This window comes from Grammomys surdaster, unplaced genomic scaffold (genome assembly GCF_004785775.1).
Source record: "Grammomys surdaster isolate TR1022 unplaced genomic scaffold, NIH_TR_1.0 576, whole genome shotgun sequence".
Classification (NCBI taxonomy): Eukaryota; Metazoa; Chordata; class Mammalia; order Rodentia; family Muridae; genus Grammomys; species Grammomys surdaster.
This window is the reverse complement of record NW_021604995.1, coordinates 193,386-263,843: the sequence shown is the minus strand read 5'-3', so window position 1 is coordinate 263,843 and position 70,458 is coordinate 193,386. Positions and strand designations below refer to the sequence as shown.

Below are 70,458 nucleotides of genomic sequence, written 5' to 3'. Positions count from 1 at the left end.
TCTTCCTCTACCGCAGAGGTAGATGGTCCTACTAATCCAGGTTGCCTGGAAATGTTTCAGGAGCCAGTGACTTTCCGAGATGTGGCTGTGGACTTCACACAAGAGGAGTGGGGGCAGCTGGACCCTACCCAGAGGACTCTGTATCGTGATGTGATGCTGGAGACCTTTGGGCACCTTCTCTCTGTGGGTAAGTTCTGCCTCCCTGGCTATCGTGGTGGGATCCTCCTGAGTTACGATTTGGGGCCTCTGATATGGAGCTCTAACTTAACCCTGAGTCCTCATTCCCTGCAGGACACTCTTGTGTCCTTTCTGTCACAGAGCAAAACCCTCATGTGACTGTGAGATGGCCACATGTCCTAATGGTCAAGAGCCTAAGCTGCGGCCTGGGCTTGTTTTCCCAGAGCAGCGTCTGACCTCCTCTGTCTTTTCCTACTGCCAGGTCCTGATCTTCCCAAACCTGCAGTTATCTCCCAGCTGGAACAAGGTGCTGAGCTGTGGGTGGCAGACAGAGGAGGCTCCCGGGCCTGCCATCCAGGTAAGAACCCTACTAAGTGGGTACCCCCAGTTGGGGGGGGGGATTCCAGGAGGCCACTGGAGATGCACTTATGGGAAGAATATGGTTTCGTGGCCCTCAAACCCATTCCTCTCTTAGGAGGTTCACAGGACTTAGCATCAGACTAAAAGCAATGACTGGTTATAGCCAGAGATGCAGAGAAAAGTCTGTGAAGGGAAAAGGGTTTAGGAGGCAAAGTATAGAGTGGTTCTCACCCTTCCTAATGCTGTGACCCCGTATACAGTTCCTCATGTTGTTGCGGAACCATAACATTATTTTTGTTGTTGCTTCATAACTGTGATTTTGCTACTGTTACGATTTGTAATGTAAATATCTGATTTGCAGGATATCTGATATGTGATCCCAAAAGGGTCACGACCCCCAGGTTGAGAACCACTGGTCTAGAGGCAGCAGATACTAGTTTCCAGATCTTTACGCTCTAGAGTTAGACAGAATGTGCTCAGTCCCCCCAGCAGTAAGCTGTGATAGTGCGTGAGGACTGTGACCTCCAGGGAGGATGGGAGCCTGAGCTGTGATAGTGCGTGAGGACTGTGTCCTCCAGGGAGGATGGGAGCCTGAGCTGTGATAGTGCGTGAGGACTGTGACCTCCAGGGAGGATGGGAGCCTGTGCCGAGCGCATACCATGATTCTGGTGCTTGAAATAAAACTAGATCGGTGAACTTTTCTTACCAATTAGGATGGTGGGAAGCCACCCCAAATCCAGGTTCCCTAACACTCCCAAAGGCCAGCCTGTGAGCAAACTTCTCTTAGACTGCCAACTTAGCCAGTTGTCTTGTATCTCTGGAGAGTCCACCAGGGCCTCACCCTCCTCTGCTCACAAAAGCCATTCACTTCCTCTCCAGCAGTGAGAGACCTGCCTTGATTGTGTTTCTGCTGCGGCTTACTTTCTGGGCCACACCCTTTCTCATTAGCCTTCCCAGCATCCTCTTCCTGACTTTCATCCTGACCTTCCATTCAGTTCTTGCATGTTGGCTTCTGTAAACCTGTTCCTCATACCCTTCTGCTAGTCTGTTATCAGAACAGATTCTATTTAGGTATTAAAAATTTGTCCTAGGACTGAAGAGTTGGCTCAATGGTTAAGAGGTCGTGTTGTTCTTGCCAAGGACCCAGATTCAATTCCCATCACCCACATGAAGGCTCATTCAGGCACCAGGCATGCAAGTGGTACACAGATGTATGTTCAGGCAAAGCACTCATGAATAAAATAAATCTAGAAAATTAAAAAAAAAAACAACTAACTAACTAACAAAAAAACAAGAACAACTTTGGCCTTTGGTGATGCGTGTTCTAATCCCAGCACTCAGGAGGTAGACACAGGTGGATCTCTGTGAGTTCAAGGTCAATCTACTCTAAATATTGAGATCCAGGTAAGCTAGGGATGGAGATATATATACACACACACACACATCCACATCTTGTTAGATCCTGTCTCAAAAACAAAACAAAAAGCCTTACATCATGTTAAGAGAAGTTCAGAAGGATAGGGAAGTATCGTTTTTAAAAAAGCAACACCCCTGAATGCACTGGCACTGGCACTGGCACTGGCTTGGCACTTTAGAGATGTGCTAGGGTTGATGGTTCTGTGTTGCTCAGGGTTACAGTGTGACTACAACAGCTCTGGCCATCACATCCATGTTCCTGGTGAGAAGGAAGGGAAGAGGTGGGAACAGTGCCAGACATCTGTCCCCTGGTCCCAATACTCTTTGATCAGGACTGGGTTACTTGCCCTTATCCTGACACTGTCTACAAGGGACGGTGGAAAGGAAAGATCCAATACATAATTAAATGGCTGGTGCACTGGGACTCTGACAGCTGGAATGAATATGGTATGCTTTGGTGACATATAACCAGCAGCCCGCAGTCAACCCACCCGGATGCTTCAAGGTGCTACTCAGGGCTACAGAGAGACAAGCTGACCTCTCTGAAGAGGCATGACCCTCACTGTCAGGTTTGTGAGTCCACAGCAGACCCATTTCTTCCTCCTTGATTGGTTGTTGCCGATGCTGCTTCCAACTTGTTTGTTGTCAGGAGCAAATCCGACTCATCTGAACCAGTGCTTTTCTCTGATAGCTTACGCTGTGACTGAGTCTAGGGTCTAGAATAACCAAGCCCTGACTGGCTTGCACAGCAGGTATGGCATCAGAATTGTTACAGAGACTATTAGTCACACATGTTCTAGAAGCAGAGGCCTCCAGAGAGTCCTGTTAAAATGGAAACATACTTTGCATTAATATTCGTGTGGATGCCCTACTGCTACTGTACCCAAGTACTGTGACAGAGTGGTTGGGGAAAATATAGATTTGGCTGGTTATGATAGTAAACTCCTATAAGCTCAAGCACTCTGCAGGAAAGTCTCTGCAAAATCCTGTCCAAAAAAAAAAAAAAAAAGCCCACAGATTCATTTGTGTATTTCTCGAATTTGTGCAAGTTAGTTGGAGTAGAAAGTGGCTCATCAAGACTTGACTGCTCTGGCAGTTCCGGGAGAGGTTCCATTGCCTGTCTCTCCTAGTGTGCAGAGGCTGCCCATGTACATGGGGCCTTTTGAATAGCATATCGCTCAGCTCTGTATCCGCTGCCTCACATTTCTCTCAGACTCTGGCTCACCTGCCTTTCCTCCGTGGAGCCTCTAGAATCCCCAGAGAACTGCACACTTTCAATAGTCTTAATTTGGCCCCGGAGAGGTAGTAGCTTACCAGTTAAGAGAACTTTCTTTTCTTGCAAAAAAAAACAAAAAAACCTGACTTTAGTTCTAGCACGCATGTCAGGGGGCTGACAACTATCTCTAACTGTAGCTCCAGGAGATCTGATGCCCTTTTCTGACCTCGGGCCCCTGCACACATGTGCTGTGCATTCACATACATACACATAAATAAAAATAAAATTCAATTAAAAATGTTTTCAATTTTACAGTATCCTCTTGGACACAGTAACAGTGTCCAGTGACGGGGATGTGGTTATGCTTGAAGGGCTATCATTCAGATTAGCACACTCTTTATTCAATGAGAATAATTCTTTTGTTTTAAAGGAAAGAGTGCTTATCTAGGCAGACCCCCTCCCAGTACAGCCATGTGATTTGTTGGGCTTGTTGCATCTGGCTTTGTTTCTTACCGGTTCCCTCTTATAGTTACTTGACCTTACCCGGTATACTGCAGTCTGAACCCTACCCTTGCTTGCTCTTAGCACAGTGTCACTCTGGAGGCACTATGACTTGCTCTGGCTCAGTAGTCTGGGGGTGGACTGGAGCTGCAAGAGCCCCAGGTGAATTCAACAGCACTGATGGTTTCAACTGTTGCTGGCCTGGCTGCTTACACCAGCTCAGCCGACAATAGTGCCTGAAATCTCCCACTCTGGGTCCTCCTCACCCCCATCCTTTTGGCAACATTGGTCTGGACCAGGGTTTGCCTTGAGGCTGTATTTTAATAGCTTCCGCTCAGATTCCTGAGAACTCACCCTTATGATAATGTCTTTGATGCTAGGAGTGTAGCAGAAAATAAGACATCCAAACTGAGAAGAGCCTTCACTCAGCCAGGAGTCTGAAGCGAAAATATCAGGAGGTGATGGTTGAAACAAGCAAACAAGCAAACAATCAAACAAACAAACAAAGCCTGAGAAACAGGTTAGACAATGCCCCCAGGACACACAGAATTGCCTTTTTTCGGAGATAACACTGAAGCAGGCAGATGTCTGGGGATGCATGCTCCAGGCAGAGAAAGCAGCCTGGGGTGCAGTGGGAAGAACAGTAAGGAAGCCAGCAGGGACCAAGTGAGAGAAGAGGCAAAGTCCATGAGAATGGGGGGCAGGAGAGGAGAGCACAGTCTATCATCAGAAGCGATTTGCAGAGGTAAGCAGGATGGAAAGAAGAGGGGGTCCATCTGGGTTTTTGGTAACTATTTCATTAAGATTCATATACCATATGATACCCTCATTTAAAATTGGAGGTAAAAGTTCAGTTGTGTGCACAAAGCCCTGGACGTGATACACAGTTCAGCAAAAGAAAAGCAAAAAACAAAACAAAAACCCACCTATTATATAACCCAGTGGTGATGGAGTGTATTCACAGATTGTCCATCACCAGTGTCTGCTTCCATAATATCTTATCGCTGTTTAGGTGATTTTTTAAAACAGGTGCTTATTTCTTAAAATTCTGAAGGATGAAAATTGATTTGGTACGTGATAAAGACCCCTTTCTCATCTGTGGATGGATTCCTCAGAAGAAAAGGGGAGGTGGGTAGGGAGTAAGACTCCAGTGTCCCCTTTTAGAAGAGCACTAGTCTATCACGAGGACTTCATGACCTCATATTCCCCTAAGCCTCATTTGTAAATACCATCGAAACAGGGGTTAGGATTTACACATACATATTTTAGGAGAACACAAGCATTCAGGCCTTAGCCACCACCAGGAAAGTTGCCTGTTAGCAGTTACCACCCATCTTCCCTTCTTGACAGTCACTCATTTGAATTGCCTATCGATTTGCTTGTTTGGAACCTTTCTTAATCAGTGGACCTTTAGTTTTCGACTTTCATGTCTGGCTTGTTTTCCTCAGCATAATGTTTTCAAAGTCCCTCCATGTTGCTGTGTCTATTCACACTTCCTTTTTATGACTGAAAATTTCATTGACTGGGTAGATCATCGTTTGCTGGTTTGTTTGTTGTTATTCTGGGAATAGGGCCTAGGATCTCATACATGCAGGGCAACTACTTTACCACTGAGCTATGTTTCCTACACTCATGTTTCATTTTCCACTTATTAGTTGATGGACATTTGGGTTGTTTGCACTTTGGGGTTATAAAAAGTAGTGCTACTGTGGTCATAAAGGTATATATAAGTTGTTTTATTTTAAGAACATTTTCACAAAATATATAACATATTGTCTACAGGTATAAAATTTTGTATGGAATGGCTCATATTTTGTTAACCCCCTCTGTGTGCAGTGCAGAGGCAGCAAAGGGCATAGTATCCAGCAGTCTCAGCTTCTCTAGCTTTTCTCCTGTGGCCAACCTCTTGGTTTTCCCTTGAATCCCTCCAGCATTCACTGAGACAGATGTTTTTGAATATTTAGCACCTGTCAGTTCCAGGTGCTGACTGGATGCTAGATAGATGAGATAGATAGCAAATGAATGGACATATTCATGTGTGTCATGGGTGAGAGGCTTCAAGAATGCTAGGCTGGGGCTGGAAACATGGGTCATGGGTCAGCAGTTGAGAGCACCTACTGCTCTTGCAAAGGACATGGGTTCTGTTCTCAAAACCCACAAGTTGGCTCACAAGTACCCTCTCAGACCTCAGTGGACTCCTGCATACATGTTAAGGGTGGGCAATGAAGGGAAGCATGGTCCTTGATAAAGTGTAATTCCTAATCCCTAAAAATCAGCTATCTATAAGGTGAGGCCAATTTTATCATAAGAGTAATTATAAGAAGCGAGAGGATCACAGCAAGAAAAGGATATGTGACAACAGAAGCAGAGACTATTGAGAGACATTTGAAGATTCTTACACTACTGACCTCCATAGGTTCTTCTGTGGCGCTTCCTAGAAAAACCAGCCCTGCTGGACTTTAGGACTTCATATTGTAAAATACAAAACACAGCTACTTTTGGGCACTAGGTTTATGGTAGGATGTAACAGTGTCCTTGCAAGAAAATAGTGCATTTTAATTTTTGTTTCACGTGCTTAGCCCAGAATGAAACTATGGTTGAGGGCAGGGATAGTTATTGTCAAGAGGAGAATTAGGTCTTACCAAGGCAGGTTGTTAAGGTCCAGGGTCTTGGAACCTGTCTCTCTCCTTGTTTTCCCTTAACCACTCAGAGCTCTCTGTTTTTCTTTCAGGCTGGATTCTTGAACCTGAAGACCACACATTGCTCAAGGACAAGGGCCTCCCAAAAATGGAACCATCCCCTATTACAGAAAAGGATGGGTTTGCAAAGGTTGTGCCTTGTTGTTCTATGATGGGAATAGATCAGGAAAGTGATGGTCAGAGGCAGGCACTCAAGAAGGACCAGTGTAACTTAGGGCAGTTGAATGACCCCAAAGAGATACCAGTTCAGAGTCAAAGCTACAGAAGTCTTGGACTTGTGGAAACCTGTGTTCTTGGCTTAAAAACAGATATATTACGAGATATTTCTGGAAGAGAGTATGGCTGTACTTATGGCTCACAAGTTAAAAATTCAGAACATAACCCAAGCTTAGTCAGTCAACAGACAGACTCCCCAACAACACAGCCCTTTGATGACAATGGCGGTCAAAAAGTCTTTGATCAGATTGTGCCCATTACAGAACTCACAAAAAGTCAGGTGCAAGATAAACCCTATAAGTGTACTGATTGTGGGAAGTCATTTAACCATAATGCACATCTCACGGTGCACAAGAGAATTCATACAGGAGAAAGACCTTACATGTGCAAAGAGTGTGGGAAAGCCTTCAGCCAAAACTCCTCCCTTGTTCAACATGAGCGAATCCACACTGGAGACAAGCCTTATAAGTGTGATGAATGTGGGAAATCTTTTTGCCACAGTACACACCTTACAGTCCATAGGAGAATTCACACTGGAGAGAAACCCTACGAGTGTCAGGACTGTGGGAGGGCCTTCAATCAGAATTCGTCCCTAGGTCGCCACAAGCGGACTCACACTGGGGAGAAGCCTTATACTTGCAGTGTTTGTGGGAAATCCTTCTCCCGGACCACGTGCCTCTTCCTGCACCTGCGGACTCACACTGAGGAAAGGCCATACGAGTGTAATCACTGTGGAAAGGGCTTCAGGCACAGTTCCTCCCTGGCCCAGCATCAGCGGAAGCACGCTGGTGAGAAACCCTATGAGTGCCGACAGAGGCTGATCTTTGAGCAGGCACCAGCTTTAACAAAGCACAAGTGGACAGAACCCCTCAGCTGTGACCCACCATTGAGTCAAGGTGAAAGGACTCAACGGAGTGAGAGGCCCTTTAAGTGTAGTCAGTGTGGAAAGTGTTTCATTCAGAGTTCTCACCTCATCCGACATCAGATAACCCACAACAGAGAGGAAGAACCACTACGTGGACGTAGCCGAAGGTGGGAACAGCCCTGTAGACGGGGCTCAAGACTCATTCGGAATCCACACTCAAATTCAAGAGAGCTCCCTGTAGCCCAGGCAAAGGCAGGACAAGCAGGCAGAGCTCTGGCCTTGTTTGACCTTCATGAAATTATGCAGGAAAAAAACCCTGTGCATGTTATTGGGGTGGAAGAACCTTCAATGGGCAATTCCATGCTGTTTGATATCAGAGAATCTAGATAGGAAGATAATTCCTTTTTTTTCCCCCTTGGTTTCTCTGTATAGCCCAGGCTGTCCTGGAACTCACTCTGTAGACCAGGCTGGCCTCGAACTCAGAAATCCACCTGCCTCTGCCTCCCTAGTGCTGAGATTAAAGGCGTGCACCACTACCGCCCCGCTAGGAAGATAATTCTTTAGCTAACTTCTGAGTTACCAGGCACAAACATTACATCCACATAGTGTAGGGGTGGCAAGAGAAGATGGCATATCAGTAGTGACCTCTGACTGCATAAGGAAAGTGGTGCCTCCCACACAGTTGAGGTTGGTGGTTCTCAAGTGTATCAAATTCAGTTCCTGTTTAACTTTGTTTTCTGAAACAAGGCCTCACTGGCCCAAGCTAGCCTCAAACTCATTATATATCCAAGGATGACCTTGAATTTTCTGATCCTTCTGTCTTCATTCACCTCCCTAATTCTGGGATCATGGCTGTATGCCACTATACCCAGCAACAACAGACACCTTGAGATATCTTCTCCATTATCCCAAAATGAGTTGACCAGTAATAAAACCTCTGCGCAGGCATAGTGTGGAAATAACATATGACCCCTGTTGTGTGTAATTTTAAAAAACAAGCTTCTGCCTATGCCCAAGACTGTAGCCCTCGATCCTGTCTTAGTTCCAAGATTGGCTGTCACCAGTCCCACTCCCAACTTGTCTGTTCCTCCTGGCTTAGCTCTGCCAACGATGGCCAGCTATCGCCTTTCCTGGGAGCTGCAATCGCTCCCCTGAGTTCTTTGTAAAGGATAGTTAAGGTAATTTATGGTGTACTATGTCAGTGTGGTATCTTACCATGTCCCATGTGGGCCTATTTTTACCAGGAGATCATGATCTGAAACTTTCAGACTGGTTCAAGGTATACCGCTGTCTATAAAAACTACCATAAGGGATTATATCATGCCAAAGTGATTTTGCAAAATAGTGATGAATTCTTATGAAAGTTTGAACAAAACAGAATGCTATTGTATTTATGGGAAACTCTGCCTAAATCGTAAATGTACACAAAGTAATGTGTGTTTCTATGTGAATTCAAGCCAGAATCCTAGTTTATGTATCACACAGGATAAGTCACAGTGTGGCTCAGTTTCGCACTTAACAGTCATTGTAGCATGCTTGGGCCCTAGGCTCATTTCAGTATATCATCTAACAGAATTACCCACAGAATTCTACAACATCCTCTAAAGGAGTCACAGCTCCTGTGAAAACCACTATCTTGAAATATCTAGGGTTGTTGTTAGTCAGAGGTACCCACCTACACTAATTTGTCCTCAGAGGACATTTGGTAAGGTGTGGAGTTATTTTTGTCCCTGCAACTTGAACTGGTATCTAGGCAGAGACCAAGGATACTGCTCAACATACTTAAGTGCCCAGGGCAGCTCTTCAAAGAATTTTCTAGCCCCAAATATCAATAGTATCAATATGGAGAAGCCCTGATATAAACTCAACCCAGAAGGTTGGGGTGTGGCTCAGTAATAGAACACTAGCCTGGCATGTAAACGGCCCTCTTGTTCAGTCTCCTGTACAAGAGACAGAAATAATAACTCACCTTTTCTAAACTGTAAATTGATTGAACAATGCTGTACTAATTGTCATGTGAGTTGTTCTTAGCAAATAGAGTCATGAGTGTGTGTGTGTGTGTGTGTGTGTGTGTGTGTTAAGTAAATTTATATTCAGGGTGAAAAATTCCTTTATATTTCTGTATAGTCTTTTAGCACTTAACAATGGATGTTCTAAAAGACAAATGATATATTTTCACTGGGTCTCCCACCCACCTCCTCACCCCTGTCCCTCTCTGTATTATTTTCACATCCACCCCAGAAAGTTCTTTTGTTCATCTCTGAAAATATTTGTAAAAGGGTAAGACTTTAAGTATATATAACCATAACCACATTGATCCACGGGGACAAAGCTTTTTGCATAATCACAGTAAGCCCATCATTTTGGGGTTTTGCCATGTTGGTGTTTGAGCAATACTTTTGGGCCAGAATTTGAATGAAAGCAGTGACCTCGGGTTATTGATTGTACTCTTCTCAACTGGAACAAAAAATATTTAGGGAGAAGTTACTCTTTTACATCTCAAGGGAAAACATTACTTATATCTAACAGATACCATCAAATGTCTAACATCCACATATTCCTGGTTGCTTCATAAACTTCATGTTTGTTTTATTCTTTCCATAATCTACACAAGATCTACACAGTGTGTTTGGCTTCTTTCTTAAATCTTTTAGTTGTGCTGTTTCTTAGTCTTTTTGTTACTTGAATAACTTTGATATGGTGAACTGATTTCCAGTTTGGTATCAAGTCACTGAGCTGTGCTAAGGGAGTGCCCCTTAAGATCACATGACTCCCATTGTTCTCATGAGGTTGCTGCAGGACTATTGGAAAGCCTCCTGTCAGCTCTCAGTGCCAAAAATAGCTTTATTATACAAAGCAAGATGCTTTTTTAAAAGATTCATTTCTTTATTTTATATATGTATGAGTGATATTTCTGCAAATAGAGCTGGCATACCAGAAGAGGGCATCGGATCCCATTACAGATGGTTGTGAGCTATCATGTGGTTGCTGGGAATTGAACTCAGGACCTCTGGAGGAGCAGTCAGTACTTTTAACCACCGAGCTATCTCTCCAGCACCCCAAAGCAAGATATTCTAATAACCATTTTAATATTTTCAGTTTAATATTTTAGAACTTCACCCTTATCTAATTGCTTTCCTCCACATATTCTCTTAAGGAAAAAAAAAAAAGGAAGGGGGGGGGAGGTTCCCAATCTGTGTCCATGCAGTTCCTGACAAAAAGAACATTTATTGTTTTCTCTAGTTTCTCATAGAGCGAGGGAACCTACTTAACCTAAAAGGAAACAAACTGTGACATGCACAAGTCAGCTACCGTCAAATGTTTGTCCCCCAGGGACACTGAATCAGATATTTTGGTTGTACAGAACAGCTGCCTGTCAATACACTGCCTTGAACAGTCATCCCAATAACACAGCAGTAGTTCTTGCCACTGTGTGGGAATGGTCCAGCATCAGAGCCCCTGGCCATCACAGTTTCTTACCTTTGTTCTTATCTAAGAACCCCAAAACTGATGAGGTCTCCTTTAGAGTACACCTGGCTCCCAGGATACTTTGGATCAGTGTTTTCATTAGTCCCCAGGGTTCCCACAAGACCCTGTGGATGTCCTGAATTCGCTTCTCTGCACTCACATTTCCCTCTGAAGCTGGCCTCTCATTTCTTTTGCCAAGTCTGACTTTTCATAACAACTCACCTGTTATGCCTTGGCTGGTAGCTTTTCATTCACAAAGCTAAGAAAAGGAGCATCAGCTGGCTTACTTTGTGCTAGCTCTATGAAATAGTAGCATGTTCTAGATGAGCCAGGAAGTGTGACACAGGCCTTTAATCCCAGCACTTAGGAGGCAGGGGCAGAGGCAGGCAAATCTGTTAAGTATGAGGCCAGCCTGGTCCAAGATATAAAGGATTACACAGAGAAACCCTGTGTCAAAGTCGAGAGAGAGAGAGAGAGAGAGAGAGAGAGAGAGAGAGAGAGAGAGAGAGAGAATGTGCAACCATATTCCATATTCTAAATGTAGAAAACTAGGCCCAGAGCAAATATTACTAATTACCAGAACAAAGGTAATTAGGTATGTTACATTAGAAAGTAATGGAGTCAGACTTTCATATGAGCACCCCAGTTTACAATAAAGATTTCAGTGACTTGCTTATGTTGGAGGTGCTGCTGTGGTTTTTTGCCTTTTTCTCATGGTCTTGAGCAAACTGCTAAAACCTCAGTCATTATATCTGTAATCAGTACTGGGAGAAATAGAAAAGTAGGAGCAGGCCAATACTCACCTTTCTTACGATATTTCAAAGAAAGGCCTTCCCAGAAGCCTTAGTCATATACCCACTTATAATTTGCTGGCCAAAAATGAGTCACAGGGCCATCTGTCATAAGTCTGACATGGTGGTGTTTAGCTTTCCTAACCTCTGGTGGCTGCAGGTAAGAGACGATTGAGAAGGGCTCTGTCCTTTTCCTCTTCCAGTCCCTGGAAAGAGTCACCCATGCTCCCCATTTCCCCAGTGCCAACTTTCACCTCAGGCCTCTCCCCTGCTGCTTCACAGAATCAGTTGTGCCCACAACTGGGTGCTGCCATCCCTCAATGGCCCCTCTGCTGTCCCCCAGCTTGCAAGCAAGGTGGGGAAGGAGGGGTGGGTACAGAGCAAATCCATGCACTGGGAGCCTGCTCAATACTCTTGCCTCCATCGTAAGTAGCAAAACGTTTCTTTCTCACCTGGGAGTCTCTGTGAGGAACTGAATTTGGTTGAGATTGCTGTACTAGTGATTTTCTCCCCAAAGCACTTACATCTTTATGATGCAGTTCCCTCAATGCATGCATCCTGTGGCTGCTCTCTATGACGTTTAATAGCATGGAGCTGAGGCTGTTAAACAGACTCAGTGCACCGTTTCACTTTGTATGGAGCTCAAAGACAGGCAAACTTGCAGACAGTTTAGCAATTCCCAACAGTAAAGGCCTCCAAGTCAGGCACCTTGCCTAGACGTCTGGGAGCTGTCTGTGATGTTGAAATGGCCTACAACCCACCCCCATCCCACCCTCAGCTGTCTCACGTAGTTAGTGTTAGTTAGCTAAGACTGGTTACATTCAAATAAAATGACAAAGGCTGAGGAAGGATTATAGTTTAGGGGTTGAAGTTGTGCTTAATGTGAATAAAGTTCCAGGTTCCCCATCACCAAAAAAATAAGCAAAATATGGCTGACAAGATGGAAAAGTGGGTAAAAGTGCTTGCTGCCAAGACTGAGTTTGACCTGCAGAACCCACTTGATAAAAGAACTGACTTCCATAAGCTGTCTCCTTACATTTTCACATGCATTGTGGTACATACCCCACAACACACATGAATACACACACACACACACACACACACACACCAAATAAATGTGATTTTAAAAAATTACCGCTGGGCGGTGGTGGCGCACGCCTTTAATCCCAGCACTTGGGAGGCAGAGGCAGGCAGATTTCTGAGTTCGAGGCCAGCCTGGTCTACAGAGTGAGTTCCAGGACAGCCAGACCTACACAGAGAAACCCTGTCTCGAAAAACCAAACCAAAAAATAAAATAAATAAAATAAAATAAATAAAATAAAATAACGTATGTGGGTATTCTGCCTGCTTGTATATCTGTGCAGCATTTGTGTGCCTGGTGCCTACGAAGGCCAAAAGAGGGCACCAAAACTCCTGGGGCTGGAGTTAGATGGTTGTGAGCCATCTGAGGATGGACCTCACTCACTCGCACCGTGCATACTCCAACTTCCCACGCATCCCACAACTTCTACTCACAGCCACCTCTGTCTCAACAAACACCAGTCTGGAGTTACCGTCCTCCCCAAACCCAAACCCTAGCAGGCATTCAGAACTACAACTCCCAGCGGGCCCAAGGAATTGGCGCTGTGCTTTCTGGAACTTGTAGTCGACGTGACGTACTCTGAGGCCATTCGCCTGTACTAGGCACGTTAGGAGTTGTGGTCCCTGGGCAGGAAGGCGCATGTATGTGCGTCATCAGGGCGCCTCTGGAAGTGTCTGCTGGGAGTTTGGAGACCGGGTGAGCGCGGGAACCGTGTCATGAAGGGGTGAGAGCTGCGAACGCCCACGGCAAACCTAACGGCCTGTGAGTACAGCATAGAGTGTGGGACTGACTGACTGAAGTGTGGGACGGCTGACGGAGTGTAAGTCTGACAAACCAAAAGTGGGACTGGCCGACCAAGGTTGTATGTGCTACAGAGATTGTGCTGCGTCTAATGTGTCGTGGCCTTGTAGATCACGTCGAGTGACTGATGAAGCGACTGACAGAAAGAGCTTTTCGACGGACTTTGAGATGGGTTTGTGACTGAGTTCAGCCATGAGTGAAATCCTCTGTGTCTGGTTGAAATGCCGACTAACATGGTCTTCCTGCCTCTGCCTCCCAAGCACTGCAATTACTGGTGTAAACCACCACGCCAAACATTTCAGCTGCTTTCTTTACCTATTCTTATTTTATATGCGTTAGAATTTTGCCTGCATATATGTGTGAGGGTGTCAGATCTTGGAATTACAGACAGTCGTGAGCTGCTGTGTGATTGCTGGGAATTGTACCTAGGTCCTATGGAAGAGCAGTCAATGCTCTTAACCGCCGAGCCGCCTCTTCGGCCCCTTGAGCTGCTTTAATTCCACCATAAAACATATATTAATTGAGCCAGGCGTGGTGGCCCATGTTCTTTTCGAAGACAGCCTCGTCTATGTATCAAGTTCCAGGCCAGCCAGGACTTTATAGTAAGTCCCTGTATCCTGGTTGTTTTTGTTCGGTTGGCTTAGTTTGGTTGGTTGTTTATAGCTTGATGAAAGCTAGAGTTATCTGGGAAGAGGAACCTCAAGTGAGAAAACACCTCCAAGAGATGACTTGCAGGCAAGTCTTTAAGGGCATTTTCTAGATTAATTATTGATGTGGGAGGACCCAGCTCAGGTGCCAGCCCTGAGAGGGGTGATCTTGGGTTATATAAGAAAACAGGCCGGGCAGTGGTGGCGCACGCCTTTAATCCCAGCACTTGGGAGGCAGAGGCTGGCGGATTTCTGAGTTCGAGGCCAGCCTGGTCTACTGAGTGAGTTCCAGGACAGCCAGGCCTACACAGAGAAATCCTGTCGCAAAAAAAAAAAAAGAAAGAAAAAAGAAAAGAAAAAGAAAACAGACTGAGCAAGCCTCAGGAAGCCAGCATTCCACCATGTCCTGCTTCAGTTTTTGCAACCAAGTTCCTATCTTGAGTTAATACCCTGGCTTCCTTCAAAACTGGACTCCAAACTGGGCTGTAATTTGTGAGGAAAATAACCACTCCAACTTGCTTTTGACCAATGTTTTATCACAGCAATAGAAGGTGCAAACTAAGACAAACCTGTCACAAAATACACACGCACACTCACACACACACACATATATATGTGTGTGTGTGTGAGTGTGTGTGTGTAATATATATTAATTTATATTAATATATTAATTTATTTGCTGATTTTATCTTGACTAATTTTTTAAAATATTAGTTTGTACTTTGGATTGACTGCAGTATCAGAGACAATATGGACCTTTCTGGGGTATACTTGAGTATTCTGATGACTACGGAAAGGTTTGCTGCTATGCTATCTAACAGGAGCAGAGTGAAGCCCTGCAGTATAAGTACCAAGCTTCTGAGGGAAGTGTTATCCCTTGATGTTAGTAGCTTCCCTATCTAGAAATGGGGATTGATTCTGAAGCAAACTAATACTGAAGTCAGAAGGCAAGAGGATTGTAAGTTCTATAATGTAAGGAGAACTAGTCTTAAAATGAAATGTAATTTTGAGCCAAAACGTATGACCACTTTAAAGCTCTTACTGTGTGTGTGTGTGTGTGTGTGTGTATGTGTGTGTGTGTATGTGTGTGTGCGCGCGCCTGTGTATACACACAGAGGAGCCATGGCACATGTGTAAAGGTCAGGGGACGACTTAAAGGAGTTGGTTCTGTTCTTTTACCATATGGTTCTTAGGGGTTGAATTTAGGTTGTCAGGCTTAGCAGCAAGCACCTTTACTTGCTGAACCATTTCACCAACCCATTGCATACTTTTTGTAAAGGGCATTTAGCTGACTGTTACCCGCTAGGAATACATGAAGTGGGTTCTCATCAGCCCCGAGCAGCAGTTACTATTCACTGTTTTTCTGCATTTGGAAAAGCTGAACGTCATCCCCCATAAAGGAAAGACTGGAGGGCATCAGATGCATGAGGTCCAAGACCAGGTGTCCATTTACTGACAAAAAAATAACCCTAGAGGCTAATTCAGTTTCCCGGCTTTTAAAATGAAGTCATACTGATTCATAGAGCATCATGTGTTAACAGACAAAAGAGGCTAGGGCCACATAGCACATAGTTCCTGGGGCCTGTCCTCATTTTCTCCTGTTCCTGTTCTACGTCGTAATATAGTTGTTACTTTATCAACCAGCTCATATCTGTCTAGTAAAGGCACTGAGCAGAGGTCCCATGTCTTCCTCATCTTGGCATCCTTAGCAGATCTGGGTACCAAGAAGATACTCAGTGAAGATTTATTAAGCAAAACTGGCATTTACATATGTGTAGGCTATAAGGTAAACTGAAGCCCCTTTACCTCCTTAGTTCGTCTCTCTGCCCCCTCCTTTTTGTGGGACGAGCAGTGGCTTGCTAAGTAGCTCACACAGTCTTCAAATCCTCCTGTTTCATCCTCTCAAGTGCTGGGATTACAGTCATGTGTCACAATGCCTGGACCGAAAAGCCCCCGACTCTCTTTCCCTCTTGCCCTTGCTCCCTCACTCTCTTCCCCGTCTCTCTCCACATGCTCATGGCTGGCCTCCTCCTCCTCTTTTTGTTCTTCTTCCCTCCCCCCTTTCTCCCCTCCCCATGCCCTGAGTAAACTCTATTCTATACTTTAAAAAAAGCCCCTGCCGTGAGGGCAGATGGATAATAAGCAATCGTATAACTGTGCCATATGTCAAGTGGTGGAGAGCAATGAGAAATAAAGCAGGGTAGAAGGCAGAGCCTCTGCAGAATTACCTTTCTGTATAGAGGCCTGATTGAAGGAAGGGAAGGATGCCTGAAGGAAGACTCTGAAGGACAGAGTGCCCAGCATCATGGAGATCCACATAAGCATAAAACCTACCATTTATTTATTTATTGTTGAGAAAGAAGAGTCCTGCCGGGCAGTGGTGGCGCATGCCTTTAATCCCAGCATTTGGGAGGCAGAGACAGGCGGATTTCTGAGTTCGAGGCCAGCCTAGTCTACAGAGTGAGTTCCAGGACAGCCAGGACTACACTGTCTCGAAAAACCTAAAAAAAAATAGAAATAAGCACAACAGAAATTAGAAAATATTTTAAAGTAAATGATAATAAAGTTGGGTATGATAGTACATGCTTATAATCCCAGCACCTGGGAGGCTATTATAGCAGAAGGATTTCCATTTCAAGGCCCTCATGGCCTATATAAGAGATCCTAGGGCTGGAGAGATGGCTCAATGGTTAAGAGCACTGACTGCTCTTCCAGAGGTCCTGAGTTCAAGTCCCAGCAACCACATGGTGGCTCAAACCATCTGCAATGGGATCTGTTGCCCTCTACTGGTGTGTCTGAAGAGAGCAATGGTGTACTCATATACATAAAATAAATAAATGAATTTTTTTAAAAAAGATCCTAGCATAAAATGTATAGCTTTAAGCACATGCACTTTATTTTAGACTTTTATATTTATTATGATATAGCATTCACACCACAGCATAACATCTTCAAGAGTCAGTCTTCTTCCACCCTGCAGAGTCATTGAATCTGTTCTTTGACAATGTCATCCATATATGCCATGCATCCTGATTACTGTAACCCCTCCGCCGTCTTCCTCCCACCTCAGTTGTCCCCCCATCCTCCTTACAGATCTTCCCATACTCATGTTTTGTTTTTGAGGCCCACAGAATTTAATCAGGGCCATCTGTGACCATGAATTTGAAACTTTCTGCTGGAGCTTAGTGGGTTCCCCTCTGTTGTACATTACAAATGCATGGAACCACTGAGTATCCTCCTTAACTCTGAGTGGGCACTCACATGGTCGTTATACTCATCTCTTTCTAGTGTGACAATAAGTATTTAGGTGGCAAGCACCTTTACCAGGTAATCCATCTCACTGGCCCAAATACATATGTTTAAAAAGAAGCGAGGTATCGAGTCAGGCATGGTAGTACAGGCACAGGATGAGGCAGGATGATGATGAACTGGAAGCCAGACTGGCTATCTCAAGCCTGCACCTCCCCTCCCTTTTTTCAGATGGTGATGAAGCTCTAACATTTCTTCAGACCCAGTTCTGAGGCTTGAGTCATCCCTGTGACTCACTGAATTCTTCCGCCCAATGGCCATCCCCAAGAGCCCTCTGAGCCCAGTACTCTGGGAACAGGATAGCTTCCTTCAGGTGAAGGTGAAAGAGGAGGAAGAAGCTAGCGACTCCCAGAGCCAGGAATCCAGCCCTAGCTTTACTGCCCACCCTGAGGCTGCACGCCTGCGCTTCAGGCACTTCCGCTATGAGGAGGCATCCAGCCCCCATCAGGCGCTAGCCCAGCTGCGAGAGCTATGTTGCCAGTGGCTGAGGCCAGAGTCGTCCTCCAAAGAACAGATGCTGGAGTTGCTGGTGCTGGAGCAGTTCCTGGGTGCACTGCCCCCTGAGATCCAGGCCTGGGTGGGTGCTCAGTGCCCAAAGAGTGGAAAGGAGGCCGCCGTTCTGGTGGAGGATATGACTCAACTGCTGGACAGGAGAGGTAAGAGGGAGCAGCAGGCAGGTGGTCACTGATAGCTCAGGCACAGCCTGGCTGCAATGTCAAGCCCTAGGTCGCTATTGCTCGGGCACTCAGTCTCACATTTGTACCTTAGCCATGGTTACAAGTGACCAAATCCCAAGCAATTGAGGGGAAGGGGCGTAGATACAGCAGTATCCAGAAGGAGTATCACTGAAGGAGTGAGCACTTGACACTGAGCTGGCTTGCGCTTACACTCTCACATACTATATCTCCGCTAGGCTGGATTTTTCTGCGGTTAGTTTTATTTGTTTTTTAAAAGACAAAGTCTTTTGTACCCAGGCTCACTTCAGATTTGCTACATAGCTGAAAATGACCTTGAACTCCTGATCCTTCTGCCTCCACCTTCCAAATGCTGGGGTTACAAGGATGTACCACCACACCCAGCTTTAGGTAGTACGGAGTCAAACCCAGGGCTTTCATACATGTAAGTAAGCACTGCTGAGTTACACCCCCAGCTTCCTACCATCTCCCTAAGGTGAGCAAAGGTAGCCCATCAGTCCCTGACTTGTTTTTTACCTAAGTGGACAGGGGGAAACAGCAAGCGTTGTCTATTGTGAGCCTCACCGAACCAGTCAGATCTTCTGTTTGCCTTTGGCCAGCAAATCCCAGGAACTAACAGTAATCCAGAGGCACTTCCCCCAAGGAAGTGTAAGCTACTGACCCAGATGAAATGACTGGATCCCTTGAGAGGGCTGGTAAAAGAAATAAGTATCCCTGTGTACTCTCTTGTAGCCTTTCCTGTGCTAGCCTATCTGAGGATCAGGAGTGGTTAGATGCCCTCAGCTGGAATGGTCACTTGTCATTCTAGGAGACTCACACATATATCCCAGCCCAGAGAAGTTTAGTAGGATGCAAGGACCCAAGCACTGTACAATCTAGACCAGAAGCTTCCAGAGCAAGTCCCATTCTGGCTGCAAGCTAACTGATCAAGTACAAATGCCTCAGCATATCTATTAATTCTGTGATTTGTTTGTTTATTGAGGAAGGGTCTTATGTAGCTCTTGGATTGGAACTACTGTATAACACTATAGCTTGGAACAAGCTTTGTAGACTAGGCCTGCCTTGAACTCAGATTCTCTTGGCTCCATCTCCCAAGTGGTGGGACTAAAGGCATGCTTGACAGTGCCTAACTGATCCTGTGATCTCATAACAGGGACTCAGCACCTCAGTCTCCTCATCTACAATGGAGCCACTGAGTACCTCCTGGAATGGAAATGAGGCAGTGGAAGTTACACACTGCACTTGGAATGTAGCACATAACAAAACCCTGACATAAGCCAGCAGCCCCGGCAGGCAAGCAGTATCACCGACTGAGGTCCAGATGATGGCAGTGTTGTTTATGGATTGGCCACTTGGCCGCTCAAAGTCTGGGCTTAGAGCTGTGTTTATGAATCCACTCAGCTCAACTGTAGTCTAGAATAATAACTATTGCATCCTTCTCTGACTCATCCCTGGGATTCATCTGTAAATGTTGCCAGATGTAGCATGGTCAGATACCCTTTGCACCTGTGAGGGGGGCTGGTCAGTGCAGGTGTGCCTCTCCTTCCTATTACTCGGCGCTTCAGAAGCAGATGTCTGAATTCTGCTGTGAGAAATTACAGTCACAGGCATCTGGACTGAGTCTCGTTTGGCCACTATTCCCAAAGACAGCTGCTGAGTTTAAGGGACAGCCTAGACTCACAGTGGCCTGCCTAAGCTTGCAGGGAGGAGGCATACAGGTGCCTGAGCACAGGTACTTGACAAGGACACCTCCCTTCACTCTTGTTCCATTCCAACCTTGTCCCCATGAACGCTTTCCTACTGGCATTTTAGCCAGATCAGGAGCCGTGGCAAAATGGATGGCCTGGTTGAGGGTGGAAAAGTCAGAAACCTGAGGCAGTTTAGGGTCGTATAAGAGGACAAACCGGAATCCTTTCTCTTACCCAAGACTCCAAGGGGGAAATTTCCTTTTGGAAATGAGGCCATGTGAGAAGAGTGAGGCACAGCTTCCCTTTCAGAGTAGGTGATCTGGGCCTCAAGCAGATGAAGAGGCTTATGTGGTGATCCGTGGTGAAAAAATAACAGTGTGCTTTTTAAATAATTCCAGGATGGGAGCCGGGAGCGGAACGTGAAGAGGCAAGTTGCAAACAGAGCAATACCGATAAATTGGAGCCACCAGAAATGGCCACTGAGACCGTCATGGGAAGCACTTCCCCAGAATCTACCCTTGCCCACACTTGTAAACCTGAGAGCAGCTCAGAGAGCCAGCCAGAGCGCATAGGAGAACTCTGGATGAAGTCTACTGCCCAAGAGATGGATTTCAGAAAAGCTCTGGGGCCTCCCATAGATGCCTCCAGTGACCAGCCTGTACAAGAGTCTGATGCCTCAGAAAACGGTTCCAACATGTGGCCCAACTTCCCTTCCCAAGACAAGGCTTCTTCAGAGGAGAAATTTGGCCCATTGCTTGATAATGAGACAGTGCCTCCAGAGACATACTCAGAGAAGTCTTCCAAGGATAGTGAATGTGTGAAAACATTCCAGAACACTTCGGCCCTGGAGGCCCACCAGAAGAGCCACTCTCAGAAGACGCCCTATACCTGTACTGAGTGTGGGAAGGTATTCAGTCGGAGCACCCACCTTGTCCAACACCAGGTTGTTCACACAGGAGCAAAGCCTCATGCATGTAAAGAGTGTGGTAAAGCCTTCAGTCGAGTTGCCCACCTGACCCAGCACCAGAGGATTCACACTGGGGAGAAGCCTTATAAATGTGAAGAATGTGGCAAAACCTTCAGCCGCAGCACCCACCTCACGCAGCATCAGCGGGTACATACAGGCGAGCGGCCCTACGAGTGTGATACGTGCGGCAAAGCCTTCAGCCAGAGCACCCACCTGACACAGCACCAGCGCATCCACACTGGGGAGAAGCCCTACAGGTGTGATGTGTGTGGGAGAGCCTTCAGTGACTGTTCAGCTCTGGTCCGGCACCTGAGAGTCCACTCCGGAGAGAAGCCTTATCAGTGTAAGGACTGCCCAAAGGCCTTTGCACAGAGCTCCTCCCTCAATGAGCACCAGCGCACTCACACGGGTGAAAAGCCTTACAAATGCAGTGACTGTGGGAAAGCTTTTAGCCGCAGCTCAGCTCTCATGGTGCACCTAAAGATCCACATCACCGTGACTCGAAGCACCCCTTAGAGTCCAGCACAGCCTCCCGGAGAGGCTGGACATCCATGGCTTGATAACTGTGCTACCCAGTGTCTAAGGGCAGAGTGTGGCTATCTGGGAACACCTCTACATTGGAGGTCCCAGGGGAAGTCCCCTAATGAACACGGATTCAGACCAATTGCTGACACTTCTAGAAGCTTCCAACTGCCCTCCATATCCCACTCAGGCTGGTCCCAGAGAGAAGATACTAGTGAACTAACCATCTGCATTGTTTCTTGGAAGCAGAGCAAGTAAAGGCAGGTGTCTTTCCAGGCTCAGATGGCCCAAGATCCTCAAGGCAGAAAGGCTCAAGCTTCAGGTTCTTACATGGCTACTGTTCTTGCCGGTTCCTTTGATGGTCAGCCTAGAATGGCCCACTCTGTGCCTTCACACCTGCTTCCCCACCATATTACTTTATGCCTAACTCCAAGACAGACTTGGGAGGCTGCCTCCCCATGCCATCCCTCTCATGTTCTCCCTGCTTTAACCCACGTGATGCTTGACACTTGCCTAGTATCTGTCTTCTCCTCCCACATCTTCCTTCCACATCTCACAGGCTCCAGCCCTGTGGATTCATCATGAATCCCTGTGGATTCACCTCAAGCTCATCTCTAATCTAGCTCCTCCTCCAGCATCACGTCCTGTGAGCGCACCTTGCCTCCCACTGGATTTTTATCAGGGCTCTCCTTTCTCACCTCTTCCTGCCTTCATTCCATCCCCACCCACTTTTCTGGCGCATCTTTTTCTGCTACCCAGATCACATTGAATCATTCCATGACACAGTATGTTGTCAGTGAGTCACCTCTTCAACAAACAAGCATGCCAGGATACATGTCACTTTGACCCAAGCAATTACTCTAGTTATCTTCCAATGTATATATAAATGTTGTCATTTGTCTTTGAGCAGAGTGTGTGAAAGTAATTTCAAAGTACTGGTCTGCCTGTTGGGCAGACTCCACTCCTTGTCTGTTGTCTTGTGTTTGCTCCAGACCTGGCCTCCTCTTGCCTCTTCCACTCCTCGTAGCCTCACCTCCCACATGCCAGTCATACTTTCCCCTGCCTGTGTGCCTTTTTATCTGTCCCTGGGACTCTGGGGCCTTTTTTCCTCTATGTTGTCTTCGATATCCTTGAAAAGCTTCCCCAAACACTTTGACCTTACCTTATCTTGCCTGACACTCTCTTGCTGCTGGAGTACCCCGTTATTAGCTGTCCTAAACCTCTTCCCATGTCATTGTGCTTGCACTTCTTACACAATGTATAGGCCCCCGCTCCCAAAGTATTTTTTGCTGTGGACACAGTGTACAAGATGCAGCAAATGCTTCCTAATGTCTCTAGTCTGAGTGTAACTATACCTCCCTTAGGTCGTCACTGTCCTCCACCCCATGTTTTCTTAATAAAGACATTTATGGAAGAGCCCCTGTGCCCATATAAGTCTGCTGCAGTGGTCAAAACAAAACATGGCTATACTGAGCCTTCCTTGCCTCAGGTCCTGAAGCCCTGAGTACCATAGACTTAAGGGATGCCAGCACTCTGCTGATCCTAAAATCATAACCTGTTTACTTTGCCTGCCTTCCTTTCTTTCAGAAAGACAATCCCTTGGCTCCTGTGCCTCCTGAGTAATATGAGTGACTTTACAAGGTTTTCAGTCACTGATGTATGTGAGCTACTGTATCTTCATTAGCATAATACATTTTGTTTTCCTAAACCTCCCATGTCTTCTCTTGTGGCTTCATCTGATTGACTGTCACATACAAGAACATAAGCCCCACCCCAGGATAATTGCAAGCTGGAGTATTTCAATAGAAAGTACTAGAAATCCTACCATGTGGGCAGGGACTGCATATGGGTTGGGCTTCTCCAACATCTACATTTGCTTCTGTGTTGCCAGTGGAGGGAGTCCTCCAAGCAAAGGTTCACACCGCAGGCCCAAATACAGGGCTGGGCTGTTCCAGCGGTGTCAGGTGCAGAGTACATAGATAGGACTAAGAACCTGCCTCAGTTTGTAGAGCTGCAGATCCCTGTATCTGTGGTGCAGCTGTAGCATGAGGCAGTTTGGAAACTGTGTAAACACAAGTTTATACTCGTGGGCCTTCTCTTCACAGGAAGGTCAGGCCAGTCACAGGCACCCACTGGGTTCTGATCTAACAGCTGTGAAGCCTTTAGTCCCAAGGCTCTCAGACCAAGAGCTGTAACACAGCCTGCATTGGAGGATTGAGAAATCTCAGTACCTAAGATTACCTGTTCTATACAATGCCAGCTGCCACTGAGGGCTGAGCAATCCAGACATTTAGACCTACAGGAGCTCTAACACTCTAAGGTCAAAGCTGGGAAGATCCAACTTTTCACAAAGGATTATAACACTAGGGGGCGCCCGTCTGCTGCTGGTCTTACACAGGCCTTGAAACTAGATCCAGCACCAAGGGAAACTAATGCTACCAATCTCGGCACAAACGGTCTAATAGCCTACCCCTGAGTCTATCTGGGTAGAGTAGAAACACCGCAATAGGTTGGTGGTTAACACAAAAGTGCCTAGTCCAAGGCTACCCCAGCTTTCTGGTCACAGGTCATCTTCACCCCAACTGACAGTTCCCAAGTTCAAACCTAGGCTGGCTATGAGTCCCAATGAGGACATGACTGTCCTTTTTGTGCAGGCGCAAGTTCCTTCTGCACCTGTGTGTGTCTCTTCATGGTCTCTCCGTGGACACTTAGAGCTACAGTGTCAGACTCTACCCTTATAGGGAAAAGCAGGCAAGAAACATTTAGGAAAGAAAACGATTGAGGGACATATTCCTGAAATTAGCTCTAGATCTTGCAGGGAGAGAGGTAATGGACTCCTCCAGCCTCTTTGAGTTGAGGACATTGGAGTTAAGTCTGAAGCAGACAGAAAATGCCTTAAGCCGACTGGAAAGGGAAACAGCAAGTGGCCAGCAAAAGGCCAGGTGGCGGGACACAGTAGCGAAGTGGAGGCTCTCCCGGCGTAGGCCACCAGAAGTATGTACCGCACTAACAGCCTTAGACTACCATGACTGGTAATAGGCCGGAGTCCCTTCCTGAATTTCAATCTCCCAGCCACTACGGGGTCCAGGAAGCCTTCAGATCAGCAGGGAACTGGATAGCCCTAGTAAAAACGCAGAGCAGAACCGTAGCGAAAGATCCGGAAGTGTGCTGTTTCGCGTCTCCTCCCTAACCCCACGTTTGGGGAGAGAATGGCAGCCCCAGTAAGGGACGGAAGGTCTCCGTCTTAAAGACCAGAGCTGCCGGACTAAACAGGATGTCACATACTCATCGGCTGAGAACCAGAAGCGACATCCTCTTCACCTCCGTCGTTTAGGTGTTGGGACCAGACCAAGAACAGGGGAGGGGGGACAGCGCAAGGCCTCGTGGGAAATTCCTCGTTCTATTCCATCCCTTCCGTAAATTGATTTGGGGAGGAGGAATTAACGGCAACAGAATCAGACACGCCTCTCATCCCCAGTGGGCTGTTAACCTACGTTAACAAGGAGATGGTGACCGCAGAAACGGCCTACCAATCTCCCACCAGGCTCAGGTAAATGTTGAAAGACTACTGGAAAGTACTAAAATGTCCCAGTATCCAGGCTAGTGAAATCCCATCTCTAGATGTGGAGTTCCCTCGGTAACTATATGTGCATCCTGCATAAAGAAGAACCAAAACACTGAGCAGTTTCAGCGCATACCATTAATCCCAGCACTTGGGAAGCAGAGGCAGGCAGATTTCTAAGTTCAAGGCCAGCCTGGTCTACAGAGTGAGTTTCAGGACAGCCAGGGCTATAGAGAGAAACCCTGTCTCAAAACACCACCACCACCACCTCAAAAAAAATAAAGAAAAGAAAAACCAAAGCCCCCAAGGTGGTGTGAAACCTATTCTCCTGGTCTTGGATATAATGACCTGTAGAATGACCTGGTCAAGCCAACTGCCTTTTGTTGATTTTCATAAACCCCCCCCACACACACACACACAATCTATCCTGTATTTTCTACCTTTTTCTGATTTTGTTATTTTGAAACAGGATTTCATATAGCCCAGACTGGTCAAGAATCTTGAGAGCTGGGCCTGAAGAGTTGGCTCAGTGGCTAAAAGCACTGGCTGCTTTTCCAGAGGATATGGGTTTGTTTTGCAACACCCACATGGTGGATCACAACCATCCATAACTCCAGTTAACAGGGATCCATTATAGATGTCTGACCTCTATGGGCACCAAGCAGGCACATGGTATACATACATACATGCAGGCAAAATACACACCCACATAAAATAAAATAAAAATCACACATACACACACAGATTTTGAAAGCTGTAGGACAAAGACTTTCTGGAGAAGCTTCAGTGTGGTAGGCCAGGCTTGCATCTTCTATATCTGTTTCCCCAGTGACACACACTGTCTTCATATTAGTAAAGCACTCATTTTGGAATTCTGACTTCTGTGCTGTAAGAAAACGTGTGTTATTTTATATCACTGTTCTACTTTGTCACGCTGGGAAACAGGAAACTGTTCATGGGGCATTTGGGGGAGAAGCTTTGTCTCCTCCCTCCCCCATTGGATTTCTGAAACAGATGACCCTGTTTATCTTATGCTATCCTCAAACTCACCATCCTCCTGCCACAGCCTCCTAAGCCCTGTGACTAGGTATGCATCACCATGGCAGGCTCCAATCGTTCATGTATGGATTTGTTGTTCTGTTTTATATTTTGCATTTATTTAATTAGTGGAATGTGGGGGCATGCACACTAATATGTCCTGGAGCCCTAGAGCACCTGTGGAGACAGGAGACAACTTGTGGGAGCTGATCCTCTACCTCTACCTTGTGAATCCACGCTATCAAACTCAGGCCATCATGCTTGCTACTAAGTATTTACCTGCTAAGCCAACTTGCCAATAATCCTCTGGAGCAAAGAAGGCCACAAGTCCAGTTGTCCTGGTATTTATGTTTGTGACTCCAACATTTAATGCTCGTCTTACATTTCTAATATTGCCTATTCTCGTTTTTCTAAGTAAAAGCAAGTAAATTTATGTAAGTCTGTGGATCTCAACCTGGGGACACTTCTGGGTTATAGGAAACAGTTGGCCATGTCTAGAGACATTCAAGGCTGTGGTGGAGCAGGGAACACTACTAGTATTTTGTGGATGGACGCCAGAGATACTGCTAAGCATCCTGAAATACACAGGATAGGCCTAGCCATAAATGCAATGTGCTGAGTTAGAAAACCCAGTGAGGAGCTGGGGTCCAGGTGACTTGGTAGAATGCTTGCCTAGCATGCACAAAACCCTAGATCCCATACTCAGGAGGAAGAGGCAGAATAATCAGAAATTTAAGGTCAGCCTCAGCTTCATAGGGAGTTTGAGACCAGACTGGGCTTCATAGGTCTGTCTCAAGAAAACCAAAATATAAATTGATAAGTTATCTCTGTAGACAAAATAAGCCAATTCGTGCAGCATTAAAAAGTATAAAAGCAGGTTTATTGGGGGCAGCTTTCCCGTAGGTTCACCAGTCCGAAGGAATGAGGCCAGGGAAGTCACCATGCAGACAGGGAGACAAAGGAGAGGGAGAAGAAAGAGAGAAATGCAGAGAGACAGACAGACAGACAGAATGTCTGGATTATATAGTGAAGAGCCTCTCGAAGAGAGGAAACCTAGCCCCTGGCTTGGAAAGTTCAGGTTAGAGGGTGAGATGGACCAGCCACACCCTATAACAGGTAGGGACTGAGGGAGGCTAGAACCTGGAGGCCAGGTCCCTCTTTGGTATATTAATAGGCATCTCAGCTGTTTGTCCTGGGTCTGAAATCCAACATAAATAAATATGGGGTAGGATACATATGTATGTTCTTCTTAAGATCCTATCTATTATGCATACAGTGTTCTGCCTACATGTATGCCTGCAGGCCAGAAGAGGGGACACCACATATCATTATAGATGTTCATGAGCCACACCATGTGATTCCTGGGAATTGAAATTTGATCTCTGGAAGAGCAGCCTCTTAGCCTCTGAGCCCCTTGACTGTTCTTCTAAGTGAACTCAAATAGCCCTAACAGGCCAGCAAGATAATTGTTTTACAAGGTTTGCTGCTGAGCCTGACAACCTAAGTTAAATCCCCAAACCTACATACTGGTAGGAGACAATTCAACTTCCCAGTAAGCAGTCCTCTGACCTCCAGACATGCCTCCCTATAAGTGAATAAATAAATTTAATTTTTAAAAAGTATTTATTTATTTTATGTATATGAGTACACCATTGCTCTCTTTAGACACACCAGAAGAGGACATCAGACCCCACTGCAGATGGTTGTGAGCCACTATGTGGTTGCTGAGAACTCAGGACCTCTGGAAGAGCAGTCTATGCTCTTAACCACTGAGCCATCTCTCCAGTCTGTAAATATAATTTCTAAACAGAAAAAAAAACTGCATTTTTAGATTGTATTAAAAAAAAAAAACAGAACATGACTGTTTACCAATACAATGTACATTACAGTCATTCTTGTCTACATATTGAGCTGAAAGCCAAGCTGGGCTGTGAGACTCTGTTTCATGAAAACATCAACATAAAATAAATTGGGTCACTTGCCAACAGTTGCAGTTAGCTGGAACATACATATAGACATTCGATATAATCCTTCAGTCTATACAGGCATCATCCTGTGGGGAAGTCTGTGGCTGTGGCTCTGAGGTAGTGTTTATCCAACATGCAAAAGGATCAGAACCCAAAACAAAAACGAACAAACAAATGACACCAGGCACGATCCTGGAGGAACAGCTCCTCTTCCTAGGCTCCTGGGCCCAATTGGGAGAGCAAGGGTCCAACAAAATGAATACACAGATGACTGAGGTAATCACGTATGCTTCCAAAATGGAGGTTCTGAGTCAGCCACTGGGGTCTGCTATGAAACAGAATCAATCTCCCACAGCAGTCTGACAAAGAGTGCCCCATCCCTTTAAAGCTGGGGCAGAGTAAACTGAGAGGAAACCAGAGTAGTAGGGCCTTGCAGTCTAATCCTGAAGCTCTAGAGTTCAGAAACCCCTCGATTTGAGCACTCATGGCTCCTGCAGGCTGCAAGTGGTGGTGGTGATGAAGACAGAACTCAGGGTCTTGTGCATGCTAGGGCAAGGGCTCTAACACCGAGCCACATCTCAGCCTCTCACTGGTAGATTCTAAGCAGGTGTTCCAGCACTGAGATTCATCCCCAGCCAATTCTGTTCTTCACCCCAGTGTTCCAGTTGTGGGGGGGACTCGATCCCATTTGTCATTACCACCCCAGCAACATCATCCCTCCAGCCCTTCCCCGGTTTCACTGAGCCACCCTGATAACACATGGTCCTAATTTACAGTTATGTGAAGTGTCTTGAAGAGGCTTGAAAGCAAGTCTCCCAGTCACTGCACCTGTCTCTGTTGTGTGAACTGTTTCTGGGGAGAGGTGAGAAACATCAACTCACTTTAGATAGGGCCCTAACAACAAAATAGAAAGCCTGATAAAGCCATGCGTTTAACTGGAGCATCAGCAAATTATGGGTGGCTACCTTACTGAAGCTAATCTCTCTCTCTTACCGAGCAACCTATTAACTGTCCATAAATCCTCAGGGAAGAGAGTGGCCTCATAAAGGCCCTCTCCTTTCCTTGGCAGAAAGGGTCTCCTGGTAATCATCGTTGCTGACAGTTTGAGGGCAATAGCCATGTCCTGCCCAGAGGACAGAATTCCATGATATTCTGCTTTGAAGTCCTTTTCCTGTAACAAGTATGCCTCCCACACACGGGGGGCCAGGCTTGGTTGGGCATACAGTTTGGTTATAGCAGCAATAAAAGGCCCAGAGCATCAGGAATAGTCAGCTTGTCTGCCATGGAATCTACAGAGGGAGAGAAAAGATTGTCCTGCAGGAGCTAGGGTAGCGCAGAGATGTCTACCATTGGTTCAGTCTGTTTTTTCATTTATTTTTAATTACATTCACTAATCTCGTGTGTGGGTGTGGGTGTGTCCTAAGCCATCTCACTAACCCCATTTTGTTTAAACAAGGTGCATCTTTAAGGTGTATTTATTGGGGCAGGGATGCACATTCAACAACATACATGGGATCAAAGGACAACTTTTAAGTCGCCGACTCCTGGCACCTTCTTTTTTTTTCTAATTATTTATTTACTTTATGTATGTGAGTACACTGTAGCTGTCTTCATCAGTTCCCATTACAGATGGTTGTGAGCCACCATGTGGTTGCTGGGAATTGAACTCAAGACCTCTGGAAGAGCAGTCAGTGCTCTTAACCGCTGAGCCATCTCTCCAGCCCCCTTGCGCCTTCATTTGAGGTGGGCTTTCCTGTGCCTGTAGCTGCAATGCCAATGCTCCTGTTTCCTCTTCCTTTCTCATTACAACAGGTAACAACACAACTGTACAATATACAGAACTGACTTGGAAGAGGTTGAGGAGCAGAATGAGTTCTTCCCTAGGTCATGCCAGGTCCATAGAAAAGGACCAAATTCAGGTACCCGCAGAGCTGTAGGAGACATGATGCTGGGGGAAGGATAGGCCAGGTAAGATAAGAGACGTCATGCTCTAGAGACAGCCACCTTAACTCTCAGTCCTTTTACTGTGTGATTCTGTTACCCCATCTCTCTGGTCTGTCATGGCTATGTAAAATGGGACGTCTGTGTCATAAGGATGTCCTGAAGAGCAAATGTCCTGATTCCTAGACTCCTAATATCTACATAGAGTCCGCAAGAGGTTTATCATCGCTTGAGTCTAACTAGGAAGGGGCCAATGAATGAGGGGGCCTGGCAATCCAGACTGGAGTCATGAGGCTGTCAGGAGTCTCTCCAAGGTAAGATGGAGGCAACGGCCAACGAGAGCAGAGGTGGGTTTCTAAGGCATTTTAGTTTCCTGTGGCTGATGGCTTAAAACAACAGCAATTTATTCCTTTGTAAGTCCCAAGTTCAAAGATCGGGTCCCATGCCCTGTGGAGGCTGTAGCAAAGGATGTTTTCATATCAATTCCAACTTTTGGTGGTGTTACGTGTGATGGCACACCCTTTTAATTCTAGCACTCCAAGAGAGATAGAGGCAGGAGAATCTCAGTGATTTGGCAGCTAGCCTGGTTTTCATAGTGAGCCTCAGGACAGCCAGGGCTACATAGAGACCAAAAAAAATCAAGAACAACAAAAAGAACCCTAAACTGACGTCTCATGGCTCCAGGTATTTCTTGGCTTGTGGCTACATCCATCGAATCTCTCCATCTGCAGCCACATGACCTCTCTACCGTCCACTCCCCCCCCCCCGCCCCAATTACTACAGTCTTTCCAAGAGGAAGATGTATGCAATATCTACCTATTCTTCTAAGGTTCCAATGCAAACCAAGGCACATTCCACCAAAGCCCACGGTAGGCAACCAGTATGAGTTTATTGGATTTCCTTACAAGGATTCTCCCACAACAGGCCCCATCTGAAAAGTTTTTATCCAGTAGAATGGAGTGTTTACCCATAGCCATAGCTGCCCAGATAGAGCCTTCCTCCCCCACTCTTCCTGGCCTATATACTCCAGCCCCTCGAGGACCACATGCAATTAAGGCAGAGTTACATACAACTATATACCTAATTGAGAGTCCTATGATTCTTCCCACCCTCCCGTGATGGAGGGTAAACAGTTAAGTGTGGATTGTATAATCCTGCATGAGGGCTCAGCTAAAGCCCCCCAAAATAGTGGTTTCTTGGCTCTGAGAATGGCCAAACACAATACCTCTGGTGGTGCTGGGAATCTAACAGCTTCTTACATGGTAGGCAAAGGTGCTGTCTCTTTACAAAAACTGTTATATAACTTAAGGGCCATCTCAATAATCTAGGATAATTTTATCATGAGATCCTTACATCTGCAACTATCCTAGTCCAAAAAGCTCACAGTCTTAACATTAGAACAGGAACAGACCTTTCTGAAGGGATAGGAGCACCCACCTAGACAGAAAATGATAGCCAGGTCAGAGTGAATGATGATTATGGATCTGTCATGGATGGAAGGCCAAGTTTGGAACTCAGCAGGCCTGAACTGGTCTCTACCAGGTGGCTGGACTTATCCAATACCCCACACATTCTAAACTAGATGAAAATCAGGTAAATGATTTACACGAACGGGCAAGGATCATCAGCAAGGCCCATGAAAGGCCATCATGAGACAGGAAGTTGTAGGAATGCAAGATTGTAGCCCTGGCAACAGAGTAGCTAACCAACAATACCCTGATGTCTTCCACTGATAAGCCCCCAGGCCTTAGAACAAATGACTCCAAGATGTAAGTACAATTCAGGTCATAAAACACAGCACATAGACACTACCAACTGCAAAAACAAAGACCCAGCCTATCAAAATCCATAGTTGTGGGAAAGTCTATAAATGTACTAACCTTACTTTTTGGCTTTTGTAGTTTAGTTCCACTTCTGGCTAACTGTTCTTGTTAAATAAAGTATATCACCCCAGCATATGGCTTTTGTGCTTAAAAAGCTCACCCTGAAAAAGGCTTACGGCTATCCAGGGATCCCAAACACCCAGTACAGTCCCCATCTGGCTAATACAGACTTTCTATTGGCTTAAATACATGTCCATCAAGGTATTCTTCTCTGACAGATGCCCCACAACAGTGGGGAGCCCAGGCTGGAGCTAAACATCATGCTTTTAAAGATGAAACAACCTAAGCAGGACCTACAAGGTCTCTCCATTTAGCATGAAGAAAGTAACACCAGAAGCTCAAGACCTATGGAAGTGACACTCTAGCTCTTTCCAAGAATTCATAAGGGTGGGGTCTGGAGAGATGGCTCAGCAGTCATTTTTAAAAAGTTTCCATCCCTAGTACCCACCTCAGGAGGTTTATAACCAGTTGTAACTCCAGCTCCAGAGGAGCCATCACATTTTTCTGGCCTCCTTAGACCCCATGTAAGTAAAGCATGCATGCTTTACTTACAGGGAAAAAAAAATTTTTAAAGAATTTTAGGGGTGCTGATTGTAATGATGCATCCCTTTAATCCCAATCCTAGAGAGCCAGAGACAGGCAGATCAATGAGTTCAAGGCCAGCCTGGTTTAAAGACTAATTTGAAAGCTAGCCATGACTACATAACGGGGCTGTCTCAAAATATTAGTAATAATGCTATTGGCTTTGCCCTGGCTGTCCTGGAACTCACTCTGTAGACCAGGCTAGCCTCGAACTCTCAAACTCAGAAATCTGCCTGCCTCTGCCTCCCAAGTGCTGGGATTAAAGGTGTGTGCCACCACCGCCCGGCTGTGATAGAATCTTATGTAGACCAAACTGGCCTTAAACTCACTGTGTAGTGGAAGGTGGCCCTGAACTTCTGGTCCTCCTGCTTCCAGCTCTCAAATGCTGGCATGGCAGGTGTGCACAACCATATCTGGCTTAAGCAAACTTAATTTTATCTGTGCAAATCAATTTCTGCAGTATTTCTCTTAACCCATGGCCCACATTCAGGTGCCCCTCACCTGCCTCTGTCATCTAATACGTAATGCTCACGAAATCTATAAAAACATCCATTATCAACCACTGTGGTGCAGTGACAGCTTTCAAAGATAAGTAGGGTGACATCCCCAACAACAACGATAAAATTAATTTGGTGAGATTCCTGACATCCCAGTTTTCCCTCCCTCCACACACACAAGGTATGAACTGAGACACAGAGAAGAAAACCTTGTCCCACCAGACTCCCTGAGAAGGTTCTGGAAGCTAACTCCTCCCTCCCAGTCCTGAACTGTTCACAGCAGACTCTGTTAGGAGTAGCTGGGGAAGAAGATAAAGGCCTGTGTGGGGTGAGAAACTCTTTTTTCTTTTCCCTTTTCTTTTCCTCTTCTCTCCTCTCCCTTTTCTCCTTTTGTTCTGTAAGAGAAACACTTCTGAGCCAATAGGTGATGGCCCACACCTTTCATCCCAGCAGTCAGGAAGGGCAGAGGCAGGTGAATCCCTGAGTTCGAGGCCAGCCTAGTCTAAAGAGCCAGTTCCAGGACAGCCAGTGCTACACGGAGAAACCCTGTCTCCAAACCAAACAACCAAAGAAAACCACCCCTGGGGGTAAACCTGCTGGCAACGTCTCTCCGTTATTAGTACTAAATCACTGGGAGCTCAGATAAATGTGTCACCCGAGAAATCCCCGAGCTGCCGATCCCGTCCGCCCTCCAGTACTCCCCTCTATGTATTTCTCCCCGGAGAGGGTCACAAGGTTGGCGGTCGGAGTCTAGTGTCCGGGATTGGACCTGAGAAAAAAGCCCAGACAACAGTGGCCAGAGCGATAAAAAAGGAAGTGATCCCATACCGGAAGCCTGGGACCCGCCGAGCACGGCTAGCGGGAGGGCAGAGGGTGGGGCCCGTGCTTGTGAACCCGGATCGCACAGGATCCGACTCCACTATTTTGGTGAGAAATAATGAGCCGAGCTGGTTGCCCTAGCTAAGAATCCACTGTCCATGGCCCCTCGGTTTTACAGCCTAATAACCGTGAGCACGGACTGGACGTCAGCACTATTTAGAAATGGCGGTGTCGGTTTCACGAACGTTTCTGCGCATGTGCGCCGACTCACAAGCTCGGCAAGTACAGCAGACGTCCGCCAGAAAACGGGTGTGGCGCTGTTTCTAAAAGTGCGCATGCTCTACACAGCTCCACTAGCACCGCCCATCCTAGCGCTTGGTTGGTTGGTGAGCACGCCGTTTTCATCTGCGCGTGCGTCCCGACCTCTGACCCGGAAGTTTTCACTTTACTTAAAAGCGCTGACCCGCTGCGCGCGGCCTCTTCCTGTCTGTGTCAGGACGGCGCGTGGTCCACGCCGAGCGACTAAGAAGCCCGGTCTGCGCCCTCAGGTGAGGCTGCGGAGGGGCACGGAGTTCAGCAGAGGTGCCGTGAGTGTTCTAAAGCACATCTGAGGGTCCGGAGGCGGAACCCAAAGCCTGGGTCTTACCGTTTGGACCTCACCTCTTCTCTCCGGGAAAAAGTGCCTAGGGAAACGCGCGGGCCGAGTTACTCCTCGCCTCCCGTTTGCTCGGTTTTGACTTCATACTTTGCACACTCGGGACTCCAGGGAAATCACTTGGGTTATATACGACAAACATAAATATAGGTTCGCTTAGTACTGTGACAACTCAGTACTCGTTTCCTGTTCGGTAACAGTCCCTTGTTTCTAGAGTCAGCCTGGGACGGAAACATTTTTTTTCAATGTCCTTCTGTATTCATACTCTAGTCCTTATCATCATATTTTACTGATGCAACGTTGAAAACAGTTTGTTGGGTTTTCCCAGGGTGGAAGCTTTATACGTGCACAATGGGAGTCTGATACGAGCTAGATGCTGGTGGGTATCTATATGGTTTCATGAACCATCATACCGTGGTCCATGTACAAACTGTTTAGCTTGGTGACTGCTGGGTTACTTTGGAATCCTGAGAAGAGAGCAGATGCTGCCTACGACTGAGTGGTTTTCCTGGGTTTGGAGAGGTGTTCAAAGCTTTCTGGGTCACCCCTTAACTTCCCAGTTCGCCACAAAGTGGGAGTTAGTCTCAAGAGTTTGGGGTGAGTGTGACTGCTTCAGCATGGCTGGGCACTAACGGTTTCTTCTTGCCATTATCCTGTCCCCAGAATGACTGAGTGGGAAACAGCCACACCAGCGGTGGCAGAGACCCCAGACATCAAGCTCTTTGGGAAATGGAGCACTGATGATGTGCAGATCAACGACATTTCCCTACAGGTAAAAGGAACTTAATGGTTCTTCTCTGTGATGATTTTTGATTGAGACCAGGTGTGAACCCTTCCAGTTAAGGGCACAAAAACAACCAGTGGATGTTTAAGACAGGTAGAAGAGCAATATTTGGACAACCACACTGATGCATTATTACAAACTGGCACTAAAAGATGTTATGCTGCCCCGGCCCCCCCCCCCCCCCCCCCGTCTTTCTAATCCTGTGTCTCTCAAAACAAGGTCACGCAGGGTCTTGCTGTGTAGCCCTGGCTGCCTGCTTGGCGCTCAGAGATCTTGCCTCTGTCTCCCATGTGCTGGACTTAAAGGCATGTGCCACTACACCCGGCTTGGTATCCTTTTTCATTTGTATATTCAGTTAGTGGGTATCAGTTGAAAAGATGGCTTTAGCCAACTGAACAGTGTTGGCAGCCTTCTCAAAAGTCAGTTGGTAAGCTGTTACTATCAGCCTACAGCAAGAGGAATTTGAGTGTGAGACCAGTTGGAGCTATATGAGATGTTCCCTGCTGCCCTCCCCTGCAGAATGTCAGTTGGCTATGGGTGTTATTTTATGGCTAAATTAGTATGGGAACTATTTGCTTTTGTCCTCATATCCCCCTTTGAGGCAATCTCTTATAGCTGAGGATGGCCTGAAACCCTGTCTAGTTGGGAAAGCTAATCATCTGCATTCTGTCCCGAGTGCTTGGATTGAAGGTGTATATGCCCAGTAGGTCTGTTGTCTCTAAAGATACCACAGAATGGGCCTGTAAGGTGGCACTGCCTATAAACTAAGCCTGACAATGTAAGTTTAGCCCTTGGAATCCACGGGTAGAGCAGAACTGATGGCTACAAGTTGTCCCCTGACTTGTATGCATGCACAAAATAGAGGGGGAAAGGAAACAAAGGGACCCAGGCATTAATCTAAAGGACTTTGAGTCCGGTCTTTATTTTTGTGTGTTTATTTGGGGAGGTCTGCAATCATTTTTGTCATGTTAGGGATTGAAGCTGGGGCTTTTCACATACTAGGCCAACACAGGCTGCTACTGAGACGCAGTGTGTACACACATATACAACAGATAGGATAGTAGATGTGGGTTTGTCTCGTAGGTAGTCCAAAATAATCTGCCAAGTGTCCTTAAAGTACAAGGGACAGCTCTCCCCTCTGAGGAGTCCACGGTGTCCATAGCATCTTGAATCAGTGGTACATCCCTTTAAGTCCGGGGGAGGGGGAGCTGCAGGACCAGACTATTCAGACTACTACATTGTGAATTCCAGGGCTACACGGGATACTGTCTCAATTATTTTTTTAAATAAAATGTCCATAGTAACATTTTTGAATAATGTAGTTATTTTTATGTGCATTCTGTCTGTTAGGTTGTCAGATCTGCTGAAGTTACAGACAGTTGTGAGTTGCCATGTGGGTGCTTGGAATTGAAACTGGGTTCTTTTGGAAGAGCAGCCAAACTCTGAGGCATCTCCCCAGCCCCTATAATGCTATTCTCTGTGTCCCCCAAACCCCAGACAGGCTGTTCTGTGTAGAATAGCCTGACACTAGCAGAAGTGCGCCTGCTTCTGCCTCCCAGGTGCTGGGATTAAAGATGTGTGCCATTACTATCTGACTGAAAGTGCAATTACTTAATACTTGTAAAAACTGAATTCAAATCCCTTGTTTGCATGTTACAGTAAGGGTTCTCTCTCCCCTTCCCCCTGAGGCAAGGCCTCACTGTGTACCCCTAGCTGTCCTGAAATTCACTATAGACCAAGCTGATCTTGAACTGCCAGAGATCATTTTGTCTCCCAAGTGTTGGGATACAGAGGTATACACCCAGCAGGGCAGCATTCTTCCTTTTTATATATCTGAATCTGACTTAACCTGTCATTGGTTTGGTTTTCTTTTCTTTCTTCTTTTTTTTTTTTTTTTAAAGATTTTTTGTTGTTGTTTTTGTTTTTCGAGACAGGGTTTCTCTGTAACACTGGCTATCCTGGAACTCACTCTGTATGTAGACCAGGCTGGCCTCGAACTCAGAAATCCACATGCCTCTGCCTCCCAAGTGCTGGGATTAAAGGTGTGCTCCACCACCGCCCGGCTAAAGATTTATTTTTTATTTATATTAGTGCACCTGCTATTTTCAGACACACTAGAAAAGTGTATAAGTACATTGTAGATGGTTGTGAGCCACCATGTGGTTGCTGGGAATTGAACTCAGGACCTCTAGCAGAGAGGTCACTGCTCTTAACTGCTGAGCCATCTCTCCAGCCCTGGCTTTATTTTCTTAAAGCTCATGTTCACAACCTGCTGGGGACATGCCATGGCTTGAGCTAGTTCTCAGTATCCTCTAATGTGAGGCTGGTCCCACTACTGACTGCTCCTCTCTTTACCACCCAGGATTACATTGCTGTGAAGGAGAAGTATGCCAAGTACCTACCCCACAGTGCTGGACGGTATGCTGCCAAGCGCTTCCGCAAAGCGCAGTGTCCCATCGTGGAGCGCCTTACTAACTCCATGATGATGCATGGTCGGAACAACGGCAAGAAGCTCATGACTGTACGAATTGTCAAGCATGCCTTTGAGATCATCCACCTGCTCACTGGTGAGGTAAGGTTTTGTCCGTGGTTCATACCAAAGCTTCATGGTATACATGCCAGATTCATCACCTATGACACTGTCACCTTGTTTAGAGTTGAGGAGGTTTAGGGTGGATATCAGGCTCACACCCCCCCTTTTCTCTCAGAACCCTCTGCAGGTCCTGGTGAATGCTATCATCAACAGTGGCCCTCGAGAAGACTCAACACGCATTGGGCGGGCCGGGACAGTGAGGCGGCAGGCTGTGGATGTATCCCCACTGCGCCGAGTGAATCAGGTGGGTCAGAGGCTTGTGAAGGGGTGTGGCAGGAGCCATCAGCATGAGTGGGTGGGGTCCTGTCTTGCATGATTTACCAGGAACCTCACTTCCTCCAGGAACGCTTCCTGGATTTCCACTCTGTATGGAGCAGGTGGTCGTCCAGCCTTCCCGGTCTGGTTCATCTCATCCCTAGTGTGTATTTTACAGCAGGCCTTGTTTTGTTTCTTCATCCATGGATGAGTGTAGTGCATGGTGACACACACACCTACCTGTAGTTTTAGCGACTTGAAAGGCATGGATTGCTTGATGCCTGAGTACCATGGGGACATCAAGGGTTCCAGTCAAGAGCATCACATATTTTGCTGGCAGTTCTTAAGTCTTTTTGTTAGTTGGCCCATGTTTTCTCAGCCTTCTGATCCAGCTATATGATAAGGTATCAACTCCCACATGTAGTGAGTGAGTGGCTGGTATTTGTTAAGATGGGTCCCAGGTCACTGGCAGGAGGGACCCTTTGAGGCCAGAGCCCTGCCTGTTTTGTCTAGGCCATCTGGCTGCTGTGCACCGGGGCTCGTGAGGCTGCTTTCCGGAACATCAAGACCATCGCCGAGTGCCTTGCAGATGAGCTCATTAATGCTGCCAAGGTGGGTCAGGGCATACCACTCGGGTTGGGCATCTGGGGGCTTGTCCAGCACTCAGAGCTAATCACCTGTCCTTGCAGGGCTCCTCCAACTCCTATGCCATCAAGAAGAAAGATGAATTGGAGCGTGTGGCCAAGTCTAACCGCTGATTTCCCAGCTGCTGCCTAATAAACTGTGTGTCCTTTGGGACAGTTCCACCTTCCTGTGTGTTTGTCTAATCATTTAGGGCATAGGGTACCTCCCTTGGTACAGGGGATGCTCACCTTCCTGGCATAGTGTTCACCGGTGGGAATTGTATTTTCATGACAAGTACCTGCAGAATTATAGCACCTCAGGACTAGTGCTAGTCAGAGGGTGTAAGCCCGGTGCCCAGGAAAGGAGCAAGTATTGGGGATGAAGGCCTTGTGTTAGGTCTGGTCTAGGTAGATCCAGTTTGTTCCCTCCTAGTGTGGTTAGTGCCCCCATGGAGACCAGTACTGGAAGTTCTGAAGAATGGTCAGTCTTGTACCATTAGCAGCCAGCCCCTACCCCAATGACTGGTATAGATCAGACTTAGTGGGAGGGGCCTGGGGGCGGGGCAAGTTGTCATACGGGTTTTACAGGTATGTGGGAACCTGGAGGGTTGGCCCAAGGTCAGGTGCACTCCTTCAGGGAGAGGCACATAGCTACCTAGTGGCAGGCAAGCCAGAAATTGGGGTCAGAACAGAAGAGACACTTGGATCCCACACAAGGAAAGGTGTCTACAGGTGGGTGTCTTGCAAAGCAGCCAGAGTCGGTCATTTGTGGAGTTACCTCTCTTAACCTGAATTTATTACTTTTCTTCTTTGCTATTGGGGACCTTTTACACTGGCTTGGGAGTCCTGTGGTCCAGGTGATGGATTATAGCGAGTGTTCCCTGGGGTCTTGGTACTACTCTACAGGGCCATTCTTACTCAGTTTGGAGTTGATGTTCTTGGATCTCCTCAAAGATGTATTCTCAACATCTTTGAAGCTGCTTCAGTCTTGCCTAGTTTCTCTCTAGACCTTTGGCGACAATAGGTCCAAAACAAGGACTCCCCGCCTTCACTTTTTTACTTCCTTGGACCTACCCTACTCCTCTCTAAAACCTTGTAAATCTGTCAACAACCCCCAGGTTCCTACCTGAGCTCTTCTCTCCATAGGTCCAATCTGAATGCCGTGTCCTCGGCTGCCCTGGCTCCGCCGCCACCGAACTTCCCAGGGCTCTGGCCCCGGTTCCCCAAGTACCCTCTCTGTACCCAACACCCCTAGCAGAGGCGAAGACGAGGATGCAGAAGAGGAGGAGGGCGATGGCACCCCTGGCTCAGGCCCCATTCTGCCCCCCGCATCCCCCATGGAATGTCTGATCTGCGTGTCACCCTTTGACGGCATTTTCAAGTTGCCTAAACGCCTAGACTGCGGCCACGTATTCTGTCTCGAGTGCCTGGCACGCCTGTCGCTGGCTACTGCGGGTGGCGGCGATGCAGTGGCTTGCCCCATGTGCCGCGCGCCCACACGCTTGGCCCCGCGCCGGGGGCTGCCCGCTCTGCCCACGCAGCCCAGTCTGCTGCCTCGCGATGCGCGCGCGCCACTGCCACGCCAGGGTTCTGTGCGCTTTGACCGACGCCGGGGGCTCCTGTACCTGCGACCACCACCTCCGTCTCCTGGGCCACGCAAGAGCCGCACAGTGCGCGCCCCGCCGCCTCCACCCCCGCTGCGCCTCGGCCGCCCGCTGTCACGTCGCCTATCCCTGAGCAGTCCAGCATGGGCCTTCAACGCAGCGGTGGCGCTGGCTGTGCTGGTGGCCGCGGGTCTCGTGGTCTCTGGTGTTTACATCTTCTTTCTCATTCCTCATGTCACCAACTCCGGTGCGCGACCTCAGATTGTGGCACTGGCCCCTGAAAATGGCTTCTGGGTTTCACCGCGGCCCACGCCAGTGGCACCCTGGACCCATGCCTGGACACGACGCCCCACAAAGCCTGATTTCGACCTGGACGATACCCTGCCAGAGGCTACCAAGGACATGCCCGAGCTTGAGGAGGCTACCAAGGACCCGGTAGAGACACAGGAGATCCCGGATTTACCACCGGATCAAACACCAAAGGCAGAGACTGAACTTAGCTGGAACCCGAAGGCTCGGGCTGATGGGAAGAGGATGCAATTGCAAAAATAAATGCCTCCACGCTGCAGGCATAGTCTCCTGACCTGGGGACTTCTTGGAAGGCAATAAGAAAATGCGTACTAAAGTGCCCATTTCTCTGAAACGAGGAACGGAAAGACACGTGCTGTCTCAAACCACAGTAATTATTCTACAGGAATCCTCTCATAACATCTGTAATTCCTTTGACCATCCAGCTGAAGGTACTCTTGGCTGTGACCTTAATGAACGGCATACCTTTGTAGGTCTAGATGGGGTGCCCCTGATGTTCATCTCTGTGGAAGTCCAGGCGGCCTCTCTCCCAGTGTCATCTACACAGAACTGTGTCAGGGCACTTTAGCCTTGATCTTGATGCAATGCTGTTAGGAACGCTTCAAGTTATACCAGCACAGCCCCCTGCTGGAGACACTCCTGGCCAGCTCTGGAGACTGAAGGCTCTGGTCTACTGATCCTTTGGGCTCACTGCAGGGGCTTGGGGCTCCCATCTTGGGTGGACAAAACAGCTGTTCTGATCGTGCGTCTTGCTGCCCACAGCCAGTCTGTAAACTTCAGCACCTGCATACCTGACCAAGATTCCAACTTGGAGGGGCAGATGTAGCCAGGCTAGGGCTGGGGAGGGCCCTGGCTCCCGAAGACTGGCTCCCATTTGAGAAGTAAATCCCAAACTGATCTGGGGAACCTCGACTTCTCCTCTGGACTTTGACTTCTGGGTCTGACTCAATATGTTGTAGAACAGTTGTGGTCATCAAGGCTTAGAGAGTCAAGGCTTCCTGTAGCTCACACAGAAATATTCAATGGGGGAAGGTCTGGCCCTCCCTAGCTAACATGAGAAATGCTGTTAGCTACTCCTGGGCTCCATCAGCTCTGCTAGTCTTCCTTCTGCCTCAGTCTTTCCAGTGCCCACCTCTGTGGAAGATGGCTCCTGTCTTCCTCCCAAAAGCCTTATTTGCTTAGACAGAGTTGGAGGAAGGCAGCTACTCTCTCCATAGGCTGATCAAAGGGCCTCTGAAAACCATGTCCTACCTCATCTCACCTGGCATGAGACACTGTATATTAAAGATGGGCAGCATTTTTCAGAATGAAATGTGATTTCTATGTATCTGGAGGCTTCTGTGTGGTTTCTTTTACCTGTGTGTCCTCAGCACCAGACATTGGTTGCTTCAGAACAGTTGCCAGGGAGTGACTGCATCACAGATGACCAAGAGGCAGCCTGGAAATGCCCATGGGCACACTAAGCTTGTAAGCTCCCAGCTGCCATGGGCCCCAGCATGTCTGTGGGAGCAACTCAACTGCTTCTTCCAAGTATGAAGCCAGAGGAAGAACATCAGGGAACCCAAGGGTGTATCTTCCCAGACCAGTTCTTGGCTCACACTTGGGTGCCAACGTCACCCACAGGGGCTGGGATCACTGGAACCACACTGTCCAGCTTCACAGGCTGATCCAGAGGGGAGCAGGGTGAGTGGTCTGTGTTAGTTTTCTCTGGCTGGTGTGACAACTTTTCCCCAACTCCATGTCTTAGAAACACATACATTACCTCACAGTTCTGCAATCCAGAAGTCTAAGATCCTATCATGGGACAAAAACTGAGGTACCTAACTAAGTATGGTGGTACAGGACTGTAATGCCAACACTTGGAAGATAGAGGCAGGAAGATCAGGAGTTCAAGGCCACGCTCAGCTACATAGTGAGTTTGAGACCAACCTGGTTATGTAAGATCCTGTCTTAAAATGAAAAACAATAATCAATCAATCAAGTTGGGAAGCCAACAATCCCAGGTCCTCCTGAAGACTCTGGGAGATTCTGTTTCTTAGTTTTCCAGTCTCTAGTTAGGCTACCTTCCTTGGCTTGTGGTTCCCTCAAATCCAGCAACAACACATCTCCAAATGTCTTTGACATTGGTGCTATCTTCTTTCACTCATAAAAATATTAGGAGTATACTGGACCCACCTGGCCAGATAATCTAAGACAATTACTCAGCTCAAGATTTGTGTGTGGGGTTAAGGGGCGTGCTGGGGACCGAACTCGAGGACTCGTGAATGCTAGGCAAGCGCTCTACTACTGATCTACGTGTCCAGATATTTTTGAATTTTTTTTTTGGGGGGGGGTTTCGAGACAGGGTTTCTCTGTGTAGTCCTGGCTGTCTTGGAACTCACTCTGTAGACCAAGCTGGCCTCGAAATCAGAAATCCGCCTGCCTCTGCCTCCCAAGTGCTGGGATTAAAGGCGTGCGCCACCACCGCCTGGCTTGAATTTTTATTTATACTTTTAATTAAAAATTTTTAAATTATGTACTATGTTTATGTATATTTCTGCATATGTGCCCAAGGAGGTGAGAGAGGTCTGTTCTCTGAAGCTAGAGTTCCAGGCAATTGTGAGCTGCCATATGTGGGTACTGGGAACAGAACTTGGGTCTTCAGCAAGAACAGCAGGTGCTCTTAACCACTGAGCCATTTCTCCAGCCCCTGACTTTTTGTTGTTGGTGGTGATTTTTTGTTTATTTGCTTGTTTTTGTTTTATTTTCTAAGACAAATTTTCTCTATGTAGCCCTGTCTGTTCTGGAACTCTATCTGTAGACCAGGCTGACCTTGAACTCAGGGATCTGCCGTCCTCTGACTCCCAAGTGCTAGGATTAAAGGCGTGCTCTACCATGCCTGGATTGAATTATTTTTATTTTATTTTGATTTGGTTTTCGAGACAGGGTTTCTCTGTGTAGTCCTGGCTGTCCTGGAACTCAGTCTGTAGACCAGGCTGGCCTCAAACTCAGAAATTCACCTGCCTCTGCCTCCCAAGTGCTGGGATTAAAGGCGTGCGCCACCACTGCCCGGCGAGTCTTTATTTTTAAGATAGTCTCACTGAGTTTTCCAGGCCAGACTTGTTGAACTTGGAATCCTTCACGTCTCAACCTGCTGAGCGTCTGGGGTTACAGACCTGTCCGCCAGTCACTGCCTCCCATCTTTAGACTCTTCATCACAACTACAAAGTCTAGTCTGCCTCATAAGGTATACTCCAAGGATTACAACGTGAATGTTTTCTTGGAGGCCACTATTTAGCCCACTGAGTGGGGGATGTGGTCTCAGAGATTGGCCTCCCTCACCCCTGCCTTCCTTCATCCCAACCTGGGCGAGTAGGGGTGGGCAAGGGTAGACTTGGTCTGAATGGGCCAGAAAGGGGGATGGAGAGTTCAGCCTGACAGTGGCCCAGGGGTCCAGGAAGGGACCTCAGAGCTGTGTTTGCATTTACACTGATGAGCTGGCATAACCCTCAAAAAGGCTAGTGGACAATGTAAAAGCGGCTGAAGGCCCTTCATTTCTAGTCTCAATTTACTGCCTCTTAGATGGACGACAGCATCTTCACCCCTATTCATCCTGGAGCCTGAAACCCAGGGCCTTCTCTCTTCCTCTAAGAGGAAGTTGGTGACAGAGCCCATGACATCAGCTAATTACTACCTTGGTGACTCCCTGTCTACCACTGCCTACAGTGGACCTTAAGAAACCTCATGGTAAGTCAGGCATAGTGATTCATGCTTTTAATCTCAGCACCGGGGAGGCAGAGGCAGGTTTGAGTCCAGCTTGGCCTACATGGGGAGTTCCAAGATAGCCAGAGCTACATAGAGAGAGGCTTTGTCTCAAATTAATTAATTAGTTAATTAATTAATTTTAAAAAGGAAAAAAGAAAGAAATGAAAAGAAAAAGAGAAACCTCACAGAACAGGATAATTGGGGTGGGTTCTCTTCTCATTCCTTCTAAAAAGCACCTCACCATCCCCACTCTATTTTTTTAAAAGATTTATTTATTTATTTTATGTATGTGAGTACACTGTCGCTGTCTTCAGACACACCAGAGAGGGCATGAGATCCCATTACAGATGGTTGTGAGCCACCATGTGGTTGCTGGGGACTGAACTCAGGACCTCTGGAAGAGCAGCCAGTGTTCTTAACTGCTGAGCCATCTCTCCAGCTCCCACCATCTCCTTTTTTTAAAAACAAAAGAATTATCATGTTTATAATTATTAGTGTGTGTGTGTGTGTGTGTGTGCGCGCGCGCGCGCGCGCACACGTGCCATGCATGTATGTGAAGGTCATAAATCGCCTTGCACGAGTCATTTTCTCCTTCTATCATGTGGGTTCTAGGGACTAAACTTAGGCTATAAGTTTTACCATCTGAGCCATCGTTCCAGCCCAGCCCGTCTCCTCCTCCTGGGCTCTGGACCCTCTGTCCACACCACGCTGTCAGATATCCACTCTATTCCCTGACGCTCTATTCCAGCATTGTTCCTCCTTCTAGGTCATGATACTTTGGACCCCAGGAGGTGGGAGCAATTTTGTCTCCCAAGTGTATCCCTGAGCTTTCTATTAAATGAGTGACGGTAAGCCACTTACAGGGAGTTCATTCATCCATAGTATTTATTGAGCTTTATGAGGTTAGTGTGTCAGAGGCAGCAGCATTAGGGCATTTTGGGAACAAGGACAGACCTCAGAAGGCAGTTGAGGGGCCTAGGCAGACACATCTACCATTCTGACTACAAAGCCTCAGGTTCTATTTACTTATTTAAAGTGCCTTAAGTACTATCTATTTGGTTTATTCTTTTCCCACAGGGTCTTTCTGCAGAGCCCTGGCTGTCCTAGAACTCAGTATGTAGACCAAGCTGGCCTTGAATTCACAGAGATCCAATTCTTCTGCCTCCCAAGTGCTAGCGTAAAAGACAGTCACCACCATACCTGGCCAATGCCTCACCTATTATGATCATTCCCCAAGCCCTGTCCCCAGCTCTCCCTCCACACACACAAGGTATGAACAGAGAAGAAAACCTTGTCCCAGACTCCCTGAGAAGGTTTTGGAAGCTACCCCCTCTCTCCTAGGCCTGAGCTGTTCACAGAAGACTCTGTTAGGAGTAGCTGGGGAAGAAGATAAAGGCCTGTATGGGGTGAGAAACTCCTTTCTTCCTTCCTTCCTTCCTTCCTTCCTTCCTTCCTTCCTTCCTTCCTTTCATTTTTCTTTCTCTTCTTTTCTCTGTTTTGTTTTTCAAGAGAAACTCCCCTGAGCCAATAGGTGATGGCCCACACCTTTCATTCCAGCAGTTGGGAGGGGCAGAGGCAGGATAATCGCCAAGTTGAAGGCCAAACTGATCTACAGAGCAAATTCCAGGACATCTCCCTAGTACTGGCAAGAAAGGCCTGAACAGATTTTTTCAACTGTCCTGGAACTCACTCTGTAGACCAGGCTAGTCTTGAACTCACAGAGATCCACCTGCCTCTGCATCCCAAGTGGTAGCATTAAAGGCATTTGCAGCCACCACCCGGCTATCCAATAGTAGCTCTTAATGCCACCCAACTCATCATTTCCAAGCCTAGGAGCTTAATGTCTGTCATCTCAGTCTTTGTTGGATCTTCTGGATCAGCTCACCCAGAGTGCTTCTAACAGCCTTCAGGAGGTTGTCATTAAGTAATCCACAGGAACAGCAGACATCCGAAGATTTCACAGCAGCAGGTGGATTCCTGTTCAAGCTGTCTGTTCACAGGGCTATCAGCAGAAAGCCTAAGTTTCTTACCACACCAACCTGTCCACAGGGCTGCTGGTGCATGCCCTCCACAGGACAGCTCATTTCTTTTCAAACAAGTGAACCAGAAGAACATGGCAGGAAAAAGCCACACAGCTTTTAGACTTCATCTTGAATTCATACTTTACTGTCTTCCCAATGTTTCCAGGGATGGGAGACCTGTACCAGGATCTACCTCGCAGCCTGGGTGAGTCACTGTGACCTGCCATCTACACCAACAGGCCACCGATGTCAGCCCTGTTTCCTGTATGCCACTGTGCAGTAAACGGTTGACTTAGCCGACCTGGGCTGCTCAAATCCTGCACATTCCAGACAGACCTGGGCCTTTCCTATGATCCCGGGAGATCATCTCTAAGCCTTAGAATAGCCTGCCTAGTAAGTCTTGTATACCTGGTAGGCTATGTCAACAATATTAGCTATAGCATGAACCTTAGGCCACACTATCAAACTGATCTCTAGGGCAGCTGCAGACTAAGTTCATTAAGTTGCTATATGTTTCCGTTGCTGTTTTCCAAATAAAAATTCTGGAAGTAGCCAAGCCTAGGGTAAGGTTCTCTTGTTTGACAATCGTGGTATAAACTTTTCCTGGGAAAAGAATAAAATGTCTCCTCACCCCCGAGAGAGCACCTGGGAAAGACCAAAGAAATTATTCCAGGGCTTTCAAGGTGTCTCAACATGTAAAGGAGCTAACTGCCAAATTTGATGACCCATATTCAATCCTTGGAAATCACATGATGGAAAGTGATTCTTTCAACCAACTGCAGGCCCTACCCTGGATTCAGTATCTTTTTATTTATACTTTGAAGATTTATTTTGTGTGTGTTTGTGTGTGTGTGTGTGTGTGTGTGTGTGTGTGTGTGTGTGTTCAGGTGCTGCCACATAGGTACTGAGAACTAAAGTTGGGTCCTGTGAAAAAGCAGCAAGATGGCCTGGAGAGATGGTTTAGTGGTTAAGAGCACTGGCTGCTTTTCCAGAGGAGTCCTTTGGTTCCCAGTCCCCAAGTTGAGTGGCTTACAACTGCCTGTAACTCCAGCTCCAGAGGATCCAACACCCTTTTCTGGCCTCCATAGGCACCCACACATACGTGATGCTCAAACTTAAATTAAAAAAAGAAAAAGAGGCACCAAATTGTAGCAAGACTCTGAGATCCCTTCCTAGAAGTCAGAGGGAAACATAGCATAAGAATACGTATGCTTGGCTCTCTGCTCCTCCCTGTCCCAAAGACAGCTGCATCTTCTTGTGCTGTGCCAGCCTCATCCCGTAGACAAAATGGTGAACAGATTTGGCCATATCGGGCGCCTGGTTACCAGGGCTGCCTTCTGCTCTGCACTTGGCAAAGTAGGGATTGTTGCTATCAATGACCACTTCATTGACCTTAACTACATGGTCTACATGGTCCAATATGTCTCCACCCATGGCAAATTCAATGGCACAGTCAAGGCTGAGAGTGGGAAGCTTGTCATCAATGGGAAGCCCATCACCATCTTCCAGAAGAGAGATCCCGCTAACATCAAATGGGGCGATGCTGGTGCTGAGTATGTCGTGGAGTCCACTGGTGTCTTCATCACCATGGAGAAGGCCAGGGCCCACTTGAAGGGTGGGCCCAAAAGGGTCATCATCTCCACCCCTTCTGCTGATGCCCCCATGTTTGTGATGGGTGTGAACCACAAGAAATATGACAACTCACTCAAGATTGTCAGCAATGCTTCCTGCACCACCAACTGCTTAGCCCCCTGGCCAAGGTCAACCATGACAACTTTGGCATCATGAAAGGGCTCATGACCAAGGTCTATGCCATCACTGCCACTCAGAAGACTATAGATGGCCCCTCGGGAAAGCTGTGGCATGATGACTGTGAGGCTGCCCAGAACATCATCCCTGCATCCGCTGGTGCTGCCAAGGCTGTGCGCAAGGTCATCTCAGAGCTGAACAGGAAGCTCACTGGCATGGACTTCCATGTTCCTACCCCCAATGTATCCCTGGTGGATCTGACATGCTGTCTGGAGAAACCTGACAAGTATGATGACATCAAGAAGGTGGTGAAGCAGGCATATGAGGGGCCCACTGAAGGGCATCCTGGGCTATACATTGAAGACCAGGTTGCCTCCTGCAATTTCAACAGCAACTCTCACTCTTCCACCTTTGATGCTGGGGCTGGCATTGCTCTTAATGACAACTTTGTAAAGCTCATTTTCTGGTATGACAATGAATATAGCTACAGCAACAGGGTCGTGGACCTCATGGTCTACATGGCCTCCAAGAAGTAAGAAACCCTGGACCACCCACCCCAGCAAGGACACTGAGAGCAAGAGAGAGGCCCAGTTGCTGAGGAGTCCCTGTCCCAACTCGGCCCCCAACACTGAACATCTCTCTCACAATTTCCATCCCAGACCCCCATAATAACAGGAGGGGCCTAGGGAGCCCTCCCTACTCTCTTAAATACCATCAATAAACGTCCGCTGCACCCCCCAAAAAACAACAAAAACAAAAAACAAAAAAGAATACTTATGCTTCCTCTACTGTGTTCCATGCTGCCCCGGAAGACCGTGGAGATGTCTGTAGTCTACTGCCACTGGCTGTTACAGGCAAGGAAGCTGTTTCTGCAGTGGTATCAATGACCGTAGACTCATAATGGAGACACTGAAGACCTCTGTGACAAACTCTCCCCCCAGCCTACACCACCAAAAAAAGAAAAAGAAACAATCTAGGTAGGAAGCCATTGAAGAGAGTCCTTAAAGCTGTGATAAAGATGCTGAGGTGTAGCTCTGCACAGTCCATGGCTTCTAGGGTGGGGAATGGGAAAGGACTCAGGTATCTTTAAGGGGCTGGTCACTCGGAATTTGACCATGCTCCAAGGAGTATGTTGGCAACAAGAATTTGACTTGATGTGGTTTTTTTTTTTCTATTTTTTTTGTCCGTGTGAGGGTGGATCTTGGAGGAATAGGAAGTGAGCATGTTTAGGGTGCATTGTATAAAATTCCCAAGTAATCAATAAAAATATGTGGGCGGAAAAAGACTATGTATGGGAGGTGACTTGTGATGTTAGGGAAGTAGTAAATACATGGGATATAGACAGACCCTTCTCATGGATGTGGCCCTTTGTCTGCATTTGGTTGGGGGGAACACTGTCCACTGCATCACCTGAAACCATCATTATAGAGTTGGCAATGTTTACTAATGCGACAGCCATTATTCCCAGGTAGAATGATGGCTCTTTCATGTGTCCCATTGTCTCTTTTACTATGACATGATATTCAAGAACACAGAGCTCATGAGCTCACTTGCTAAGCTCTGTGCACCTGTCCCAATACTATCAGCCTCTCTGCCTTGTCCCCATAGGACGTTCTGTTTGCCCCAAAACTAGGCCACCCGATCTTTGTTTTCAGCTTGCCATGTGATAGAAGCAATAAGTGACTGGACTGTGTCTCCTTCCTTGTCTCTCTCTGAACAATCTCACATACAATCCCAGATATTAACTCAAGGCTTTGTAGGGTCGAGTTTCCAGGCCAGGTCTTTCATAGTGTGCCCAGTTGATCCTGCCAATCTCAGACTGTCCCTGCCTTGTTTAATCAGGACGCCTCTATGCTATTACATTTTCCTCCATAAACTGTGTTATGTTGCAATCAAACCTAGGGACCTTTTGGTGATAGGCAAGCACTCTACTGATGAACTATCACCTCAGCCTCTCCATAAGTCATCATGTGGGGCCTGCCATGTCCTAGGTCAGGTCTGAATTCAACTATACCATTTTCACACTATGTTAGAATGCTGCCCATGCCTAGCAGGCCCATGGATATGTGAGTCAGATAACACTTTCATGATGGTCACTTGATATCTTATATGGTTAGACAGTAGACCAGGCCCTTATTGGTTTCAGTAAAACTTGACACATATGGAAAGAAGGAACCTCAATTCAGCTGAACTATTGCCTGTGCTCATGTTCATGGGGATATTTTTTGTATTGTTAATTGATGTCAGAGGTCCCAGCCCACTGTGGGTGATATCCTCTCTAGGCAGGTAGTTCTGGGGTGTATAAGAAACCTAGCTGAGCAGAAGTCAGACAGAAAGCCAATGAAGTTGTGTTCCTTCATGGTTTCTGCTTCAACATCCTGCTTTGAGCGCCTGCCTTGGCCTCCCTTCATGACAGATTCTAAACCTGTAAAATGAAGTAAACTCTTTTCTCCCAAGGTTGCTTATGGTCATGGTGTTTATCACAGTAACAGAAAGCAAACTAGGAAACTAGGATAAGCCGTAAGGTGGCCTGACAACTCATGGTTAGGCAGTAATTTGTTAACAAAGGTTCAGTAGTAATCTAAATTCTTTCTCCAAAGTAAAAGTGTTAACTACAGAAGATGTAGAGTTTTGTTTATTTGTTTGTTTGTTTGGTTTTGCTTTGTTTTTTGACACAGGGTTTCTCTGTGTACCTCTGGTTGCCCTTGAACACAGAAATCTGGCTACTACTGCTTCCCAAGTGCTGGGATTAAAGGCACACGTTACCACTCTCTTTTTTTTTAAAAATATTTATTTTATTTTATATGCATGAGTGTTTTGTCTATATGTGTATGTCTGTGTACAACATGCAGGTCGGGTACTTGTGGAGGCCAGAACCGTGTTAGAGGTCTGAGGAGCAAGGCGTGGAGGAGGGGGAGAATTCCTTAATGCAAGTGTTACAGCTCTGAAGGGAAAGGTATTCTGGAAGTAAGTCACTAAGGAATACCACAAAGTCACACTTCATAATAAACCTCACACAAGAGGTTTATTGGGAGGGGAAAACCCATGAGGGTGGCTGCCTCTGCTTCAGAGAAAAGCAGCAGAGCACTGAGCAGAAGACAGGGTTTATTTTTATATAGGGTTTCTAGAGGGTGACAGGGCTTTCCAGGGTGGAGATTTCTCGGGATGGGATGAGTGAGTTTTCAAATTCTGAGCTTGGGCTTTTTACTCTGTTTGTTTGTTTGTTTGTTTGTTTGTTTGTTTGTTTTTCAAGACAGCATTTCTCTGTGTAGCTTTAGCTGTCCTGGAACTCAGTCTGTAGACCAGGCTGGCCTCGAACTCAGAAATCTGCCTGCCTCTGCCTCCCAAGTGCTGGGATTAAAGGCGCATGCCACCACTGCCCGGCTGGGCTTTTTACTCTGAATGGAGCTTGGCCACCTGTATCTAGAGAGGTTGGGTCCAACAACTGTGGCAGTTAGAGTGTTCTGTGGGTGGAGCCTGGTGGTTGGAGGTCCTCAGGGGTGGGGCCTGGCTACTTACCTGCCTTGAGGAGCTTACAAGGAGGCATCAAGTTCCCTGGCTCTGTAGTTACAAAACTGCAGTAAGCCTGAGGATCCTAGCTCTGGTCATCTGGAGGAACAGAAAGCAGATAAATCCATGGAGCCATGCTCCAGCCCTTCTGTCAACAACCACTTTGTGCTTGTTTGCCTTTCTGTGTCCTAAATGGAACCATAGCAGGGTCTTCACTGTCCTTCCACTGGCCAGAAGATAGAAACTGAGGCCTTCCAGAGCTCCCAGTATTTGGGGACAACTGTTGACATCACACATATTGCCCATATGAGAGCAGTTAAGTTTTAGACTTTCCAATTAGAAGCTGCCCTGAATTATGTGCCAAATAATTTGAGCCCCCTGTGGTACTGGAATTTCTATTCCTTGTGTGGAACGGAATGAAAATTGAACTTGGCCCAGATGACATGAATGGGGCATGGAAGGCTTTTTTTTTGGAAAGCCTTGTTTTGAGACAAGGTCTCACTATGCAATGATGGCTTCCCTGGAACTTGTCATGTTCTTGGGACTGGCCTCCAATCTTCCGCGATCCACTGGCCTCTGCCATCTGAGTGATGGGATTAAAGGTAAGCACCACTAGGCATAGGTTCTTTATTGTTTTGAGACAGGTCCTCATTTAGCCCAAGCTGGGCATAAATGCACTACGTAGCCAACTCTGGATCCTTGTGCTTTGTTTCCCAAATCCTGGGATTATAGACATGTGACACCATACCTGTCTTCTGTGAGGGTGTCCTGACCCTACATCAGTGAAGAAGCAGGAAGTATGTTGAGATTCAAGTTTGGACTTGTTTATACTACCGCCCAAGACCTCCTTGGAAAGAGTAAAGAACTTTATGGGCCAAAGCTTTCTGTCTCAGATACTGGGATGGTGCATGGAGCTTAGAACTAGCCAAGGAGGAGGATTGTGGTGAGGACTTCCACCCTTAAGGACAGCAGGGATTACGTTTGCTATCACAACAGGTGCCCATCAGGCCTCCCTCTACAGCAGCTTCTCATCCAGTTGATCTCATCCCCTGGTGGGGGGTTGGGGAAGTCAAATGGCCTAAGACCATTGAAAAACACAGATATTTACATTAAGAATCAGAACAATAGCAAACTTAAAGTTATGAGGTAGGAACAAAAATAATTTTGTGGCTGAGGGTCACCACAACATGAGGAATTATCTTAAAAGGCGACAGCATTAGGAAAGTTAGAACCACCGCTCTACAGTCTCAAAACCATTCACAGAACGTTTAACTCACATCTCTAAGCCTGTAATCCCAGTGCATGGTACTCAGGAGACAGAGACAGGTAGATTTCTGAGTTCGAGGCCATTCCAGTCTACAGAGTGAGTTCCAGGATAGCCAGGGCTACATAGAGAAACCCTGTCTTGAGGGGAAAAAAAAAAAGCTAACAAGCAAACAAAGATACACTTGTAAAAGCACAGGTGGCGATGACATGCTATTGAGGACACTAAGTCTGAAAGATGGAATCCAGGGTGTTATCTATCCAATCCAAACCTGAGTCTCTGCCTTTTAAGACCTCTGTTTCCTGAGGGCTAAGTAATCACATAGGCAATAACACACTATAAAAAAGAAATTCATATCTTGCCTGATATGAACTATGCAACTAAGACCCTTTCTGGTTTTTTGTTTGTTTGGTTGGTTTTTGTTTTGTTTTGTTTTTCAAGACAGGGTTTCTCTGTGTAGCCCTGGCTGTCCTGGAACTCACTCTGTAGACAGGGCTGGCCTCGAACTCAGAAATCCGCCTGCCTCTGCCTCCCAAGTGCTGGGATTAAAGGCGTGGGCCACCACTGCCCAGCTCATTTTTTTTTTAAGACAGGATATTCCTATGTAGCTCAGGCTACATTAGGCAAGACCTTGTGTAAGAAAACAAAAACACCGAGCGGTGGTGGCACACGCCTTTAATCCCAGCACTTGGGAGGCAGAGACAGGAGGATTTCTGAGTTCGAGGCCAGCCCTGTCTACAGAGTGAGTTCCAGGACAGCCAGGGCTACACAGAGAAACCCTGTCTTGAAAAAACAAAAACAAAAACAAAAAAAAAAGACTGCACTCCAGTTGAATATAAAAGGGAAATTCTGTGAAGAGTGAATAAGCTTGTGACAGGTCATGAAAGCAAGATTATCTACCATGTCAGTGCATGGCTACAAACCAGAAATTGGAGGGTGTTACATTTCGAACTTCTTCTACTTCTATTGGGGAAAACATCGGGGCTGCAAGGAATATGTGAAGCTGTGTGATCGGCTCAGGACATGTTACATTGAGGTAAACATTGTTTAGCTGAGGGATAAGAGCAGAAACCAAAATTGAGTTGAGGCACAGCTGGGGAGGAGCTGTCAAGAGAGCAGGGAAAACTAGTGGAGAATTAGAGAGTTACTGAGGCCTGAGAAAGAAAGCATGGGCTATGCGCCGGGTATGGAGACCAAGCCACTCATTAGCCATGAGGACAGAGCCATGCCCCAGGTATGACAGACCGTTCAACCAGCATGAGGACAGGCCATTCACCAGGCATGAGGACAGAACCATGCACCAGGCATGAGGACAGGCCATACACTAGGCTTGAGGACAGAGTCATACAAGCAGGTATGAGGACAGCCCATCCTGAGAATGGGATCCCAGTCTCCTCTGGCATGTGCGTCATGCCTATTAGAATGGAGGTGATGGAATGCAGGGGTGAGTTATAGCTTCTCAGGAGCAGCCAACACATCACACGACAGACCCCAGTGGGGAAGGCTGAGTTGTACATAGCGGAAAAGGTTGAATTTTACAGACAAAACATTCAGGACTTGGAAGCCCCTAGACAGTAGATCCCCAAACAATAATCAGTACCTTGTGTTTTATAGGAAGTAGGCAAGATAACATCACCTACTTTTAAAATGCACGTTTCTGTGTTGCGTGCATGGGTGCATGTGTTTGTGTGTGCAACTGCAGGCACAAGTAAAGTGTATGGGAAGACCAGAGATTGCTCTCAATCTCCTCCCCCCATTTTGGTTTTTTGAGACAGGGTTTCTCTGTGTAGCTTTGGTTGTCCTGGAACTCTGTAGATCAGGCTAAGCTTGATCTCAGAGATCCACCAGATCCACCTTCCTCTGTCTCCAGAGTTCTGGGATTAAAGGCACATGCCACCATTGCCGGGAGATTATTTGTTTTAGATTTATTTATTATAAAATGTGAGTACACTGTTGCTGTCTTCAGACACACCAGAAGAGGGTATCAGATCCCATTACAGATGGTTGTGAGCTACCATGTGATTGCTAGGAACTGAACTCAGGACCTCTGAAAGAGCAGTTAATGCTCTTAACCGCTGAGCCATCTGTCCAGCCCAAGTTTGTTTTCTCTAAGGTAGCAAAGAACTTTGTAGTCCTGGCTGTCCTGGAACTCACTCTGTAGACCAGGCTGGCCTCGAACTCAGAAATCCGCCTGCCTCTGCCTCCCAAGTGCTGGGATTAAAGGCGTGCACCACCACTGCCCGGCCCCAGGCTGGATTGTAACTCGATCCTCCAGCCTCCAGCTCCTCCAGCTCCTGGTGAAGTCACAAACGTTACCACTTTGGGCCTGACCTTCTCACTTTGCTGTGTGCTGTGATTGACTAGGGCCTTGCACTTGTTAAACATTTATTTTATTCATGAACCGTATTTCCAGCCCCATAGCCAGGATGTTTTTCTGAGTCTGGGGTCTCGCTGGGTATGTCGATACCGGACACGACAACCAAGAGGGATGATTCTCCAGCAGCAGAAGCTTCTGGCGACGATACCGGGGTCTGTGAGGGATCGTCACACGGGTCAGGACACAGGTAATTATCGATTACTGATTTTCCTGCTTTCTGGGCTAGAGTTTTCATGGGAAGATACACAGTAAGGATGCTTGAGAGAAATGAAGTCCTGGGGCAGCCTCCTCTGTTGCCTTGGCAACAACCAAGCACACACACAGAGGAAAGAGAATGAAAGTGACATCATAATACGCTGCAGACTTCCGGCGTGGTCAGGTCAACTCCCCGCTGCCCACAGGTTACAAGGATCCCACCTGAGCAGACTCTGTCCAGGAGGAGTAAAAGGCCATGCCAAGTGAGGGGACCGAAGGGCTAAGGCAGAGGAGCAGGAGGGCAGCCACAAGGCCTCAAGGGGTGGGGGTGGGGGCTTTCATGCACTGAGGGGTGTCAGAGGTGTAGGGAAGAGTGAGATAGAGGCTGGCATGGGGTAGGGTGGATGCTGGGTGCTGGACCCTGCACACAGTGGCATCTTTCTGGTCACCTGCTTCCTGCTGTATACCAGATGAAGTACAGATATGCCGCAGTCATCAGTGGCAAAGGCCTAGTACTCCTCTGAGATATAGGGTCTTAAGAGATGATATGAGAGTACGTGGGTGGAAAAGGCCTGGGGCCCACTGGGCAGGAATAAAGTCGGTAGAAGATAAAGCAAGACCCTGAGACACACAGGTCAAGGTTTAATGTGTCACTTTGTCCTAGTTTTTTTGTTTGTTTTTGTTTTTATCTTTTTTTTTTACTTTATTTTTGTTGTCGTTGCTTCTAATTCTGCCCACCTTTTACCTTGTCTCAGCTGAATCCATCATTGAAGAGCCTGGTGATGTTTGAAGATGTGGCCATATATCTCTACTAAGAGAAATGAGGGCTGGGCGGTGGTGGCACACACCTTTAATCCCAGCACTTGGGAGGCAGAGGCAGGCGGATTTCTGAGTTTGAGGCCAGCCTGGTCTACAGAGTGAGTTCCAGGACAGCCAGAGCTACACAGAGAAACCCTGTCTCGAAAAACAAAAGAGAGAGAAAGAGAGAGAGAGAGAGAGAGAGAGAGAGAGAGAGAGAGAGAGAGAGAGAGAGAAATGAGAACTCCTTAATGTGACCCAGAAAGGGTGTTGCTGGACAACTTTGCATTTGCTAGCTCTCTGGGTAAGCCCCTCTCTCTCCTCCAGGTCACAGACAACCTCTGGAACCTTTTCCATAGAAGTCCTAGGTTGTCGAAGGACAGGTGCTGGGACTGGGCCATCTGTCATTTGAGCGGTCCTGTGAGCTGCCTAAATACCTGCTGCCCCAGGGACTGTCAGAGCAACCTACTTGTATCCCAGGTTAGCCTCCTAATCCCCTTCGATGTTTCTCCCTGACCCTGTGAATGTAGAAAAACATGGCCCCTCCTATTACCTCCAGGAGAAATTTTTCAAGGTCCTGCCTAGAACAGGCTTAAGTCTTGAATTAGAATCACTAGATAATAATCTTGGGGAGTGTTGCCACCTTAAGCCTTTCAGATCAGCGCTCATGGGCTATCTTTCCATTTATTTAGTACTTTAACTTTTCTTACCAGCCTCCTCTTTGTTTGTTTGTTTGTTTGTTTGTCTTCAGAGATAGGGTTTCTCTGTGTTCCTCTGACCGTTCTGGAACTCCATCTGTAAAGTGAGCTGGCCTTGAACTCACAGAGATCCACCTGCCTCTGCTCCTGGGTGCTGAGATTAAAGGTGTGTGTGACTACTACCTGGTCATAGAGAACATTTTAAAATCGTTTTAATTTTCTGGATTTGTGAATTTCCCAGTTTTCTATTTCTTTTAAGTTTTCTTTTTTTAACTTTTTTTTTTTTTTTCGAGACAGGGTTTCTCTGTGTAGCCCTGGCTGTCCTGGAACTCACTCTGTAGACCAGGCTGGCCTCGAACTCAGAAATCCGCCTGCCTCTGCCTCTCAAGTGCTGGGATTAAAGGCGTGTGCCACCACCGCCCGGCCCTTCCTTCCTTTTCACTGATTTTATTTTTTCACTTTACATCTGATCTCAGGCCCCTCCTCTCCTCCAGTCCCACCCACCTCCCTTTCACCCTTTGCCTTCTCCCCTTCTCCTCAAGAAGGAGAGACACTCCCCCCTAACACCACCCCACCCTGGTGCATCAAGTCACAGCAAGCCACATGAAATTCTCTTCCACTGAGGCCAGACAAGGTAGTCAGTCCAGCTAGGGGAAACGGATCCAAAGGCAAGCAGTAGATTCCAAGTCAGAGACAGCTTCAACTGTTACAGGACTCATGTGAATACCAAGCTGCACATCTGCTACATATGTGTGGGGAGGCCTAGGTCCAGTTCATGTACACTCTTTGATTGATGGTTCAGTCTCTGTGGGCTCCCAGTGGAGTCCTTTCTTAATTGGCTCATCTGCCTGTGCTCTGATGAGACAACTGAGACAGAGGGAGAATGGATAGCTGAAAATCAAAAATGGCTAAATGGATATGCCCAGGCCCCATGGCTCAGTTCTGCCACCACAATCCCTAGCATGTCATCTCGGTGTCCGTTCAGCTCACCGTCCTTGTGCTTCCTCATAGCTCATTGTACTCAACCTGCAACTCAGAAGATAATAGTCTTGACAACCCTGGGGCAAATCCTTCAAAGTCCTACTAGTCCTCAGCATCCAGACCAGACCGTCGTGTCCTAGAGGAATAGACAAGTGTGTAGGTGGCTAGTGTCTACACCAGTATCTTTGTGTCTGACCAGTATCTTTGTGTCTCTCAAACATAAGAAATGAAGATAAGCATGGTGGCTAACAATGCCTGTAATTCCAGGACTTGGGAAGTGAAGGCAGCAAGATCAGGAGTTCAAGGACATCCTCCAGTACTTAGTGAGTCTGAGGCCAGTCTGAGCTACATGGCACTCTGTCTCAAAAACAAAACAAAGCAAAACAAAAACAATCCCAACAAACAAACAAACAAACAAACAAACAAAAAACCCTTGGAATCTCATTTCTCCATTAAGCCTTTATAGCAGGGCCCAGAACACATTAGTCACACGCCCTCTTCAGAACATATACAAACCCTAGATGTCATCTTGTCCCTCCTCATCATTTTGCTTCTACCCTCTGCTGCCCAGTACCATGAGCAATCTGAAACCCCTGTCTCCTCTACCCCTGCTTTTGCTATGAGTTATTCCCTCACAGCTGTCCTAATTTCTGATCTACTGACTATATACCCATGGCTTGGGACTCAGTATAGGCCGACCTTTTCTGTTTCTGCAACTTAATCAGCTTGACAAAACCCTAATTCCCCAAGGAAGATCACAACACCGGTTTGTTTGTTTGTTTTGTGGGGTGGGGGACATACTGAGGATCAATATCAGAGCTTTACCTGCTCTAGGCAAATCCTTTACAATTGAGACAAGGTCTTGCTAAATTTCTCATTTTGGCCTTAAACTCACTTTGTCTTTTTGAACTCGTGATCATCCTGTCTCAGCCTCCTGACTAGGATTGTAAGCCAGTGCTACCACACTCAGCCTATGCTTCATTGTTCTGTGCTAGGTCTTCTCGGCCAAACTTAGTACTCCAACCCAACCTATGTATGGCTGCTTATAATGGATGTTCTCCATCCTTGGATGTCTCTAGTTTGAGACACCTCAAATATAAAACCCAACAATTTTCTCCCTCACACCAACTTCCATATTCCCCAAACAAGGGTCAACCTTGATATCTCTTTCTTACAGACCCATGGCAGGTAATCTAGTTGGTCAAAGTTAAGCAGGTTCCAGAATCAACTATTTGATTCCATGGGCACTTGTTGCCAGTCACCAGAAGCACACACCTCCTGGCTGGCCTTCTCATCCTCACCATCTTCTCAGTGTGTTCTCCAGCAGGTAGCCACAGGGAAAGTCCCAGGGGGAAAATAACCAAACTTGTTCTAGAAATTCAAACTCAAAAGGCCTCAATTAAGTAAGCGGTTTTGGCTTCTGTTGAACTGCTGGCTTGCTTTACTTCCCTCTACAACTACCAACCGATATGTAGTTTTTCTGTGTTCTTTGCCTTAAAGGGCATCCTGTGAAATGTATTCAAGGCTGCTCTGTGAGAAGTGTTTTTCTCTAGGCAGTTGCCAACCAGACTCTTAATTCCAACTTTGGTCGTGTTGAGTGGTCTTTGGGTATTAGGGGAGGGCTGGTGGTCCTTCACGCCTTTCTGTCTATGAGCAGATAGCTAGCCATATCAACACACACAGTTGGGATGGTCTTTTGCTTGTGCTGCACACCCAAAGAATCCATTTTTTTTTTTAATTCAGAGGATAGTAATATACAATGCATAAGAAAACTGAAAGTTTTGAAAGGACAACATAAACCCCATTTTGTCTCCATTTAAGGACCAGGCCCTAATTTCAAAAAAAGGCCTTAAGGCAGCAGCTCCAGAACAGACTATAAGTCCCAGAAACTAGGCCATAAGACTCCAGCTCCGGGGACAGACTATAAATCCAGAACAAGATCATAAAACCCCGTTTGAAAGATTACCCTGGGGATCATCACAAAAAAACTGGGATTCCCTCTCAGAATGGGCCATCTGTGCTATCGCATTCTATGGTTAAGCGTTCATGACATAGGAATGCAGACCACTGACCACCTGTGACACCCCCCCCCCAGCACGCACCAATTAAATGTTAATTACCTAATCCTTCTAGAGTTCCCTATAAGGCCTGCCCGCCTTTGTCTGGGGTCACCATTTCAAAAATGGTTGACGCCAGCATGCTAGTTGTATTTACAGAATAAATGCTCTTTGTCTTTGCATACTATCTGAGTCTGGGGTCTACCTTCAACGATTTTCAGACCCTTACAGTTTTGGATACCATGTCCTAACAAGACTCCAGGAACTTGAGATTCCAGATTTCTCTTCACTATAAATTGGCTCCTTCACTGTAGTTTGGGTTCCTCAGCGTACAGACGGGCAGATCCTTTCGGGTTAGCCTAACCTTCACACTTTCATTGGCTTAATGACAGTGGGTATCGGCCCTCAGGCTCTCTATCTTCATAAGCTACCTAAGGGCTCGGAACCCGACTGCGGGGACCATGGGAACTAAAGTCAAACGCGGAGAGCCCGAGCCTCTTGGCGCAGGTTGCAGAAGAGGAAAGACTCAGCTACACACTAGCAGTGAGCTATACTACATTCTGACATTCTCTGTCCGTCCCTTCTAGTGGAGCGCCAGGGGCTGAGGGGCGAACGTGCTTCATACAGCACGCAACACAGGACCCGCAAGGGCACCAGAAGTCCCGCCCCTTGCACTGCTGCTCTAGAGATTTAAACCATACCTCTGAAGTTTCATTGGCTCAGGGTGCTCAGACAACGTCACACTGTTTCCCAGAAACCATCACGGTGCCGGTTTGTCGTTGCCACGGTGATCGTGACAGAAACGGATAACATCACTGATCGCGGGACAAGTACTACATCAGCCAGAAGATTTTTTTTGCTGGCCAATGAAAACTCAGAAGAGCATTTGTGGGCGGGTCAAAGAGACGATGGACCAATGATAGACTGTTGAGTCATTTTTCTGGACTGCTTCGGAGAGAAAGCGGGACTTCTGGCTTTTGACCCGCCACTTCCCCTGCTGTCTGTGGGGCAGGCTGTGTCCCCATGTGGTTTACTACGGCAAGGCGGCTTCCGGGGGTCGTGAAAACCGGAGCTGAGAAGTCAAGGACTTTAGACCTCCGTGATATCACCTTCCCCAGAGTCCCGATGACCTTGGCGTGTCCGGTGGCTCCACCCAAAGACTGAGCGTGTGCAGCATCTCCTATGGGGATGTCTGTCGAAACGAAGTAGACACAGGCTCGGAAAGACCTCCAGGTCATGACCCTCGCCCACCCATTTCCTGGCTTGCTTTTCCTTGCTAGTGCTACTGACATAATAGGCGCTGACACGACCTTTGGCTGCGGCCTCTGAGACTTTTCTCGAGCGTTTATTTTTACAAGATGCCGAGCTTCTCGGCTACAGAACTGCACAGGTGCCTTTCACTACAGTTAATGATCTGTCATGGGATGAGTCACCTTGACCTGGGGTTGACGTCTCACAAACCACTTGGTCTTCCATAGGAATCTCTACTTCTACACTACAGAGCGGGAAAAGGGAAACCAGGGTAGTTGGAATGAAGCTATGGCCAAAGAGGGTCAGTCCCTGTGAGTGCACGTCAGGTGTGGAGGGACTTTGGAGTGGGTTGTTGTCTCTTGTCCTGACACCAGAGAAACCATACCTCCTTTCGGTCTTCCTCTCCAAATTTTGATGTTTCATCCTATTGTCCCCTGACTCCTGAGTTCTAACGTGTTCTCCAAGCATAACTTTTTCTACTTTTCCCCTTATTCTTCAGCTCTTCTGTTATTGGCCAGCACATAGCATGCCTTGAGTTGGTATGTATCCTTAGTTATTGAAAACTAGCTCTTTGAGTCTGGCTGCTTCCCTCTAAGCATGGGCATAGTTGATGATCCAAAGACCTGTCTTTCTCTCATTGCACAGCACTTAATGCCAACTTTTTCTCCAGTCTCTCCACTTAGGCCCATCAGGTGGCAACCATGCAGAGAAGTGCTTCCATAGTGATGACAGAAGAGACCATACTATAACTTGCTGCCCTTGATACTTGATCTTTTCAGAAGGGAGAGTGTCATTACTGTTCGATGCAGCCTGCACTTTGGGTACAGCAAGCACTTGTGTATGAAATCTATTCTTAGAACCTACACAAAACCCTGCCAAGGGCCACCTTTACAAATTCTCTTTCTTCTCCCAATACAGTCTTCCAACAGTCCTCCTTGACTCCCTCCGTAGAACATGGTATCTTTTTACCACTCAAGTGCCCCAGTAATTGTATACAACGGTATTCAAGGCTGACACCAGCCATCTGCCAATTTGTCTCTGTAAACGCGTCACAGATATTCTAAGCACCTCACTCATCATTGTCTCTCCTGTCTCTGCTCTAGTGACAACACATTGCTCTTCAAACGTGGCTCTTCTCAGTTCCTGCAGGATATCTTTCCATCCAAGGCCTTCCTAGAAACCCAGATCTGAAGTCACATTTAATTTCAAGGCTCATCAGGAAGCTTGTGAATGGTCAAAAAAAAAAGCCATCTTTTAAGGTGGTTTTAGAGCAGTATCAGGTTTTGAGGCTCCTCTGAAGCTTTTGAGGGGGTCCATCCAGTAGGTAGCATGTTGACTATTTGCTCTGTCTTTCTCTTCCAAGTCCCGGACCTTCATTTGCCACTTACACTACCCCTGAGGATGCTAGGTGTTATCCCATTTCCCAAGGTATGGAAATGAAAACCTATTTGGAACATGCTCTAAGCTTCACCTTTTTAGCTTGTGCTTTTTTAAAAAATTATTTTTATCATATGTGCACTGGTATTTGCCTGCATGTATATCTATGTGATAGTATCTCTATGTAAGGATGTCTGGTTCCCTGGAACTGGACTTACAGACACTTGTGAGCTGCCTGGGAATTGAACCCAAGTCCTCTGGAAGAGCAGCCAGTACCCTTAACTGCTGAGCCATCTCTCCAGCCCCTCAGTTTATACTTTTACTAGCCCACTGTAGTCCCTTCTGCCACAGAGGTCACTTATGTAACAGCCCAGATTATCCATCCACAGGGTTTTGTTTATATGCTTCCTTTTTGCTAAGAGATAGCTGACACTGACTTTTGTAGCTCATGTTGTGGTGTCAGAGCTGAAGAGACGGTGTCAGAACCACAGAGAATGAAAACTGAGGAAAAAGAGGCACTTGGACATTATCATCCACCTGCAACTGCTGTGCTTAACTTCTAGAGACAGGACAGTTCCATCCAGTCTGTGGAGCTCGGGGATAATTCTGCTCTGAACCTTGCAGCTCTGGTAGGTGAATGCGTGGCTGATATCACGAGAACAATCACAGGTAAAGAACTCTCTTACTTGAGCAAATGACGTAAACCCTAATCAATCAAGCTTCAACAAAACTGTTAATTAGTGGTGAATGAGATCAAAACTTCTATTCACTATCTGGTTCAGGTACCATTTTGACTTGGGGCTCATATCGTAAAAGGATTTCTCGGAGCCAGACACTATGCAGTATGCTTATAATTACAACACTTGAAAGGCTGAAGCAGCCGGGCTGTGGTGGCGCATGCCTTTAATCCCAGCACTTGGGAGGCAGAGGCAGGTGGATTTCTGAGTTCGAGGCCAGCCTGGTCTACAGAGTGAGTTCCAGGACAGCCAGGGCTACACAGAGAAACCCTGACTCAAAAAAAAAATCAAATAAATAAATAAATGAAACAAAAGTCTTCTGTTTTTCAAAGAGCTGCTGTTTGATAAGAAATGTTTGTGGTATAAATTCCCCCATGGCAAAAAGAGATTCCCCCATTGTTTTTATTTTCAGCTACTTATTTGATGTCCCTGAATATGAGTTTGAATATAACCAACTCTTATGAACTAGAATAATGAGATTCAGGCATCTCAATATATTTCTTCCATTTACCACAGTCTCCACTTTCTGACCTCAAATCCACTGTTTCTGTTCCCACCTAGGGTTCCCATCTAGCTACTGTAAATCTCATGGACAGTGACACTTTCTAGACTCTGGTCTTTCGAGACATTGTATATGGGTGGGTCCAGGAGACAGAGGCCCCTCAGCTGGTGCAGGACTTCTCAAGAACAAAGAGATCAATTCCTGCTGCCCTAGGTTGTACTGGTGATTGCCACACTACCATCCAGTCTCCAAAGCTGTCTAAGAACCAAGAGCTCCTTGACATACTAGGCACAGTGACCCTCGGTCCACCTCCGGGAGACTAAGCATTAAGTTAATTCAGACAGCTCCAGGAGCTGCAGCTTTGCACTGTTCGAGCCCGATTACCTTTTCAGTTTCTCCCCACCAAGAGGGTGATCCCTGAAATAAAAAGATGACTTTTCTTTTTTCTTTTTTTTTCTTTTTCTTTTTTTTTTTTTTGGTTTTTTGAGACAGGGTTTCTCTGTGTAGCCCTGGCTGTCCTGTAGATACCCAGGCTAGCCTCAAACTCTTGATCTCAGAAATCAGCCTGCCTCTGCCTCCCAAGTGCTGGGATTAAAAGCGTGTGCCACCACCACCCGGCTGAAAAGATGACTTTAACAGAAAGGGTTTTATGGGTTGGCGAGAAGGCTCACCAGTTAAGAAAACTGGCTGCTCTTCCAAAGGTCTCTAGTTCAATTCCCAGCAACCATATGGTGGCTCACAACCCTATAAAGTGATATGATGCCCTCTTCTGGCATGTAGGTGTACATTTAGACATACCACTCCTACATTTAAAACAAACAAACAAACAAACAAACAAACCCATAAATAGTAATATGGCTTTTATTATCCTTTCGTAAGGTGGCTGGGTCCACGGTTGATTCATTTGCAGGCTGGACAAATCTGCACAAGATACTCAAGATGCAAAATCCTTGGATGTCATCAGCAGGCTACAGTTCAGACCCTCAGGGACAGACCTAGGTCAGGCATGAACCTAAACTGCTGAGGATGGGGATAAGGAGGGAGTGAGATGACCCAAGGGCTCCCTCCACTTCCTGCAGATAATAAGAGTACAGAGGACTGTTTTCCCTAAGTATGGGGAGGTACATTCCGTGAGTCCTAGGTAGGGCAGCATCTGACAAAGGACCTAGACAGAATAAAAAATGTAAGACAGCGCCTCAACACTTCCCACATTTTTGGCACTATGAGGGAACATATGTTTCTGTTTCAATTATCACATATTCTGTACTAATGGAAAGAATCATATTTTGTCAGATATTTTGTAAAAGTAAGCTAAAAATGTCTGGATAAGGGCTGGAGAGATGGCTCAGTGGTTAAGAGCACTGGCTGCTCTTCCAGAGGTCCTGAGTTCAATTCCCAGCAACCACATGGTGACTCACAACCATCTGTAATGGGATCTGATGCCCTCTTCTGGTGTGTCTGAAGACAGCTGCAGTGTACTCGTATAAATAAAATAAATTAATTAAAAAAATGTCTGGATAAGAAAATAAACTGTTTTCACATAGGAAAAGAAAAGCCAGATAGTGGTGTCCCACGTCTTTAATCCCAACACTTGGGAGGCAGAGGCAGGTGGATCTCTGTGAATTTGAGGCCAGCCTGGTTTACAGAGGGAGTTCCAGGATAGCCAGGAATACACAGAGAAACCCTGTTCAAAAACATAAAAATTAACCAATAACGTTTTAAAAAGCCCAAGCAAACAAGGGGTTGGAGAGTTGGCTCAGTAGTAGACCTGGGTTGAGTTCCCCACAACCATCCAGAACTTCAGTTCCAGAGTATCTATGCTTTCTTCTGGCCTAGTTGGGCACCAGATGCCCAAGTAGTGCAAAGACATACATGAAGGTAAACCACCCATATACATAATTTAAAATTTTATGCAAATAAAAAAGTGTATTTATGTCATATACAGAAAGAAGAGACCACAGAACAGTGTTTGCTTGAACAGCCACAGAAAGAGGGACATCTTGAGGTGCCAAAACCCAGTAGAGTTCTGGGTACGCAAAGAAGAGGGACTCAAACTCATGACCCAGCTTTCCATAGGAGCCATCACGGTCATTTCAGAAAAAGCAGGCAAATCCACTTAGAGTGAGACATCTAGACTCACTGCTTCACTGGACTTAAATCTTCATAAAAAGCTGAGTGTAAACTAATGCATGATGGTGCTGTTGGGAAAGCCAGGTGGTGGTGGTGGTGGTGGTGGTGGTGGTATCATGGAGCCACTCACTTTTAATTCCATAACTTGGGAAACAGAGGCGGAGTCAATCTCTTGTGAGTTTGAGTCCAGCTTGGTCTACAGATTGAATTCCAGGACAGCCAGGGCTATACAGAGAAACCCTGGGTCAAAAAAGAAAGAGAAAGAAAAGAAAGAGAGAAGAGGGGAATAGGTAAAACAACTCAAATCTAGGGGATAGAAATCAGTAGAAATAAGTTAGCCAGAAAGTCAGGTCTAAGTGGCCACTGGCCTCAGCAACTAAATATTAGTGGATACAGAAGGATCTTAGCACTATGCTAACCCTGGTGTTACTTATGCCTCCAGTTCCCATTCACCAATCCTGGACAGCCTGTTGGCTTCTCTTGTGACTAGAGAGACACATCTATCTTGTTAAGCACCCAGGGTTCTTTACTCTGCTCCAATTGTGAAATCACAGAGTCCTTGGAAGATGCAAATCCTGGGAAAAGAGAAGATAGAAGGGTAGTTAGCTTTCCCTTAGGGTAACCCACTCCTGACAGACTAGAGGGATTTCGTCTCATCTTTGAAGCCAGAGATAAGAATGTAGCTCATTTTTCCAATGATGGGCTAAGAATGTAGCTCAGTTGTGGAATGTTTGGCTATCCTGTGCAAGGCCCTAGGTTTGAGCCCCAACACAGAAAAAATTGTTCCCCAAAACTAGAAAGTTAAAAAAAAAAAAAAGCATCTGAAGAGCATGTTTCTAAAAATAGCCCAGTGGTCTTCCTCACATGCAGTAACCTTGTCTGCACTTCTAGGCATAGCCAGGCTCCTAAAGTAAATGTCTCATCGAAAAAAAAAGACAGGAGAGTTAGGAGGTGAGGACGGAGGGAGCACTTGGGAGGCAGGTGGCTCTTTATAAGTTCAAAGCCACCCAAGGCTATACAGTGAGACCCTGGAGTGGGGGGAGGAGAGGGGGGAGGGGGAGGGAGAGGGAGTAGAGGGAGAGGGAGTAGAGGGAGAAGGAAGAGAGGGGGAGGGGGGGGAGGGGGAGGGTGGGGGAAGAGAGGGAGGGGGAGGGGGAGAGGGAGAGAGAGAGGGGGAGAGGGAGAGGGAGAGGGAGAGGGAGAGAGAGAGAGAGAGAGAGAGAGAGAGAGAGAGAGAGAGCGCTGCTAGATACAGTGGCATATACCTCAGAACTTGTAAGACTGAGGTAGGAGAATTGTGAATTTGAGGCCAACCTGGACTACAGAGTGCAACCATGTCTCATATATAAAAAACTAAAACACTCAAGCAGAGGTAGGTAATGCACACCTTTCATGCCACCAGCACTTGGGAGGCAGAGGCAGGTGGATCTCAGTGAGTTTGAGGTCAGCCTAGTCTACAGAGCAAGTTCCAGGACAGCCAAAGCTACATAGTGAAGACCTGACTCGAAAAACCAAACCAAACCAACCTACAAACAAGCAAACAACAACAACAAAAAAAAAATTAAATAAAAAAAAATGAAGTCAGAAACCTGGGGTAGAGATGCCATTAACCTAGACAGACTCCAGTTACCAGACTAAGATACCCAATCCTGATTCCTTCCCAGGAAAGCTTCTGCATCAGGACTCCCTGGAAAGAGCAGCAGGCTACAGCTATAACCCAGTTCTGCACACAAACAGAAGAGCTAGTTCAGGTGAAGAAGCAATTCCCATGTTCCAACTGTGGGAAAAAACAGCTGCTCCTGAAGAAAACAGGAAGGGCAAAGCTTAGGCTGGGGTTACTGTGAGGGCCATACTGAGGCATCGAGTGCAAAATTCTCCAGCATCATCACACCTCTGAGCCTCATGAAGGAGCCCTCAGTCCTGGGAGAGGTACACAGTCACATCTGCAAAGTTCACCTGCTCCTGCCATGATGGTAACTGCTTAGGTCACCAGACCAAAAGGTGGCAAAAATTATATTGGTGAGAGGGTGTATATAAATCCTTCCGGTCCTCAGTTCCACATCCTGCCACTTCTCTAGCAGTAGTTTTCCATGACACAAACACATTCCCAGGTAAGTCTCTGTCTCAAGCTCCAGGGCTTATGAATACCTCATAATGGTCACCCTTACCTCAGTGACCATTGTCTACCCTAAGTAGACAGATGGCATGTAACCTCTGGTCTTCTCCCAGAAACACCAAGGCTGGGCTCTTCTTAGTTAGGCCCTGGTCTATTGTCTCACACCTCTTTGTCACATATAAATTACTTCTTGGACATTCCTACCACTGTCCCTATGACTTACCCAAGTAGTTTCTTGATGCTTCCCCAGATGCCTACAAATTGTGCCCAGAGCCTGGCTGTCCAATTCCGGCAATGAAGATCCTTTCTTGCCCCAAACCTTCAACACTTCAAGCTGTCTGAGGTGACAGCACTCAGCCCTTCCTTCATGATTCTCTTACTCTTTGGCTCTATTCCTAACTTCAGTCAGCCACTTAGAACCAGAACTTGAGCTTTAAGGTTCTGAATGTTGTCCCCTTACCAGCCAAGCTATAGTATACATCTCCTTAAGCAATATTCAAAACCCAGCCTCATTACAAATCCAGGACAGCCATGGCCATTACACAGAGAAACCCTATCTCAAAGGGGCAGGGAAGGTTTAAAAACGCTAATGAGCTCAAAGAAAGGCAAAAAAGGGGGGGTTAGGAGGGCTGGAGAGATGGCTCAGTGGTTAAGAGCATTGACTGCTCTTCCAGAGGTCTTAAGTTCAATTCCCAGCATTCACAGGTGGCTCACAACATCTGTAATAGGATCTGATGCCCTCTTCCGGTGTGTCTGAAGACAGCCAAGTGTACTTTATACATAAAATAAGGAATTCTTCTAAAAAAAAAATGTCATCTACAATTTTTGACCCTACCAGCAATCTACCTTTATTTCAATTTGCCTCAGTCCCAGGGGCCTTAGTCACCTTTGGGACATTTCTCTCTCCCACACATACACCTTCCCCTGAAGTTGCTCCTCCCTTTCTCCGACTTTATAGCACGTACCACGGGTCAGTCAACTGGTCCTCTACTACCACAATTAAACATCCACCGTGCTAAAGTAAAGATTCCCCCTCCCTTAAAAATGTTTATGTATATCTGAGGTTTATGTGTGTACCTGCATGTGACTGAAGAAGATGTGTGAGGATTCCAGATGTGTAGGTGTGTGCCTGTAATCACAAGACTGAGAAAGTGAAAGCTTTTCCATCTGCTGCTAAGCTAGCCAGATTTTATGATGTGCAAATAAGGAAGAAATACTTAGAAATGTTTTCATGGAGTGTGTCCTCAGTAGCTACAAGTTTGACACTTAAGTTATGGGGATCGCTTCCTTCCTCGCGTTCACTCCAAGCATCTCATTACCCCTGGGCAGCCAGAGGGAGCTTTGGAACATAAGCTTACTCTTATAGGTTGCTTCAACCCTTCCAGGACTCCCTCTACCTCACTTAGATTGCCACTCTGCCTTGTCTCCCCTCCCCCGGTGTAACGACTCGCTTCCAAGTAGTTGCACGTGGCGTCCCTATTCATTCAACGGCTTTCTATACTGTTCTCCAGAAGTTGGAAACCTTCCACAGAACACGTAGTGGGGACATTAGGACCTTAAAACTGGCGTGAATCTACGATTCCCAGTAGCAAGGTAAGACAGCGAAGGGGAAGGAGGGGAGCCCATAGACTCTTCCAGTTCAGGGCCGGAGAAGTCCGTCAGCGACTGCACCGCCATCGGAACCCCGGCAGGCCCTGAGGGCTCAGCGGTGCCTGCACTCCACCGGAGGAGGTGACCGTGAGCCTACGGTCTTGCTCGGGGACTTAATGCCTGCGGGGACTACAACGGATGGCATCCGCTACAAGTACCATCCTTCGCGGTACCCTTCCTGTCGGGTCCCAAGGAGGAGTCTACAAATTGAAAGGACACCGCTTATAGATCCCAGCCCACTTGGCTAACAAAATAAACCACTGCGGGGACGTGGCAGGAAGTCACGCCTCCAAAAAAAAAAAAAAAAAAAAGCTTTTCATCTGGGCTGTGATTGGCTCAGAGTCTATTGGCCTCACGGTCTTGTGGTAAATGTAGTTTCAACCCGCCACCTGGTGGGCAAGCAGCGAGCTTTTGTTCTCCGTGGCATTGCGCTAGGTGCTTCGTAGAGGACGTGGAGTATGGAGCTGGGCAATGGTGGCATTTAACCTCAGCAGCCGGTAGGCGGACATAGGCGTATCTCTGTGAGTTCGAGTCCAGCCTGGTTTGCAAAGCAAGTTCCAGAAGAGCCGGGGCTACACAGAGAAACGCTGTATCGAGGAAAACCAAAAACGAAACAAATATATATAGTGGATATGAATTAGCTTTCGTTTAGGACTTTCCTTTTAGAAATACCCCGCAAGTACCCAGTACCCCGAGATCCTTTTAAGCTTTAATGACATGGAGTGGCCCTCTAATTTAGTGGATTCTGACCCAAAGTTATTAGCATCTTT

At 46.8% G+C, this 70,458-nt stretch overlaps 4 protein-coding genes and 1 pseudogene across 5 annotated transcripts in view; all 5 read left to right on the top strand.

The window, feature by feature from the left end:
* Window positions 1-8,412, top strand: part of Znf8 (zinc finger protein 8) — an 11,885-nt gene extending 3,473 nt beyond the window's left edge. The window contains exons 2-4 of the mRNA XM_028781875.1: window positions 61-187; window positions 440-535; window positions 6,402-8,412. Of these exons, the coding sequence (XP_028637708.1) occupies window positions 61-187; window positions 440-535; window positions 6,402-7,840 (1,662 nt within the window). The 3' untranslated portion in view covers window positions 7,841-8,412. The remainder of the gene's footprint in view (window positions 1-60; window positions 188-439; window positions 536-6,401) is intronic.
* Window positions 8,413-13,490: 5,078 nt separating this feature from the next.
* On the top strand, window positions 13,491-23,127 carry Zscan22 (zinc finger and SCAN domain containing 22). Of its 2 annotated transcripts, XM_028781882.1 has the most exons (3): window positions 13,491-13,552; window positions 17,719-18,203; window positions 20,329-23,127. In XM_028781882.1, the coding sequence occupies exons 2-3, from the start codon at window positions 17,801-17,803 to the stop codon at window positions 21,411-21,413; spliced, it is 1,488 nt and encodes a 495-aa protein (XP_028637715.1). In that variant the 5' UTR covers window positions 13,491-13,552; window positions 17,719-17,800; the 3' UTR covers window positions 21,414-23,127. The 2 variants fall into 2 exon arrangements, with proteins under 2 accessions (XP_028637715.1, XP_028637716.1); XM_028781883.1 differs by lacking the exon at window positions 13,491-13,552 and having other exon boundaries at window positions 17,441-18,203.
* An 11,032-nt stretch (window positions 23,128-34,159) lies between these two features.
* On the top strand, window positions 34,160-38,803 carry Rps5 (ribosomal protein S5). The gene is made up of 6 exons (XM_028781889.1): window positions 34,160-34,256; window positions 35,027-35,135; window positions 37,510-37,719; window positions 37,856-37,984; window positions 38,509-38,607; window positions 38,685-38,803. Exons 2-6 carry the CDS (start codon window positions 35,028-35,030, stop codon window positions 38,751-38,753), a joined length of 615 nt encoding a protein of 204 aa, XP_028637722.1. The 5' UTR covers window positions 34,160-34,256; window position 35,027; the 3' UTR covers window positions 38,754-38,803.
* A 972-nt stretch (window positions 38,804-39,775) lies between these two features.
* On the top strand, window positions 39,776-40,774 carry Rnf225 (ring finger protein 225). The gene has a single exon (XM_028781886.1). It carries the CDS (start codon window positions 39,776-39,778, stop codon window positions 40,772-40,774), a length of 999 nt encoding a protein of 332 aa, XP_028637719.1.
* Window positions 40,775-47,577: 6,803 nt separating this feature from the next.
* On the top strand, window positions 47,578-48,581 carry LOC114633304 (annotated as a pseudogene).
* The last annotated feature ends 21,877 nt before the right edge of the window (window positions 48,582-70,458 follow it).

What these genes read in the sequence shown, in the direction of transcription:
- Zscan22 (XM_028781882.1), top strand. Translation starts at nt 17,801, where the DNA reads ATGGCCATCCCCAAGAGCCCTCTGAGCCCAGTACTCTGGGAACAGGAT. An exon ending in TCAACTGCTGGACAGGAGAG is followed by an intron (nt 18,204 to 20,328) that starts GTAAGAGGGAGC and finishes AAATAATTCCAG; the next exon opens with GATGGGAGCCGGGAGCGGAA.
- Rps5 (XM_028781889.1), top strand. Translation starts at nt 35,028, where the DNA reads ATGACTGAGTGGGAAACAGCCACACCAGCGGTGGCAGAGACCCCAGAC. An exon ending in TCCACCTGCTCACTGGTGAG is followed by an intron (nt 37,720 to 37,855) that starts GTAAGGTTTTGT and finishes CTTTTCTCTCAG; the next exon opens with AACCCTCTGCAGGTCCTGGT. An exon ending in AGCTCATTAATGCTGCCAAG is followed by an intron (nt 38,608 to 38,684) that starts GTGGGTCAGGGC and finishes CTGTCCTTGCAG; the next exon opens with GGCTCCTCCAACTCCTATGC.
- Rnf225 (XM_028781886.1), top strand. Translation starts at nt 39,776, where the DNA reads ATGCCGTGTCCTCGGCTGCCCTGGCTCCGCCGCCACCGAACTTCCCAG.